Below are 72089 nucleotides of genomic sequence, written 5' to 3'. Positions count from 1 at the left end.
AGATTGTGGTGTTGTGTTCAAGGAGTATCTAGTCTGAAAATTTATGAAACGTGGTCCCTAGAGGAAGAGAGAAGTTCGTAGCCTTCTGTAGGTCGGTGCCTATGTACAGGTAAACATATAGGCCAACACAAGAGCTAGGGGGTTTGAGCTCCCTTCCAGTAGTAGCTAGAAAACAAGTGAAGGTTGGAGCCTTCTGTAGGTTGGCGCCTACATACTAGTAAATGGGTCGGATAATACAAGAGCCAGGGGGTTGGAACTCCCTTCTAGTAGCAGCTGGAAAATGAGTGAAGGTTGGAGCCTTCTGTAGGCTGGTGCCTACGTACTAGTAAATGAATCAACTAGTACAAGAGCGAGGGGGTTGTAGCTCCCTTCCAGTAGAAGCTGGAGAATGAGAGAAGGTTGTAGCCTTCGGTAGGTGGGTGCCTGCGTACTGGTATGAGTTTGCACTAGTACAAGATTGTAAATAGGTTTTTCTTATATTAAAATAAGTTAGCAGCGGGTGGTTTTTGTCTTGCATTGGGTTTCCACCTTAAATCTTGGTGTTCATGTGTGTTTCTTATGTGTGATGGTTTATTCTGTTATTACTGCACATGGTTACTGTTTATATGGTTAATGAAGTACCGATTCACTGATTAAAGATCAACATATGATGATTTAACTGACTCATAAGTTTGTTGGATATAAGCTGGTTGCTTTAAAGACAGTTGTGTGTACACGCGAGTTACCTTCATTGAAGTTATAACGTATATAAATAAGTGTATGAAAAGAAAAAGTTATTGATTTAACTAATACTGATTCACCCTCCCCCTCTCAGTATTATTTCCAACAATTGGTATCAGAGGAGGTCCTTTGGTAGAAGTTTGATCGCTTGAAGGAGATCCATAGAAACAATGGGCAAGAAGCTGAAGAAGAAAGCACCTCAGAAGAAGAAGACTCTCAAAGGAATAGGGACAGCAGGAGAGACAATTGGCCGTTAGGTGGAAGCAAGTATTCAGATTCAGAATCACCTCGGATTGAAGATGAACAAGAAAAAGAAGTATCAGGTACAAATTTTTGGTCTTCTGGTGATACTTTTCTCCGTTCATGCAACGTTGAAGATATTGAAAGTGATAGTGAAATAAATATATAGGTAGAAGTTAAAAGACTCACATATAAAATTAGAGATCAACAAGATCTATTTAACAAAAGGTAGTGTGCCTTCAAAGAAGAAGTTACCAGATTAAAAGCTCAGTTGGAGGAAGGAAACAAGGTAAGGAAACAATACAAGGAAAAGGGAGATCAATGTCAAAAGTTGCAGGATGAAGTGACATCATTAAGAAATGAAGTAAATGAAAAAATCACAACAATCAAGAGACTTAAAGATAGATCCAGTTACTATGAAAGTCTTGAAGCTAAGATCCTCTCTCTAAAACAAGATCTTGGAAAATCAAATAAGCAGAATGAAGAACTACCTCAAGCAGATGAAGAACAAGAAAATGAGATTCTCAAATTAAGGAAACAAGTGGAAGAAGGAAGAAAGGCTAAAGAAATCATGAAGAAGCAATATCTTGAAAAGGAAGGACAATATCAGGTTGAGGTAAATATCTTAAAAGGTAAATTAGAAGAAAAGGATAATATGTTACGATTTCAAGATAGTACTAAGATTTTGGATAATATTCTTAGTAGTCAAAGGTCTCCTACCATCAAAACGGGTCTTGTTTTCATGAATATGTTGAAGGTGAATCTAGCTCTCAAGATGAGGCAAGGAACTCCAATGCAAAATCTGAAATGCTCAACAAGATGAGAAGTCAACCCCATCAACAACCAAGGAAAGAAAGCCTTCAAAGAAAATCTTTTACTCCTAACTATGGAAGTGATAGTTATATATTTCCTCTGATGAATAATGTTGAATGTTTTATATGTCATAATTTTGGACATGTTGCAGCGAGATGTAGAAGTAGAATAGTTCAAGACCGTCACACAGAAAGATCATTAGCTTCCAGGTACTTTAAGGCATATTGTTTTATTGCAATATGTTTGGTCACAAAGCCATTGACTGCCATAGAAGGAATACAAAACATGTAAGATGTTATGCATGTAACAAATTTGGACATATAGCAAAGAAATGCAGGAGCAATTTTCGGTCACCATACCAAAAGGAGAAAACATCATCACACTCGAATATATGGAAGAAGAAGGAAGTACAGTCAGAAAGATGTGGCATAGCATAGAGTACAGACATAACAGCCTCAGGGGGAGTTGAAAGTGTGAAACTTCAGTCTTCTAAATCTCATACGCAATTTTCATGAAGATAAGTCACATATATACACGAGTTTGAAGCTCCATAGTTGCGTATATGTTGGTTTGAGGAAAAAGAAGTGGGAAGGACTCAGAAAAATGGGTCTGATATGGTTCAGTCAATTATCAAATATCTGCTCTGTTCTGATTGATGATGATTACAGGCTGTTGATAATATTTAGAAGTGCTCTTGGCCCTCATAAGTTTTTGATGAATTGATGTATATCTGATTGATGATGATGCCTTGATGATTCTTACTAACAAATGCAATGATCAGATCTGACATTGAACAGTTGACACAGATTCAGGGGGAGCATATGCTTCTCATAATGCATTGTTGGCATTATGTTAGAAGATCTTGGTACATGAAGATACTTATATTTCTTGATCCACATAGTTGTTTTGATTCAGGTGACTCTTTTGATGATGGACATATACAGGCTACTGATCTTGATGCTGCTAGAAGATGTTGATGGTGAAATTCATATATGGTGTATGATAGTTTCTGATAACTAGCATGGTCTTGTTTAGATTGTTGTTCCTTGTTATAAATGTCATGTATATCATTTGATGTAATGGTCATGAAAATACCTAATTTGTAACCCCACTATGCATGGGAAGGATGATGTAGTAATTTCTATTTCAGTCATGTATAAACAATTGGTGTATCCCCACTTGGGTTGAAGATTGATGTATGTATGAGTCATTGGTGATAGGAAAGTAATATTCACATAGTTGATTTATAGAGTCATGACTTTCTTTTGGAAAATATTTTTGCAAACTCTGCATGTGCTCAAGGGGAGCATGGATGATTTAGTACATCTCAGCATGTACAAAGGGGGGGCTTAATCAGATAATTTAGCATGTACTTAGGGGGAGCATGGACAACATAATGTATATCAAAGGGGGAGAATATCTTGGTCCACCCTTGCCCTTGATGTTAAAGGGGGAGAGTGTATTGGTGTTGTTGTTGCCATCAAGTCCAAAGGGGGAGATTGTCAGCATTATGATACAGGTGTTGTCCTTGATGGAAACTCACACAGATAGCAATTCACAGTGCAACAGGTTAACAACAAAGGATTACAGATCAGACTCCAGATATTGAAGAAAGAGACGTATACATTGGTTCATTTTGTCCAAGTAGCGTATACACGCGGGTTAACAGAACAAAAGGAGCATATATGTATGCACGCACTTTCATAGAAGGAAAAGTGCGTATGGTATGGAAAACCAAGATTTTGGTCCAAGGTATTTGGTCTGACCTTTTGGTCCAAGGTATTGGTCTGAAGTATTTGGTCCGAGGTATTTGGTCCAAGGTCTTGGTCCTAAGTGGTTTTGGTCTAGATCTGAATATTGATGCATGTTTTATTCTGCAAAGGTTATGATCTAGGTATGACTAAAGTCTGGAATAGTTGTGACTTTTTAAGTTAGTATTTGCAGATCTGAAAATTTGATGAAACGAGGCCTTCAGATTGTGGTGTTGTGTTCTAGGAGTATCCAGTTTGAAAATTTATGAAACGTGGTCCCTGGAGGAAGAGAGAAGATTGTAGCCTTCTGTAGGCCGACGCCTACGTACAAGTAAACTTATCTATCAGTACAAGAGCCAGGGGGTTGGAGCTCCCTTCCAGTAGCAGCTGGAAAACGAGTGAAGGTTGGAGCCTTCTGTAGGCTGGTGCCTACATACTAGTAAATGGATCGACTAGTACAAGAGCCAGGGGGTTGGAGCTCCTTTCCAATAGCAACTAGAAAATGAGTGAAGGTTGGAGCCTTCTGTAGGCCGGCAGCTACGTACTAGTAAACGGATCAGCTAGTACAAGAGCTTGGGGATTGTAGCTCCCTTCTAGTAGAAGTTGGAGAACGAGAGAAGGTTGTAGTCTTCTGCAGGTGGGTGCCTACGTATTGGTATGAGTTTGCACTAGTACAAGATTGTAAACATGTTTTTCTTATATTAAAAGAAGTCAGCAACAGGTGGTTTTGTACCACATTGGGTTTCCACCTTAAATCTTGGTGTTCATGTGTGTTTCTTATGTGTGATGGTTTATTTTGTTATTACTCCACATGGTTACTGTTTATATGGGAAATAAAGTATTGATGCACTGATTAAAGATCAACGTATGATGAATTAACTGACTCATAAGTTTGTTGGATATACGTTGGCTTCTTTAAAGACAGTTGCGTGTACACGCAAGTTACCTTCATTGATGTAGCATATATAACTAAGAGTTTGAAAGGACAAAGTTATTGATTTGACTAATATTGATTCACCCCCCCCCCCTCTTAGTATTATTTCCAACAATGTCTCCACTGGTCCAAACTTGTTTAAGAAAAAGACCTGAATTTCTGCCTATTTGTGTTAGCCCGAGTTCTATATTCTTATGATGCAAAGACCCTAGCCCTGTATATATAGTTTTGGTCTAAAGTAAATAAGTTGACATGAACATATGAACAGTTGTGTCTCCAGTAGGTGAAGCAGACATGTGTTATTTATTTTATCTTGAGGCAGACTTGAAGAAGAATAATGTGTGCGTGCCTTGTAGGGCTACTAGACTATCCTATATACTGATATACATTTGTAACATGCCCAAGAAGGGTTCTTCATACATGACATCGACTCTCTTTGACTTTTATGACTAGATGACAAATCCTAAAGGGTCACAATGGGAGCCATTTAAAATAAAATTCCTTGCTCATGAAACCCATGAGGCAATCATTACAATAATAATTTTATTTTTCTTCTTTACATCATTTACATAAAATCACAATTACACATGTCATTATGAAGATCGAACCTACTTACTTTCAAACACATCCTTATTTACCCGTCCCAATGGATATGGGATTGGATGACATGAGATTCCAATCCAATTTTTTTTTATAATCTCTATTGCAATGAGATTCACCTACAATCCTGATTCAAATAGAGCGTCAATATTTGTCTTCCTAACATGTATCTTTATATGCAATAGCTTTGTATTTTCATTATCTTCTTGTTGTTGAAAGCTACTCAAATTTACCTCCTTCTCCAATGATGTACAGGTGATCTTCTCATCCACATTAATCTACTTTAACCTAGTTTCTCAAATTATTGACCATGAGATTCTTCTTATTATCTTTCTTTTTATTACTTGGGTTAAACTTTGGATGCAACTTCAACACTTCTCCTCTTTAATATGGTCAGCATAACATTGGTTGTATTGGTTGTTGGGATCTTTGGACTGGTGTGTTATGGTTGTCATCCTTTTGTATTTTCCTCCTTTCCACTTCTTCTTCCCCTCCTTATAAGTGCCTTGGTGCTCCTTCTGCTTTGATCTACTTGATTTCTCTTTCTTCTAGCCTATGTTTTCTAGGTATTATTCTCATACACAACCCTCGTCCACCAATATGGAATTTAATTGCATCACTTTCTTCTACAAATGGATGCGTAGAGCCCCTAGATACTTGAGGAGTACATTTGGATTCTTTGAGGAGATATCCAACATTATTTCCATCTTTTCAAATTTTTTGGTGTACTCATGTACACTCTGCCCTTGCTTCTATCTTAAGTAGTGCTATTAGATCCATTATCGTCTACATACTCAATGGGGTAAAATTGTGACTTTATTAGGGTTTTAAAGTCCTCCCACTTGGTCACTAGAGGATCTCCCTCCAAACTCAAGGTCTCAATGTGATTTTCCCAACAGGTCAAGGCATGACCCTCTAATTTCATCCATGCAAATGAAATTATAATTCCCACAACTAGTGATTTAACTCCTGGGTGTCGATCTCACCTTGGTACTACTTGATATCTACCTTCGGTTCCATTTTGAACAAGGATTGTGAAAGGTTCACAACACTCAAACAGGGGTGATATCTTTCGGGTTCATTCTTTGACTCCTTTATTTCTTCCCAATCTCTTGATCTCCCCTCTGATTACGCCTTTGCATTAGAAACCACATATTCTCTAAATAATCTGAGCTTGTTGGTCAAGGCTACCATGAGGAGATTCATGTTATGCTTTATATCTAAAACTTGTGCTTGTAACTAAGAAGTCCTCTCCTCTGTAGGATTAAGAGGGATATTCAAAAATTCGTCAACTACGACTTGGGTTTCACGACTTTTGGCTTAGACAATCTAGATCCCTTAAAAATGTCCATAATATGCTAAAAGAAACCTGCTCTCATACCAATATTATTTGTAAACTTCCATTGATATTCCACTGTATAGTTCATCACAATAGATCTTATAAGTTACACTTCAAAATCCTAAATATACACTATGAGGTTTGTTTCTATTTAGAATTATGGATCCATAAATTATTGTTTATTACATGTGCATGCAAATTATAATTATGCGTAAAATTAGAGGATAAAAAAATAAAATATAAAAAATCATTATTGACACAATATATCCAGGGAAATGCTTTCGAGAGAAAATCTAGCTAGAAGGTATGGTCGCTCTAATCTCTTTCGCTGAGTAGAAAAAGGTTGCAAGTATAAAGAAGGTCTATGGCCTGTGGGCTACTCCAGTGCCCAAATCCTCTCTATGTACTCTCTCCCTGTCCCTCTTGGCAACTCTGCGTGTCTATGGAACAAAATGCCTTGAAAAATAATGGAACTGGTTTTCCTCCTAGTGGCTCGGTTATAACACAACCCAATAGCTTACTAGTGGTTAGGTTTGACTCCAAATCCTAACTAAATTTACAATATGGACTCTTCTAGAATATTTTTCATCATGATTACGTAGCTATCCCCTTTCCCATGAATAATGGGCATCCTATTGAAATATTGTGGCCAAAATAGGAAGGTCAACTTCTGGGTGGCATAACTTTCGCATACTGACTCTAATTGAGGTCATATGTGCACTGTTAGAAAGGTCTCTACATGTAGAATAGGTAGAAAATATGGTATGCTAATGAAGAAAAATTTTACCCCCAAAAATTTCATTTGATGCCTCAAAGTGCTCCTAGAAGGTTTCAGACCTCAATTTACCAAATTGGGCCCCGCTAGTAAAAATGGTCCTACGAACTAATTCCTCCACCTTTCCAATTATAAAATCCTCAAAAATGGATGAAAAGTAATATAATGATCCAATACAAATCAATAAACATGGATAAGGTTTACCATATGCATTATGTGAGGCCCTGTTGTTGTGAGATACATTAGGTTGTGTATTAGTTGCTTGTACAAAGTGGAATTCACTGCTAGACTATTTTCATCTTTCCTTAGCTTGGTTCGTGGGACAATTGGTGTGTTTGTTGGATTGCATTCACTCCTCTTGTACCTTGTCAAAAGATCTCTTGCATACTTTCTTTAACAAATGAAAATTCCTTTTCCATATTGTCCAACTTCTGTTCCAATATAATATTTCACGTATTGGTCATCTCAAATACCTTTGCCATAGCATTTTAAAAATATTCAAGCTGCAAATTTCCTGTGTAAATCACATCATCAACACAAATGCAAACAATCAAAATATTACCTTCTAGACATGTTATTATATAGAGTGTGTGTTCCTTAATTTTGTGTTTGAATCCTTTGTTGAGCAGAAAAGAATCAATTATTTGTACCATGCTCTGGGGGCTTGTTTTAAACCACACAAAGCCCTTTTTAACTTGTAAACTTTCAACTCTTGACTCTTGACTTCATATCTTGGAGTTTCATCTACATTAACTTCTTCCTTCAAGATTCCATTTAAAAATGTTGATTTGATATCCATTTTGTAAATTGGCCAATGATTTTTTGTTGATATTACTAATACTATTCTGATAGTATGCAACCTTACTACTGGGATTAACTAGGTTTATTCACAATCCACTATAGGATTCTATGCAAAGCCTTTTGCTACCAATATAGCTTTATCATTTTCAATTTTCCTTTTTTTCATTAAACTTGGTCTTATAGACCAATAAAACTCCAATTCTTGTTTGTCCAGTTGATAGATATACAAGACTCCGTGTCTCATCCTTCTCTATTGTTGTGATTTTTTCATTCATAGCTTCAATCCATTCTATCTTTTCTATTGCTTCTTCAAAATGTGTTGGTTGATAGGATAACAAGACAAAATGTGTTTGTTCATTATCTAGTTGTTCATAAATTTCTCTCAAACTTCTTGTTTTCTCTGAAATGGTGGGATTAGATTCACTACTTGAGGATGGACTATGGCCTCCTTGATTTTCCCCTCCTAAAGGAACTTGTAGTCATGGGAGTCCTTGTCTTGGTTGTTCTACTTCTGTTATTTCACTTGGTTCAAATGCATGTGGAGAAACTTGATTTCTATTTGTTTTATTATCTTCATCATTCCATGCTTGATCTTCAAATAACTTAACATCTCTTGAAATAATTTCTTTTTTGGTGAAAAGATTGTACAATTTATAAGTCTCTGATTCTTCACTATAACCAACAAATATGCATTTTTTTATTGTGTCATTCAATTTCCTTCTCATTTATCCTAGAATATGTGCATAGGCTACATAACCAAATATTCTCAAGTGTGATGCACTTGTCTTCATACCACTCCAAGATTCTAAGGGAACTCTACCTTTGATGCTTTTGGTTGGAAATCTATTCAAAATATAAACTGAACATGTTACAACTTCCATGCAATAATCATTTTCCAAATTATTTGCGTTCAATATGCTTCCTTCCATATTCATGACTGTTTGATTTTTCCTTTCAACTAATCCATTTTGTTTTGGAGTGTACCTTGTTCTAAATTTCTTTTTGGTACATTGATCCCTGGAATATGCCGCAAATTCTTTAGAATCATATTCTCCTCCTCCATATGATCTTAATACTTTAACTTTCTTACCAATTTGCTTCTTTGAAATTGATTTGAATTACTTGTATTTTACAAATGTATTGGACTTTTTGTTATGAAGAAGGCCCATGTTATTCTATTGAAATCATCAATAAATATTATAACATAAAAACTCCCTCCTTTTGATTGCGTTTAAATTGGACCCCAAAGATCTATGTGAACTAGCTCAAGTAGACTCTAGGCTCTAGTGCTTGGAAAATTGCTTCTTTCATGTTTGGAAAGAATACAACTTTCACATGGATTATGATGGACATCTATTGCTAGTAAACATAGTACCATAGACTTATTTTTCAAGATATCAAGACTATTAAAAGCTAAATGGCCATATTTAAGATGCCATAGCCAAGATTCATTAGAAATTTCTACAAAATGAGCATATAATAATTATTGCTGGATAGTTCTCATGAAAAGAGGAAATATTGTACTTTTGGTCATTTGGATCCTTGCTATGACTCTTTGATTGGATGGCTTGTCAAGAATTGTGTAGGTACGACCTTTAAACTTGACTTCAAAACCATTTTCATTCATTTGTACTACACTTAATAGATTTTTTTTCAAACATTGTACACAATAGACAATATGAATGTCCTTTTCATTCTACTTGTTTACAACTATAGCAATACCTTTTCTTAAGGAATTAACAAGATGATCACCGCCCAATTTAATGTAAGATTTAAGTGTTTCATCAAAACTTGAAAAAACATATATGTTACATGTCACTGTAGCCATTGTGAAATAACCAAATATCTTCATTGTTTTTTTCTTATGCTGCTAAACAAGTAAGAAACATGGAAGATGTTGTATCTTCATTAGTTCTAGAAACATCTACACTTCCTTTGTTCAAATATGAATATTTCTTCTTGCATTCACTTTCAAAATGGTCATACTTCTTGCAGTAACAACACTGTATATTTGACTTGTCCATCCTTCCTCTTCCTTTTTTTTTATGCTTCTTCTTCTTTGATTCTGAGGTTGATCCTATGGCTACTCATGTTGACTTGCTGTGTTGTTTCAATTGCTAGAATATCCTCTTCATTTTCTACCTTTGCTTCTATTACCTCTATCTCTTCCTCTATTAATTGTGGCTTGAGTTTGAAAGGAATTTTCTAATGAGTCATTTCTACCTTTAATGCTTGGCTCATGATTTTACATTGATCCTAACAATTCTTCAATTGAAATTTGGACCACATATTTACTTTCTTCTATGGTTGTTACAAGCATGTCAAATAAAGGTGGGAGACTTTCGAAAATCTTCTCAACCACCTTTTGATCAGTGAAATCCTCTCCATGAGTTTCAAACTTTCAAGCTTCTTCTTGAGGATATGGAGCTTTGCATTCTTGACCTGTTTGTGCTCTCGTATGCTTTTTCCAAATTTTTGCAAGTTTAATGAGCACTAGTTGCTATTGCAATCTTGGGGAATATGGAGTCTTCAACTCCATTGTGCAAATTCCATAGTGCTACTGAATCCTTTCTTTTGCTCTGTGTTGAAGCATTTCTTTGAGCATTTGTCATTGCTACTAATTCTACAACTTTTTGTGGTTGTTTCTCCCTAACAGTCCAAATTCTTCAAAAATCTCTTCATCTTAATCACCCCTATTGCATAATTTATACCATTCAATATAAGACCTTGTGTGTTGTGATTGTTGGTGGAAGCCGTGACTGAATTCTGTAACAACTACCCCTTACTATGAATTGGGGAGCTTCTCCCCTATTTTCAACTTACTAGAACCCCAATTGGGGTCTTAAAACCTTGAGGTGAGAAAATTTGGCTTACAATGGTGGCTTTAAATAGAGGAATCATATTGTTAAACATGACATTACAACATCTCTACCATATTGGGTTGAGAGCGCCTCTAGGGCAATAATTTAATTATTAATTTGATTTGTTTAGTGTTTTACTTTTTATTTACAATATTATTCTAAAAATAATATATTAATATAAAATTTATAAAAATGATTAAATTAATATATAATTTTTGTTTGTTAGTTTATGTGAGTCTTGAGATGACTACATGACTAACCTATGGCTTGAGTGGGTGTGACCTAGGGACATCTAAGCTGTCAAAATCACCCATTGATCACATCTTACGTGAGTCACACCAACCCTTACCGATGATTGGATTTTTTCCCATAGAGTCTCAAACTGACCAAGCCTTACAAATGATTGGATTTCCCCCATAGAGTCTCAAACTGGTGGCCTTCACATCACAGAGTGTCTTAATAGAACACCCTCTCACAGTCTGCTCTTCACCTAATGGGAAACTTTTACAATTTAATGTATATAAGAAAATAAATAAATAAATTATACTTTCTTTCCAATAAAATTTATATATATATATATATATATATATATATATATATATATATATATATATATATATATATAAAGATATATATATTTCAACTAAACATAAATTATAAAATATTTCACTACTTATATTAAATAAAATAAAACATTTTAATATCAAATTTTATTTATATGAAAGGTAATCCAAAGTTTGTCAATTGAATTTGTTTGAAAGGTTTTGTGTAACTTTCTTATGTTTTGGTTTTTTATCGGAATCTAGTATTATAGTTTTAGATGAAATTGTGATCAATATACGTAAATAGATTCAGTAATCTCAAAAAAAAATTAGATATTTAGAATATGCACACCTTAAAAGTCAAAATTGTGATTTTAATCAATTTTACTAAAATTAAAAAAAAAAACCAAAACAAACCCAAAACAAAAACATTAAAAAATAAAATTAAAAACTTAATACTCTAAAGAATCAAAAACATTAAAAAAATCAAATTAAAAACTCAATACTCTAAAGAAATCACTATTGACATTTGACTTTGTAAAAGGATGTTCATTAATCTTTCATCCCATAATGTTTTATCTTCGATTTTTAATAACATGTTTATGGAGACACATTAGCTTTGCATAAATGTGATATGCATTATGTTGGAATATTAAAAAGCTCATAATTTGATCGAAAATTAGCAAATAATTTTTTTATCAATGACTTAAAATAAATAAATAAATACACTGTAATATATGCTAATTTTTTCAAAATTTTAGGGATTCTTTGCTAAAGGTGCCTTCTTCCTTGTTTTATCTAGAACTTCTATCACTTTTACAAAAATGTCATAACATACACCATTGTAATCAAATAAGGTGGCAAAAAAAGTTATAAGTTATAAAAGTGATATGCATTATGTTGGAATATTGAAACGCTGATAATTTGATCAAAATTTTGGAGATACATTTTTCAGGACCTATTACATGGGCTTGTAAGAAACACGCTGCCATTTCTCTTTCATCAGCAGAAGTAGAGTATCGTGGTGCCGTAGAAGCTAGTAAGGAAGCCTTGTGGCTTCGTCAGATCCTGTCAGAGTTTGGCCTTCAACAGCAGCATCCGACTACACTTTGGTGTGATAATCAAAGAGCCATTCAGCTATGCAAAGATCCAGTCCAACATCAGCGCCGCAAACACATTGAACTGCACATTCACTTCATCAGAAAGCTCATTCACGACCAGGTTCTTAAAGTGCAATATTGTTCCACAGATGATCAAGTTGCAGACATCTTCACAAAGGCTCTCACAGAGGCGAAGTTCACTAAAATTCGATTTATGGTTGGAGTTCAGGAAGTTGTCACTAAGGGGGGATAGGCTCTAGTGCCTCCTTCCTTCTCCTATTGTGTCATATTTGTAAATCCTTCAATCCTATCCCAAGTTGTTCTTAAGGGGGGATGTTAGGATATTCTGACACATAGGAAATAGTTAAGTACAACTTGGTCTAGTGTAGAGTTAGGTATAGAGTTAGGTAAAGTGTGTTTCTTTACCGTTGTACATTTTGTAACTTACAATCCGACGATCACGATATGTAGTGATCCGACGGTTCATTCTCTCCTCGGTATTACCGACACTTGATCCGTGGCTTGACACCCGATTGGTCCATGAATTCTATTTAAAGCGCATGGAGGGTCATTTGTAGGGTAATCCGTGCATGAGAGAAACATATGTAAATTTTCATTCTTTTATTAATAAATTGCCTGAAGTGGCCGTGTTGGGTCAGGCCGTGGACTGTTTCCCTCTTTGAGCGTTTTAACCACGTCAAAATACTGGTGTATTGATCTGTGATCTGGTTGTGAGCGGTGTCCTTTTGGTGTTCTGTCTGAGGAACTTACCCTGTAAATTCCTACATAATATACAGTATATTGAGAGGTAGTCGTAAAGTGACTAATTTCTCATGATTTTTGAATAGTTCACTTAGCACTCATTGCATCGGGTGATGCTCACAGGGGTGAAGAAGTGGGATTGAAACTAGTGAAATGTGGAGAACGAATCACATAGCATCAATCATCACTTCCGGGGCTTGCACCCGGTAACCAGGACTTCCCAGGAGGTCACCCATCCCAGAACTCCTCTGGCTCAAGCGCGCTTAACTGTGGAGTTTTTCCCCACAATCAAGCCCACTTAGCTTGCTACCCCATTTGCAAAACCTTAGCAAGTATTGTGCCTCATGAACCATTCAGGTAGAGATCCCTTGACTCTTTTTGAATTTAAGTATGGGGGATTTTCGCAGTGCATTATATTAGATATCATTTTTGGGATTCAATTGCGTTAAGTAAGTCATTCAAAGTATGACCATTTCCATGAGAGGTAGTCGTAAAGTGACTAATTTCTCATGATTTTTGAATAGTTCACTTAGCACTCATTGCATCGGGTGATGCTCACAGGGGTGAAGAAGTGGGATTGAAACTAGTGAAATGTGGAGAACGAATCACATAGCATCAATCATCACTTCCGGGGCTTGCACCCGGTAACCAGGACTTCCCAGGAGGTCACCCATCCCAGAACTCCTCTGGCTCAAGCGCGCTTAACTGTGGAGTTTTTCCCCACAATCAAGCCCACTTAGCTTGCTACCCCATTTGCAAAACCTTAACAAGTATTGTGCCTCATGAACCATTCAGGTAGAGATCCCTTGACTCTTTTTGAATTTAAGTATGGGGGATTTTCGCAGTGCATTATATTAGATATCATTTTTGGGATTCAACTGCGTTAAGTAAGTCATTCAAAGTATGACCATTTCCATGAGAGGTAGTCGTAAAGTGACTAATTTCTCATGATTTTTGAATAGTTCACTTAGCACTCATTGCATCGGGTGATGCTCACAGGGGTGAAGAAGTGGGATTGAAACTAGTGAAATGTGGAGAACGAATCACATAGCATCAATCATCACTTCCGGGGCTTGCACCCGGTAACCAGGACTTCCCAGGAGGTCACCCATCCCAGAACTCCTCTGGCTCAAGCGCGCTTAACTGTGGAGTTTTTCCCCACAATCAAGCCCACTTAGCTTGCTACCCCATTTGCAAAACCTTAGCAAGTATTGTGCCTCATGAACCATTCAGGTAGAGATCCCTTGACTCTTTTTGAATTTAAGTATGGGGGATTTTCGCAGTGCATTATATTAGATATCATTTTTGGGATTCAACTGCGTTAAGTAAGTCATTCAAAGTATGACCATTTCCATGAGAGGTAGTCGTAAAGTGACTAATTTCTCATGATTTTTGAATAGTTCACTTAGCACTCATTGCATCGGGTTTCTTCACCCCTGTGAGCATCACCCGATGCAATGAGTGCTAAGTGAACTATTCAAAAATCATGAGAAATTAGTCACTTTACGACTACCTCTCATGGAAATGGTCATACTTTGAATGACTTACTTAACGCAGTTGAATCCCAAAAATGATATCTAATATAATGCACTGCGAAAATCCCCCATACTTAAATTCAAAAAGAGTCAAGGGATCTCTACCTGAATGGTTCATGAGGCACAATACTTGCTAAGGTTTTGCAAATGGGGTAGCAAGCTAAGTGGGCTTGATTGTGGGGAAAAACTCCACAGTTAAGCGCGCTTGAGCCAGAGGAGTTCTGGGATGGGTGACCTCCTGGGAAGTCCTGGTTACCGGGTGCAAGCCCCGGAAGTGATGATTGATGCTATGTGATTCGTTCTCCACATTTCACTAGTTTCAATCCCACTTCTTCACCCCTGTGAGCATCACCCGATGCAATGAGTGCTAAGTGAACTATTCAAAAATCATGAGAAATTAGTCACTTTACGACTACCTCTCATGGAAATGGTCATACTTTGAATGACTTACTTAACGCAGTTGAATCCCAAAAATGATATCTAATATAATGCACTGCGAAAATCCCCCATACTTAAATACAGTATATTATTTATGAACAATGGATGAAAGATGGCCAAGTGGTTGACAGAAAACCAGGCCTCTTGTAATCAAGAAATTAAGAGACAAATTATAGAAGCTCTCAATTTAGTGTCTACTCATTCATGGCTATATCATCAATACCTAGTATGCATGGAGGTCTTTAGTCAGTTTTCCAGTTCTTCTATCGCAGTCAATATTTTTGTAAGGTTGAGAATTGTAGCCACAAGCCATTGGAGTGCAGGAAAATTACTTAGCAAATGTGTAACTTACTTCCCTGTTCTATTGGCTGTGTTGAGTGGAATTTGTGGCGGGAATGTGCACAACATCCAAGGAATGATGGTCTCCCTGTACAATTCTATAAGGGTTTCTGAGACACCATTGGGAAACCTTTTAAATGTGTGCTTGGAAGCTCTTCATCTGGAACCAACTTGCAGAGCAAACTAATGCAGGCATCATCAATATAAACCACAACTCGACCAACAGGAACTCAATTAATGATCCCAGGCTAATCATTCTACTTTATGTGGCTTACAAGACTCCTGCAGAAGCATTAACCACAAAAAAATTAAGCTTGAAAACTATCTAGTGGGCTGGAGAAATTCATCAAGAAGATCTGCTCCTCAAGATTGATTTTGATAAAGTCCTACACATATTAGAATGGTATATTACTTCAGATATGATGACATGGATTGGTATCCTAAGGTCAAAAAAGAAATGAGGTACAACATTGAGAACCTAACCAATCAAGTTATTCTGCAATGGTCCATCAGAAAGGGTTTTCTTTGTCCAATAAAACATTTCATCGCAGCTAATGCTCTAGGTTAGCTAGATTCAAGTGCAAATTGAAGGAATGATCATTATCAGGTGCCTACAAGATGTTTTAAAATCCACTTTGTAGATGACTCTGTGCTCTCTCTAGAATTAGACCAATCTTTGGATATGATGATGTGTTGGATTTGGCCCAAGTTCGAGAAAGCAGTGAGCATTATGTTCACCAAAGCATCTATTAAGTTTCAAGCTGGGCATCTAGTATTAAGAAAGAAGTTCCAACTAAATCATAATTAACAATTACATCTGAATCAGGTGATTTTTTATTCAAACATGGATGGAATAACAATGTTGACAATGTGAACATGGAAGAACTTCTACAAGCTGGTGTTGAGACAACAGCCACTCAACCCAATGGCAAACTGATTAGGTTCTGATGGATGTGCAGCAACCACAAGCGGATAGACATTGCCACTACACATATAAATCAACACAAATCCATGGTATAATTTTTCTTATGTATATTAGAGTTTTTCACAACATCCATTCAGCAAGATTGGGTTACCAACATCCTAGGCATTTAACACACATCGCATCTATTTAGTATTTACATTCAGAAAAACAAAGGCTCTTCATGAAAGGACAAAAACGTGAAACCAAAATATTAAACAAAAGGGATGGGATGAAAAAGGCACTGGAAACAAACAACCTCATAATGCAAAACTCGGAGATATAAGTAAAACTAAAAGCCAAGTTGCATAGCACCATCTAAGCAATACAACAAACAACCATGACCACATTGCAAGATGATCCTTGGCCAAGTTTGATTGATAAAACAGATTCCCCTCTGCCTCTGTGAGCTGCTAACTTCCTTAGTTGATTGATATAATACCTTAATATGGTTGCTCCTAGATCAAACTTACATTTGTATAGAAGCATTTGGAGGAATACAAATTCCAACTACTGACAAAAAGTTATGCCCTATCGAGTTGCAAAAAATTGATTATTAAATTTCAAGATGCTCTTGAAAGACGGACAGCAGAGTGGAGGAGGTTCCATCCTCTTTCTTTCTGATGCTCACGCTTTTCAAGTTAAAATGGGCTTTGGCCAAGGGACCAACAATCAGGAAGAGCTTCTGTCCTGTAAAAACTTTATGCTTTTCACTCTTGAAAAGGGATGCACTCAGATTCATGTTTTCAGGGACTCTATGCTCACAATCAATTGTCTCAACAAAACACAAGTATGCACAAACATATTATTCATTCCTATTCTAGAGGAAACCATGCGTCTCATTGACTCTTTTATTTCTTTTACATGTTGTCGTATTTACAGGGAAAGGAACAGGGCAGCAGATCACCTCCCAAAAGAGGGCCTTGATATGGACCAAGGACTTTGGGTATAGCCGAGCAAAATAATGGATAGGCCTATGAATTCTTTCACAGGCCTTACAGGGACATTCCTTTTGGGGCAGCAAGAGCATAAAATCCCACAATTTTCCTATCATTGTTCTCTTTGTTTTTTTCTCTTATCAGCCATACAGAAAGTAATTTTCTTGCTGGGTGAAGCAGCTTACTCACCTCATCTCGTATGTAATTAACAGTACTTATGTTTTTTGTTTTCAAATTTCTTGTAAATGGTTGGATACTCTAGTCAAAAGAGATCCTTTTATGAACTCAAACAACAGTCCTTTTTTACTCAAATGAATACACACAGGGTGTATATGCAAAATGTAATTTTCAATCATTTCTCAAATGAATGAAATTAAAATTCTACAAGGGTTTCTGAGACAGTGCAACAAGTAAAACAAAATGGCCTTTTGACAGGAGAGAACACTATCTGAAAAACAGATAGATTACGATCAGCCATCAATGAAGGTTTGCCTCCAGGGGTCCTCAGTCAAATTTTGAAAACAAATATTTACACTGGTTCTTTCACTCCAGTGTAGCAGCAAAAGATTGATGAAAATTGGCCTTTGCAGGGCGATAACTGAGCTAATTCCAGTGAAGTCTTAGCTGTTGGTTTCTTCAATTTAAATTTTAGTTGGGCTTGTGCGTTGAGATCTGCTTCCACTTGGTATTAGGTTTGTTTATCTCCTTATTTTTCCTAAAAGTTGTAATAAGATGCAGTGTTTTGATGGGGTAGTGCATATAGCAGAGCATGTGGGAAGAGAAGTTAAAAATTATTGGCATACTGTACATCTATACTATGAAAGTGTTAAGTAATATTAGGACTATTAAAAGGACCACTTAATATAATTGTTTTTTTGCAAGAAATGCTAAGGTAACAGAGGCTAAGGAATATTAAAAAGACCATTTAAAGATAATTGTTTTTTTGCAATATATGCTAGTGTGACAGAGGACAATTAGTTGAGAGACGGAAGAGATGCTTTAACCTGGGTTGGTTCCATTCTGAATTCTTTCCAAGAGTTATGGGTTCTTCTGCAAGACTGAAATTGTACTTACCTCTTTGGTCTTCTAGAGGGTTCTCAACCTTCTTCTCGATTCATGAGGTGATGATGGGATAGCTCCCTTGTATTTTGTAACAGTTCTTATGCTACTTGCCCACAGCCTCGTATATCTGTTGTTTATTTTCTTTTTCAAAAAGAAAAAACAGTACCATCGCTATTACTTTAGGAAATAAAATGGTACATATAGGAAAACAAGATAGAAATTGCTTTAAAAAAACTTCGCAGAGAAATCTTAATGGAAACTGCCAAGACCCTATGGAACCAACAGTAGTATTTCGTTCGTAATTTAGGATTACTTCAGCGCTGTTCATCTTCAGCACCCAAACAGTGAGGATGAATGTGTTTCAATTGGCACAAGTCTCTCCAATAGAGAGTAGCGTAATTTTTTATGAATCGGGGCAAAAATGGAACGAATAACTTATTTTGGAGTCAAAATGGCTTGAAGCTTACCAGAACATAGTAGATCCTATTTGGAAGGGCTCAAGCACCTGTCCTTTCTCCAAAAATTTTGTAGTTAGTATAGCATTAGTGCCCAGCTGGGTGTTTTGTACATTTCATTTGGAAAAACGTGCGGTGACTATAGGATTTCTGTATTTATTAAATTCTCTGCCTATCTGATGTTTTCTCTGAGTTGGTGACGGTCATTAATTTCTTTTTGAAGTTGAATCTCAATTATCGTATTTTAGGTTTTCGGTGTTCAATTACATCGGCTGTGATATACACTATATTATTTATGAACAGTGGATGAAAGATGGCCAAGTGGTTGACAGAAAACCAGGCCTCTTCTAATCAAGAAATTAAGAGACAAGTTATAGAAGCTCTCAATTTAGTGTCTACTCATTCATGGCTATATCATCAATACCTGTTATGCATGGAGGTCTTTAGTCAGTTTTTCAGTTCTTCTGTCGCAGGAAATATTTTTGTAAGGTTGAGAGTTGTAGCCACAAGTCAGGGTAATTCATGGAGTTCTTTCAAGTTTCAAGCACCTATGTATGTGACTATTTTTCTGATTAATGTCTATTAAAAAATGCTTTAACCTCGTATGTAATTAACAGTACTTATGTAATTAACATGGATGGCATAACAATGTTGACAATGTGAACATGGAAGAACTTCTATAAGGTGGTGTTGAGACAACGCCCAGTCAACCCAATGGCAAACTGATTAGGTTCTGATGGATGTGCAGCAATCACAAGCGGATAGACATTGCCACTGCACATATAAATCAACACAAATCCATGGTATAATTTTGCTTATGTATATTAGAGTTTTTCACAACATCCATTCAGCAAGATTGGGTTACCATCAAGTTTGACCCCAGAGAAGCTATGTGAAAAACAACAAAGGCAACATTCCTCCTTCCTTGATCAAAAGCCATTGCCAGTTTACCAACAGGAATAAAGTAAGCTAATGTGGGTGTCCTAGCAAATAAAAATGTATAGCTTGTTATAGTTAAGTGTTTCTTGTGATGGGTTTTGTTAATCTCAAGGCAATGGAGTGAATGTTTATATGATGTGCATAGTTGAGTATTTCCAAATAAAGGTATGCAAAGAGTGAACAATGTAGAAATATTTTTAAATGAAAACTATCAACTCACCCTTCATTGCATTGACTGAAGGGTAGCCTATGTTTGTAAGGGGAGCTGAAACCCCATTAAGCGTGAAAGGCCACGTCCCCAAATTTTCCCAACTAGTACTGATAACTCCCAACCTTTTTAGAGAACATAAAGCATCAATTCTTTTTGTTGGGGAAAGAAGCCAGCCAATTTTCTTTTTGTTGGGGACAGAAACTACCCAATTTTTGCCCTTGCATGGGAGTGAGGATGTGTTGCATGAAGGATTCTCAAGTAGAAACCAGACAAGAATGCACTGAAATCAACCCTAGGCTAGTTATGGTAAACTCTCACCAGTTCACAGCTAACCTTAGAAGAGGATCTTATCATGATACTAAATGAAGGATTATGCTTTTAAAAAATCTGAAGTAGCTATGAAAGAGATTAATGAAAACACAGTTCTACTTTATTCTTCTAAAAATCCTTATCAGGCTAAGGGAATATACTTCTGATTTATGCATTTCAATCAACCATCAACCGACATTATTCACATCCAATTGTGTCTTGAGACAAATTCCACAAACATGAAAAAATTAAACAGCCACCAAACCAAAACTAATATTAGACGCATGAACAATGATTCTGAAACAAAAGCTAAGCAGGACTCAGAAACAGAATCATAAAACACATTGAATTTCTCAACAACAATATAAAATAAACATTAGAACCATTCCTTGTCTTGGCCTTAACCCCAGATCTATCCCTCCTTGAAACATGATAATATCCAAGGAATGATGATCTCCCTGTAAAATTCTACAAGGGTTTCTGAGAGAGTCCAACAAGTAAAACAAAATGGCCTTTTCATTCCCAATTGAATTTAACTTATTCAAGTGTTGTGTCGGAATTCTCCTGGCTCCTTTGGGTCGTTTCCTTTGACAACCTGTAGAATAAACAAAATAAATTTGAATAAGTTAAATTAATATAAAATTAAAAATAAATTCATAATGGAAAATAAGTTTTCTTTAGTTTTTATTATTTATAGTAGCTTTAGAATAATGTAGTTGAGTTCAATTTTATCTATAAATTAAATTTAAAAATAATCTTAACAAAATAGAAATAGTAATATATATATATATATATATATATATATATATATATATATATATATATGAAATAATTCTTCCGAAATACAATGAAAGATATCCAGAGATGTACTTTTCCTCAAAAATAAATAAATTAAAATAAATAAATGATATTAACATATAAATTTACATTAATTAATTTGTACCATATCCAACACTCCCTGTGCTTTAGCTGATAAAATAATTTGTACCATATCCAACACTCCCTGTGCTTTAGCTGATAAAATAATTTGTACCATATCCAACACTCCCTGTGCTTTAGTTTTCTTCTTCCATGCCCTCAATGTGTTATGTAACAATGTTGTTGCACTCATAACATACAACATTGTAATCAAATAAGGTGGCAAAATAAATTATAACTTCTATTCGAAAACCCATTATAAGTTATGAAAGTGATATGCATCATGTTGGAATATTAAAACGCTGATAATTTGATCAAAATTGTGGAAATACATTTTTTATCTATCACTTAAAATAAATAAATACACTGTAATATATGTTAATTTTTTAAATGATTTTAATAGAGCGGGCACATCAAGACTAATGTTGAAGAAAATATATTGAAGGCAATGAATTTAGTGGAGAGGGTAGAGATCAAGCTTGATGAAGCAGAAAATATCTTTAGAACATTGATCTACTGTAATTAGCAACATATAGAAGCTCTTTAGAACATTGATCTACTGTAATTAGCAACATATAGAAGCTGATCAGTGACCGTTACTCTATATTACTTACCAATTCAATTTCAGTTTGAATGGGTGAGCTAATCGATCCCTGATCAGTGTTGTGTGGTAGTTCAGCTTGGTCGTTGTCTTCACCAACCTGTCGAATAAACAAAATAAAAAGATTATAATTCTAATCTTTCTCATCAGTTAAATCATTTTATTGGTATTGTTTAAGTTAGGAAATAAATCCACGTAATTGTAATATAAATTTGAATAGGTTAAATTAATATAAAATTTTATAAAATTAAAAATAAACTCATAATCGAAAAGAAGTTTTCTTTAGCATGTAAAACACATAAATGAGGCTCTTCTAGAAAGAGCAAAGAGCATGTTAAGTAAAGCCAATTTGTAACCACATTTGTGGGTAGGAAAATTTTCTATCGCTTTTTATCTTGTAAATAAATCACCATTAGGTGCATTATATTGTAAAATTCCTAAAATAAGTATGACCAAGTTATCCTTGCATTTTTTCAAATTTAAAAAAAAATGGTTGTAAAGCTTATGTGTTGAGCACACACTTATACTTCACTGAGTGTGTTTGCTACTTTTTCTTTCACATGGTTTACTTTTTGCTTCTACCTTCACCAAGCTTTATTGTTCCTTCCATCTTCACTAAGTTTTCTCACTACTTCAACTTTCATAAAGTCCAACTAAAATTTGAATCTCCGAATGAAATTTATGACAAGTCTCCCAAAGCTTCTTTCTTTTAGTATCATCCCAAGAATGAACTTTTACAACATGCCACATACTTGAATTTTAAAAAATGATTCTGAAACTTTTACCTAAGGCACTTATGTATGCCTCCTTAGACCTCCAAAAGTTTTACAATATGAAGAGTCCCAAAAAATAAGTTATAAAAAAAATTCCAAGTCGACATATTTGAAACTGATTTAAGGAGCAATAAAGAACCCAAACTTCCATAGGTAATATCTCATAAAGTGTAATGAAACAATGCCTAAAATTTTGATCACATGTACTTAAAGATATTTCCCCTGTCTCCTCAAAATTTCATGGTTTGAAACATCCAAAAAAAAAATGTTATAGCGAAAATTCCAACCTGCCCTATTTAAAACTAATATTAGGAACATTCATGAACCCTAACATCCAAAGGGAATATCTCATAAAATAATACAAATCAATTCCCAAAACATTTACCACATGTATTGAGATATGTCACCTCTATCTCCTAAAAATTTGATAGTCTGAAACAATGTAGAAAACAAGTTATAGCAAAAATACTGAGATGGCTCATTTGAGGTAGATTTTTAGACCAATCACAAAGGCTGACTTCCACAACATATATTTCCAAAATCATAGCAAACCAAAATCTAAAATTTTAACCATACCTTCCCCTTAACTCTCTTAAATATGCCCAATATTTTACTATTTGAAGCAGTCCAAGAAATATTTATAAAGAAAATGACAAGATGACTTGTTGACTCCACAAACTGCATTTTCATTCACATACATTTTCATTCCAAAGCTTAATCATTTTACATGGTATGATGACCCTTCATTAAAAGACATGTTAATTCAAAAAGTGACATCAATTCAATAATTAAATAATTAATTCCCTTTTTTATTTCATTTTTCCAAATGCCATGAGCTTCATATACCATGGGTTTGAAACCACTATTTCACTTTTTGACGACTCCTTTTTCAAAAGAACACATTTTTTAATATACTTGGATACTTATATATACTATCAATAATATAATTCCTTTTACATCAATGACAAAAGTTGTTTCAATCATCTCCCCCTTCATCATTGATGGTAATCCCACAATGAAACACATAATCCACCGAGGCTTTCCCTGAACTTGTGCTTCTCCTTAATCACTTAGTGATGAGATAAATATTACTCCCATTGTTGTCTCAAATTTTCAAATGTCTCTTTGGGAAGAGGTCTTGTGAAACTATCTTTAATTTGGTCTGTGGTGGAAATATATTTCAACTTGACATTTTTTTCTGCTACTTGTTCTCTTAAGAAGTGATACTTGATTAGAATGTACTCTCTTTTCAAGTGCATAACGTGATTTTTTGAAATATTTATTGTGCTTTTATTGTCAGAAAGTGTTGAAATTGGATGATCATATTCTAGATTAATATCTCTCGGTGTTTTCTTCATCAAAAGAACTTGTGTGCAACATGATTCTAATGATATATACTTGGCCTCTGTTTTGGATAAAGAAACTGAAGATTGTTTCTTGACCAATCGAGACACTAAATTGTCACCCAAAAAGAATTCTCCTCCACTTGTGCGTTTCCTATCATCTAGCACTCCCTTACCCAATCTGCGTCCATATATGCTACTAGAGTAAAATATTCACCTCTTGAGTACCACAAGCCAAATTCAAGGGTTCCCTTTAGATAGGAATCTTCTTTTCACTAGTTGCAGTAGAGTTTATTTTGATGCAGCTTGAGACTATGTAACAAATCCTACTAGTTGCATAATTTATGACCTTGATGTTGCCACATAGTAGGCTTCCAATCATTAACTTGTACAATGTTTTATTTTCTTCTCAAGATTCATCATATTTACTCAATTTACAACCTATGACCATGGGTGTGCTGACCAATGCACAATATTCCTTGATGTACTTGGTTTGTTAAATGAATAGCCCTTTGTTGGATTGAGAAATCTCTAAACCAAGAAAAAATAATTGTTCACCAAGAATAGAGATCTCAAATTCCTTTTGCATTTCCATTACTAACTCTTTTCACGTTTTCTTCATACCCTCTCCAAAAATAATATCATCTACATATACCACGATAATCAATTGATTTTCTCCTTCTTTCTTGATGTAGAGATTATTTTTAGTAATTCCTCTTTTGAATCCTTATTGTTGTAGATATTTGTTAAGTCTTAAACACTAGGCTCTGGCAGCGTTCTTTAGCCCATAAATTGCTTTCTTCAATTTGCATGGATGATCCTTATTTTTTTATAATAAGAACCATTCTCATTGTTCAATGTATACTTATTCCTCTAGATTTCCATTGAGAAAGGATGATTTGACATCTATTTGATAGAATCTGAAGTTCTTGAAACTTGTAAGTGCCAAAAGTAATTTAATAGGTTATAGTCTTTCAATGGGGGCAAGTATTTCTTCAAAATCAATACCTTCAACTTGAGCATAGTCTTTTCAAACTAAACTTGCTTTATTTCTTATTACTTGACCATCTTCATTCAAATTGTTTCTAAAAACAAACCACATGGTGTCAATCACTTTTTTATTTTTTGGTCTTGAAACAATTTCCCATGTCTCACTCTTCTCAATTTAATTTAGCTCTTCTTCCATATAATCAAACCATTGCTTGTCTTCACTAGCTTCTACGAAATTCTTAGTCTCAATTTTAGATAGAAAGGAGAAATGTACATGTTATGATCCATTTGCTAATCTTTGTCTATTCCAAACTCATGTATCGTAATCACCAATAATTAGATTTTCCTTAATGATTCTTATGGATGAATATTGATGTTGTCTTTGTATCTTGATGTTTTGTTTCTTCTTCTTCTTCTTCTTCTTCCTTGCAACTCGTCTTTTCTGAATGTTTATTTGCTTGTGATTTCTCATTTTAAGGAATTTCTTCATCCATTTAAACATTTGTACTTTCTACAATTTTTGAAATGATTTGTTGTAACATCTATAAGCCTTCAATCTTGATGAATAACCAAGAAATATACCTTCACCAACTCTAGAGTTAAAATTTCCTAAATCCTCGTCATCTCTCTTTATGTAGCACTTTCTCCTGAAAGCTTTTAAGTATTTGACTGCTACTAGTCTATCCTTCTATAGTTCATAAGGTTTTTTGTTGTTTTCGAATTTGATTTACCCTCTATTCAAAATGTAGACTATGGTCCTAACCGCTTCTCTCCAAGACATGTTTGATATCTTTGATCCATCTAGCTTTTATGTTTATGTTATTCCTTTATGCCACTCTATTCTATTGTGTAGTTCTTGTAACTAAAAGAATGTCTTTTTATTCCACAAGACTCACAAGACTCTTCAAATTCATTTGAGATAAATTCACCTCCTTGATTTCATCTCAAATACTTGATTTTTAAATCAGTTTTATTTTAAAATAAGAATTTGAAAGCTTTAAACTTCTCAAATGTGTCTAATTTACGTTGAGGAAGGCAACCCATGTCATCCTTGAGTAATCATCAATGAGCAACATGAAGTAATTTTCACCTTGTAGACTTTGTGTTCTTGAAGGCCCACAAAGATTTATATGAACATCTTCCAGTGGATTCATTATTGAGTACTCATTTCTCTTAAAACTTTTCCTTATCTACTTCCCATGCTAACACTACCCACAAATAGTGTTTGAAGGTTTTGTAATATTTAGCATGTCTCTCACTTCTTCTTTGGTGTTGATTTTCACTTGAGTATCAAAGTTCATATGGCCCATTCTTATATTTCATAACTAGCTTTAATATAGTAGTATCATATAACATTTTTCTCCCTTTATCTCATTAAGGATATATACACTATTTTATTTTTTATTTGAATATGCAACTAATTTTCCTATGCATGCCTTCCTTATCTCACAACCTTGATAATAAAATGTGAGAATGTGTCCTTGATCACACATTTTACTTACATGAAAATAATTATGATTCAAACCTTCAACATATATGACATTGTTGTTTTTGTCTTTCCATTACTGAGACTACGAGTACCTTTTCAAGTTATCCTTGCGGTAGAATTATTTACAAATATCACACTACCTTCATGAAATTTTTCCAAAGTGAAAAAATTTCTCTGGTGACCTATCACGCAGCTTGAAAATCCACTATCAATGTACCATTGGATTCCTTTTTTTTGGGTATGAAGTGCAGTTTGTACAAGCATAAATTTCTCCTTTGTTAGCTCTTCTTACCCCGTTCTCTCCAAAATTTTGTGTATTCTTTGGTAAGGGTGTCTTCTTCCTTGTTTTGTCTAGTAGATTCTATAATACCACTTCTACAAAAATGTGTTACGTGACAATGTTGTTGCACTCATAACATACAACATTGTAATCAAATAAGGTGGAAAAAAAATTATAGCTTCTATTTGAAAACCCATTAGTACTTCTATATTTGTTCCATGCGTTAGTATTTCTTGCATGTGCTCTACAATATATTGCTTTATGACCAAATTTATTGCAAGAAAATCAATAACCAATAAAGGAGTTTCAGTATCGAGTTGTGCAAACCACCTTGATGGAAAATATCTTATGAATTCTTCAATGTTCTCATTGTGAGAAAGGTCAAGTTTATGTAGGAATTCGTTTTATTTATTCATGTTTCCTTCATTTTAGATGGATATTTTGAGAACTTAAACATAGCTTTTATATTTTAATTCATTTAGTTTCTTTGGTGGCTTTCTATCCAAATAATTTGAATTTTCTTTAGGATTCTTCTTATTCATACCATAGAAAAAATCAATCTTAGTGAATGGTGACTTTTGACAACTGACGATTTCATCTAATGTGTTAGTATTCTTTTCTTAAGGAAACAATTTTATCTTCTAGCTTCTTGCAATTCTTTTCTTTTTCCTTCAACTAGACTCTCATAAAATTCTTCTATATTTTTTCCTCTTGTAGTTGAACCTTTACGCTAATAATACCCTATTATCTTTCTTCAAGGATTTATGGCGTCTTTGATCTTGCATCATGACACTCTATATTTTTATAGATACTCCTTTTGTTTCAAATTTGTTTTCTTAATATTCTTTATTTCAAATAGGGCACAATGAGTTCTTCTTCAAGATCCACTTGTTCATCTGTTTCAATGCTTTCCAAGACAAAAACATGCCACATCATCACCAATCTTCCTTGGTGCCACATCATAATGACATGTCACCTCACAACATCCCCGACCACATAGCTAACACATGGAAACCCCTTAGGTGTACTTTGACTCACCACATCAACATCTACCACACTAGGCTCTTATTAGGCTTTGAAATTGTCGGGAGGAAAGCCTGATATCAGAGTTTTGAACTACCAATGCTCAACCTCCTCACACTTGATACTAAATGGAACAACATCCTAATATCTAAAAAAAATTCACCCATGTCACCTCTAGCCATTTCCTTTCACCTCGCCTCCTGTTGTGTAATCTGATCCATGCCATACCATGTATTCTCACTAAGTCAGTTGCCACATGGCCGAGACATGGAAATATTATCCCATGTCAGTTTACCACATTACTTGCCACATGGCATGCCTCATGGAAATTCCATATCACCATATTTTTCACATAGAATTTGTATTAGGATTATTATATATAGAGAGCAAACCCTAACTACCAGAGTTTTTCTCTCTTGATACATGACCACCATATGCCCGATGCTTGATTGTTGATATCTATTAATTTTCATCCCCCAAACATTTGGTCTATTTTAATTGACATATATGTCATATTCTGTTAGTGTCAGTGGTTTCATGTCAATTTTTTCTTGGGGTTTAATTAACACCAAATACCCAATGTCTTGATCCATCACTTGACCAGTCTCAAAATCTTCCAATCTTTGTTAATTGTTCAACAATGTGGGTTCTATTAGTATCAGGGATTCTAGGTAGTGAAACACCTAACCAATAGGGCACAATAACCAAATGTCTTGATAATAATAACTTGATAACTTGAAACTCCCTCCAACTAGCTCCAAGTCATGGCCCCCGTGTCATCCATTTAACCAAGGGATGAAGCCAATGACTTTGTTCCCCAAATTTACAAACTTGTTCCATACAGATCTAGAAACGCAATTGGTCAATCCTTGAATTTCCAAACATCTGCTACATAACTATATAAATTTAACGAGTTAATCCTTAAATTTTCAAGGCAATCCCCAAATTTATATGCTTTTAATAAATCTTCCAAGCATATTCCAAGGTTTGAAACCTTCAATGATTAGTCCCGGAATTTTTTCCAAGGAAAGTAGGTTAGAAAGGTAGGGTCAAAGTCTTAGCTTATGTCTATAGACTAGAAGGGAATTTGACAAGAATATAAGCTACCCAAGATACTATTAAAAATTAACTCAAGATAAAACCAAATTTACTAAGAAAAACATTAACATAGCAACAAAACTCAAACATGTAAACATAACACCATGTTTACCCTGGGAAAACCTGAGCACTGGGAAAATCCCAGCTAAGGGAATTCCATTAGATTCATTGGCGAAACCATTGGCCAAGTCAGCCAAGTGATCCTTCACCACTCACATCCCTTGGTCCATTACAATAGAGTCTTCACCTAGGCTTCTAAAGGCTTCACTCATGAATCCATGGGCACAAAACCATGGGAAACCAGAAAACCATGGGCTCAAAACTACTACTGTTGACCTAATCAACATTGACTCTTTCCTTGAGTCAATTTTACCTAACAATTCCCCCTTAAACCTTAACTTTGGATTTCCCTTGACCAAATCCAAACAAATCATCCAAGTGAGTTAGCCTCGTTCACTCTACCCTTGTCCCCCTCAAAGTCTATACCCAAGTTATCGTGCTCCTTATCACCTAGTTCTAACACTAGATTTTACTAGAAATTTCCCAGGGTTACGCATGCCTTGCGAGGTCTTATAATAGTATGCCTATTTACATGCAATTTGAAAATTTGACTCCATTATGACATTTCTTTTATTGATCCAACATTTATGTTACAATCCTCTCACCTTAACATGCTTCGAGCCTCATAGTCTTCTATTTAGAGATAATTTTCATGGCTACATCTCACCAATAAAACCATCATCTCATTGAAACATTTTTCCAAACCCTTTGCGAGCATCCTTGACATATATTTCCATGGCTCTCGACCATGATTTCCTAAGGCATAAAACATGCAAGCCCTCGATCTCTATCACATGTTGTATTTTGTAATCGATACAACATTGTTCCATAATCTCTTCATTCCTCTACTCACGATGTCCTATGCTAGGAATTCTCAAGCTTCTATAAGATCGTTGTGATCTTCGCCAATTGTTGTTGGGCATTGGAGCACATGCTCCCAATAAGTGTGAAAAATTGTAACTGCAACATATAATTCCTGACAATATCATTCTCTCCTTGGAGTATAAACTCCACTCCTTAAGGTATAAAATCCTGATGGTGTGATTGGTAGGATCCTTTGCAACAATCGTTCCAATGAGACTCCCATAGTAGTTTACCATAGAATATCTAAGAAGATTCCACGCTTCCTTTTCACTATGACTCTCCTCATGTGACCCTATCCCTAGTTGTACCTTCACCTGATCCCCTACAGCACTATCGACTAATGCATTTCTCACATTAATTTCTCCTACAACCATATTGATAGGCCAATTTATCTCATTGCTAATAATTTCATTCACTCATGGCCACCATAGTTGACTCGAATACTGTAAGTCAAATGGCCCATTCTAGTTGTGTTTATAAATGTCTCAACCACATCGAGCTTTGTCCTCTACAAGAACCTATCTTGTCTACAAGAACCTATCTTGCCTTCATTAGATTTCACTTCTTTCCAATGAGAATTTTGATAATTCCCACATCAAGTACATGTGAAGTTCTTCTAGCCAGCGATATATGTTTTGGAAAGTCTTGTACCTGCCGTAGGGATATGAAAATTTTACATCTTTGAATTATTCCTAACTAGTCATGCACTTTACAGAGCCCCCACATGGATCCTCTCCTCTATGTTCCATAGTGAGGTAGGTTCCTTCGAATTTCTTCAACTATAACTTTCCACTCTATACTCTACACAAATCTCTTCAAAAAATGGTTTTCCAAGTATCCTTTATGCATCGGTCACACAGGCATAATTCTTCACATTTTTCACTAGGAAAAAAAACCCTTGGCAATAGAGGCGTCCCCCTAAAGCCGCACTTAGATTTGATACCATCTTAAAAATTAACCAGAGAGAAAACCAAATTTACTAAGATAAACATTAACGCAATCAGAAAACTCAAATGCGCAATCATAACACCATGTTTACCCTAGGAAAACCCCAACTCTAGGGAGAAACCCAGCTAGCATAATTCCATTTTATACCTTGGATAGAACCCTAACCAAACTAGCCAAGTGAGCCTTCACTATTGGCATCCCCTATCCCATTACAATAGAGTCTTCACCTAGCCTTTTAAAGGCTTCATCACATAAATCCATGGGAACAAAACAATGGGAAACCAAAAACCCATGGACCCAAAACCACTATTGTTGACCTAGTCAACATTGACTCTTTCCCTAAGTCAAGTTTACCTAATAGATACTTCTTGAAACCATAGAAACCCTCACTAGCCATGGGGGTACCCATATACTTCATATCTCAAGCATAAACCGATCAATTCTCAAATGAATTCAAAGAAGTCATTGTATATAATTTTCCTCCTCTAAAGCCTCCATGCCTTCTCTCTTAATCTAGAGTATCCTTACAACTAATCAACAATCCAATTAGGTGTACATCATGGATTTTTAAACCTCTAATTGGCCTCGTAAATGGACAAACACTTTCACTTACTGGAAACTTCAAACCCTTTAAGAGGCTTCCACCATTCAAGAGTTCCTTCATGAATTCAAGAGTTCCTTAGTGAACTCTATAGCACTTTATTTTAGCCATTTTGATAGAAATACTTATTTTGAGTCTCCTCTTTGAAATGAAGGCTTCTACTCTTACACCTAATTCCACACCAACAATGACCTTCTAATTACCACAAACATTTAACTCAAAGATTTTTTGATCTAACTAGTTCTAACCAAACTCACTTGTTAAGACTCACAAAGGGCCTTTCATGCCAAAACAAACCATCCTAGTTTTCCACGGGGTTGAGGAGTCATCCTCCCCTATCTTCTTAGTCTTAGCTTCATATAAGATAAGGCCTATAGAAATGATGAAATATTAACTAATACCAAGACTAAAATCTAAAAATCCTATTCTCTTAAAAATAGATGATAGGAGAAGATAAGCATCCAAAAGCAAGAAAGTGAAGGCTATATAGCCATTAAAACCAAATTTATCATTTCATTTCTTAGACAACCTCGCATAGCCCATTATACTCATTCAGAAGACAAAAACATAACTAGTGCAAAACATTAACATCATTTCTTTTTCATTAATAGGATTTAGATTGCAGAGATGCATCCCACAAGGCTACTTATCTAATCTTAATTATTCATTTAAGACCTCCAGTCCCTACAAGCGTGCATAGATTATCTCACAAACCATTTTTGATTTGAACCCTTCCACATTTTATTATGGAAATATTTGTATAATATCATAGTAGCTTTGGTGAAATTGGCAAAACAGTACCCTAGGTTGCACCAATTTTTGAAATCAATTGTTAAGTACACAAAATCGAAGGAAGACTCAACTTCATCTGAGCGAACAATAGTGAAGACACTTTTCATTGTCATTGTGGTGGCAATATGTTTCAACTTGACATTTTGTTCTATTACTTGTTCTTTTAAGAAGTGATACTTGATTACAATGTACTCACTTTTCAAGTGCATAACATGATTTTTTGAAATATTTAATGTGCTTTTGTTGTCACAAAGTGTTCAAATTGGATGATCATACTCTACCTTAATATCTCTCAGTGTTTGCTTCATCAAAAGAACTTATGTGCAACATGATGCTAATGATATATACTTGGCCTCTCTTTTGGATCAAGAAACTGGAGATTATTTCTTGACCAATTGAGACACTAGATTGTCACCCAGAAAGAATGCTCCTCCACTTGTATGCTTCCTATCATCTAGCACTCCCTACCCAATCTGCATCCATATATTCTACTAGAGTAAAATATTCACCTCTTTAGTACCACAAGCCAAATTTAAGGGTTCTCAATATTAGTACCTTTTATAACCATCTACTTTCTTAATTAATTTATATACATTAGTATTTATTTATTTGTTTTTTAAGTTACCTCGTTCCAATATTTTTATTAATTCTAACTAACTTTTATCTTAACAACCTATTATTATAATTTTTATAAATAATAATAATTAATAAATAAATTACCTTTTTAACTAACCATTAACACCAATTAAAATTATTTTATTTATTTATATATTTTTATTGGTCACCTAATTTAACTAATTTCCATTAAAAAAAAAGTAAATAAATAAATAAATAAAAATTTGACCCTGGTCCTAAAGTCAAAATTAGTCGTTGGTCAAATTAGCCGTTGGAGACTCTGCTCAGACTATTTAACATGCTAAGCTGGATCTGTTTCTTCAACTTGTCCTGACGATGAACCACACTAGTTGGTTAGAAACGAGTCGACAAATGATATTTTATGTGATTTACGCTGAAGAATCTCTCATAAATTTGATATGGATCACAGAAGCCTCAATTCAACAAAGGAATCTTCTTTTCACTACTTGCAATAGAGCTTATTTTGATGCAGCTTGAGACTATGCAACCAATCCTACTAGTTGCATAGTGTATGGCCTTGATGTTGTCACATAGTAGGCTTCCAATCATTAACTTGTACAATGTTTTATTTTCTTCTCAAGATTCATCATATTTACTCAATTTACAACCTATGACCATGGGTGTGCTGACCAATGCACAATATTCCTCTATGTACTTGGTTTGTTAAATGAATACGCCTTTGCTAGATTGATAAATCTCTAAACTAAGAAAAAATAATTGTTCACTAAGCATAGAGATCTCAAATTCCTTTTGCATTTTGCATTACTAACTCTTTGCACGTTTTTTTCATACCCTCTCCAAAAATAATATCATCTACATATACCATGATAATCAATTGATTTTCTCCTTATTTCTTGATGTACAAATTATTTTTAGTAATTCCTCTTTTGAATCCTTCTTGTTGTAGATATTTGTTAAGTCTTAAGCACTAGGCTCTCGAAGCTTGCTTTGGCCTATAAAGTGCTTTCTTCAATTTGCATACATGATCCTTATTTTTTTGATAATAAGAACCCTTCTCATTGTTCAGTGTATACTTCTTCCTCTAGATTTCCATTGAGAAAGGCCAACTTGACATCTATTTGATAGAATCTGAAGTTCTTGAAACTTGTAAGTGGCAAATTTTTTTTAATAGGTTATAGTATTTCAATGGGGGAAAATATTTCTTCAAAATCAATACCTTCAACCTGAGCATAGTTTTTTCAGACAAAACTTGTTTTATTTCTTATTACTTGACCATCTTCATTCAACTTGTTTCTAAAAACAAACCATGTGACATCAATCAAATTTTTATTTTTTGGTCTTGAAACAATTTACCATGTCTCACTCTTCTCAATTTAATTTAGCTCTTCTTTCATATCATCAAACCATTTCTTGTCTTCACTAACTTCTACGAAATTCTTAGTCTCAATTTTAGATAGAAAGGAGAAATGTGCATGTTATGATCCACTTTCTAATCTTTGTCTAGGCCACACTCATGTATCTTAATCACCAATAATTAGATTATCCTTATTGATTCTTATGGATGAATCTTAATGTTGTCTTTGTATCTTGATGTTTTGTTTCTTCTTCTTCTTTTTCTTCTTCCTTGCAACTCATCTTTTCTGAATGTTTATTTGTTTGTGATTTATCATTTTAAGGAATTGCTTCATCCGTTTTAACATTTGTACTTTCTACAATTTTTGCAATGCTTTGTCGTAACATTTATAAGCCTTACCTCTTGATGAATAACCAAGAAAGATACGTTCATCAACTCTAGAGTTAAAATTTCCTAAATCCTCGCCATATCTCTTTATGTAGCACTTTCTCCCGAAAGCTTTGAAGTATTTGACTACTAATAATATATCCTTCCATAGTTCATAAGGTGTTTTGTTGTTGTTGAATTTGATTTACCCTCTATTCAAAATGTAGACTATGGTCCTAACCGCTTCTCTCCAAAACATGTTTGATAGCTTTGATCCATCCAACATTGTTCTATCCATCTCTTGTATGTTTATGTTCTTTCTTTCAGCCACTCTATTCTATTGTGTAGTTCTTGTAATTAAAAGAATGTATTTTTATTCCACAAGTCTCACAAAACTCTTCAAATTCATTTGAAATAAATTCACCTCCTTGATTTCATCTCAAGTACTTGATTTTTAATCAGTTTCATTTTCAAATAAGAATTTGAAAGCTTTAAACTTCTCAAATGCATCTAGTTTTTGTTGAGGAAGGCAACCCATGTCATCCTTGAGTAATCATCAATGAGAAACATGAAGTAATTTTCACCTTGAATATTTTGTGTCCTTGAAGGCCCACAAATATTTGTATGAACAACTTCCAGTGGCTTCATTATTGAGTACTCATTTCTCTTAAATCTTGTTCTTATCTACTTCCCATGCTAACACTACTTGTAAATAGTGTTTGAAGGTTTTGTAATCTTTAGCATGTCTCTCACTTCTTCTTTGGTGTTGATTTTCACTCGAGTATCAAAATTCATATGGCCCATTCTTATATGTCATAACTAGCTTTAATATAGTAGTACCATACAACATTTTTCTCCCCTTGTCTCATTAAGAATATATACACTATTTTATTTTTTATTTGTATATACAGCTAATTTTCCTATCCATGACTTCCTTATCTCACAACCTTGACAATAAAATGTGAGAATGTGTCCTTGATCACACATTTTACTTACATGAAAAAAATTATGATTCAAACCTTCAACATATATGATATTGTTGTTTTAGTCTTTCCATTATTGAGACTAAAAGTACCTTTTCAAGTTATCCTTGCGGTAGCATTATTTCCAAATATCACACTACCTTCATGAACTTTTTCCATTATTGAGACTAAGAGTACCTTTTCAAGTTATCCTTGCAGTAACATTATTTCCAAATATCACACTACCTTCATGAACTTTTTCCATTATTGAGACTAAGAGTACCTTTTCAAGTTATCCTTGCGGTAGCCTTATTTCCAAATATCGCACTACCTTCATGAACTTTTTCCAAAGTGAAATACTTTCTCTTGTCACTTGGCTTGAAAATTCACTATCAATGTACCATTGGATTCCTTTGTTTTGGGTATGAAGTGAAGTTTGTACAAGCATAAATTTTTCCTTCTTTAGCTCTTCTTACCCTTTTTTTTTCAAAATTTTAGGGATTCTTTGCTAAAAGTGTCTTCTTCCTTGTTTTATCTAGAAATTCTATCACTTTTACAAAAATGTCATAACATACACCATTGTAATCAAATAAGGTGGCAAAAAAATTATAACTTCTATTTGAAAACCCATTATAAGTTATAAAAGTGATATGCATTATGTTGGAATATTGAAACGCTGATAATTTGATAAAAAATTTGGAGATACGTTTTTTATCTCACTTAAAATAAATAAATACACTGTAATATATGCTAATTTTTAAAATAATTTTATTAGAGAGGGCAGACATCAAGACTAATGCTGAAGAAAATATATTGAAGGCAATGAATTTAGTGTAGAGGGTAGACATCAAGCTTGATCAAGCAGAAAATATATTTAGAACATTGATCTACTGTGATTAGCAACATTTACGCACTTGGCTGTATTAATTGACGTAACAGATAGAAACTGATCCTACTTACCTGTTCATTTACAGTTGGAATAGTTGAGCTAGTCGATGCCTGATCAGTGTTGTGTCGAGGTTCTACTGGGTCCTCTGGGTCGTTTCCTTCGCGAACCTGTAGAATAAACAAAATAAATCCACGTAATTAATATAAAATTAAAAATAAATTCGTAATGGAAAATAAGTTTTTTTTATTTTTTATTATTTATAATATGTATAAAGTAATTGAGTTCAATTATATCTATAAATTAAATTTAAAAATAATCTTAACAAAATAGAAATAGTAATATATATATATGAAATAATTCTTCTAAAATACAATGAAAGATATCCAGAGATGTACTTTTGTATAGATTTACATTAATTAATTTGTACCTTATCCAGTACTCCCTGTGCTTTGCCTGATACAAAGGCCACATGCAATATTTCTTCTTCCTCGCCCTCTTCAGCCAATTTACTGCACTTTTGAAGAACTGCTTTGTTGACGTATTCTGTCATGTAAACAGAACAAACTTCTGCCAATACGCGTTGTAACAGCTGGATTGTATTATTTTGGCGAGCTGATAAATGAGGATCGATGACTCTCAATGTTTCGAGCGGATGACCTTCCAATTTTTCGAACTGTGCACGTTTATGCCAACTATGCACGTTTTGAGCACCATCCATGTTTTGAGCAAGCAACTAATCGCAACTTCCGTCCAGTCCCTGAAATTCTGCAGATTACGTCGTTCCTCGTTGGAACGACTTTCCAATTGGTGTCTTTCGAACTGTGCACGTTTATGCCAACTGTGCTGGAGACTGTCGAACTCTTTATCGGCTTGCCGACCGAGTGATTGGACTTCCTCATTTAAACCGTCAACTAAGTTCATGAATTCCCATAATTGAATGCGACATTGCATAGCATTTTCAGTACGTACAGAATCATCACTGCCGTAAGAAAAGTAAATCATAAGATGGATCAATGAGACTACTGTTCTCTTCCACGAGTTTTTGTTAGCTTTCAAAACCTTCGCCCTTAATTCTTCAAAAGATATCCCAGCTTCACCTTCCGCGGTCACTGTTACGAGCTTTAGTAAGAAAATCAATTCACAGCAACTGCGCTTACCGTCTTCTTGGCCTTGGTCCATACACCTTTCTACTTTCCTGAAGCCCCATTGATTGCTTATCCACAGCCTCCAGGCACTCTCTCCTGGAATTAGTAACATCTTCAAAGTCCCTTTGTACTTGGAATATTGATCTCTGTCAACCACTGCTCTTGATTTAACATATGCGATAACACGTGTTTTGATACGCGAAAACATCTCTGGATTCTGCATTGAAAAAATTTGAAAGAGTTTCTGCCATTGAAAAAATAATGAAAATAATGAATTAATATAACGACATTTCTCATTCAGAGCACGAATTCTCTTCTCCTGAATTCTTCGGTCCCGAACAAAAAAGCTCATTAAGTATGTGATGAGATCATGCTGCGCATCTTCAATACTCCTCTTAAAATAATCTCCTCTAAAAATATCACCCTGCGTGTGAGAAGTCACCCATCTGAGAAGAAGGACGATCCATACTATGAGGATGATTACACAATGCAGAATCCAGAGATGTTTTCGCGTATCAAAACACGTGTTATCGCATATGTTAAATCAAGAGCAGTGGTTGACAGAGATCAATATTCCAAGTACAAAGGGACTTTGAAGATGTTACTAATTCCAGGAGAGAGTGCCTGGAGGCTGTGGATAAGCAATCAATGGGGCTTCAGGAAAGTAGAAAGGTGTATGGACCAAGGCCAAGAAGACGGTAAGCGCAGTTGCTGTGAATTTATTTTCTTACTAAAGCTCGTAACAGTGACCGCAGAAGGTGAAGCTGGGATATCTTTTGAAGAATTAAGGGCGAAGGTTTTGAAAGCTAACAAAAACTCGTGGAAGAGAACAGTAGTCTCATTGATCCATCTTATGATTTACTTTTCTTACGGCAGTGATGATTCTGTACGTACTGAAAATGCTATGCAATGTCGCATTCAATTATGGGAATTCATGAGCTTAGTTGACGGTTTAAATGAGGAAGTCCAATCACTCGGTCGGCAAGCCGATAAAGAGTTCGACAGTCTCCAGCACAGTTGGCCTTGGTCCATACACCTTTCTACTTTCCTGAAGCCCCATTGATTGCTTATCCACAGCCTCCAGGCACTCTCTCCTGGAATTAGTAACATCTTCAAAGTCCCTTTGTACTTGGAATATTGATCTCTGTCAACCACTGCTCTTGATTTAACATATGCGATAACACGTGTTTTGATACGCGAAAACATGTCTGGATTCTGCATTGAAAAAATTTGAAAGAGTTTCTGCCATTGAAAAAATAATGAAAATAATGAATTAATATAACGACATTTCTCATTCAGAGCACGAATTCTCTTCTCCTGAATTCTTCGGTCCCGAACAAAAAAGCTCATTAAGTGTGTGATGAGATCATGCTGCGCATCTTCAATACTCCTCTTAAAATAATCTCCTCTAAAAATATCACCCCGCGTGTGAGAAGTCACCCATCTGAGAAGAAGGACGATCCATACTATTAGGATGATTACACACTGACCAACAATCACAAACTGAACCAGCGTTCTTCTAGTCACACTATCTGTATGTGTGCTTAATGACCTGTGGTTAATGACGTGGACCCCAATGCAAACTGTCACAACTGTGAAGGCCGTTGAATATAAACCTGTTCTGACCAAGACATAATCAAGTTGGTAGAGACGCGCCACAAGCCAACATTTGAGGACGTCATCCTTAGTCTCATTATAACTCGGCCTATCACATGGAGTACAACAACACGAGAGTGCTGAATGAATCTCTGGCGACGTGATCCTACAAATGGTTCTACCGCTCATGACCGCCTTCATTAACAGCCAAAACAAATACATAACCGTTAAGATTAGGATAGTGCTGCACAAATCGAATGATGCAGCAAGAGCACTCAACCATTCATTTCGCTTCTCCACATTCCAAACGGACTGAACCTCAGAGACAACATGGAATGTTACCCTCCATACCACTGCTGTAAGGCTGCCCCACACCATAACAGAGCCGGGACGGGCCATTCCTGAAATCAAATAAGCAATGAGCACACACATCATAACTCTTCCGCTAACAATCACCAGCTGATCTTTAACCAAAGTGGCCACCACCGTTTCTGTTATGCTACCTGAATATACGCTGACATGCGCATAGTCGACGAAATAGAGCAATTGAATAATAAGGACGCTGGGTGCTTGAACTGGAATCCAGGGAGCCCTCCTCTTCCACGCCTTCCACACATCCCATAACGGCAAAACTATAACTGTAACCAACCAACCAAGCCAGAATACCAGATCTTCCGTCCTGGGAAGAATTGTAACCACTTCGTTTTCCATATCAATTACACCGAAGACGCTGCCTTGAGGAGGGTGTATCCCAAATAACGACTAGTCTGGCTGAAACATGTCTGCATTTTCAATTTGACGATAGATTCAAAGAAGCATAAATAAACTCAAACAATCATACAAATGGCATTCGTAGGTCGGATAAAAATGGAAGAAAGAAAAACAAAGTGGAAATCAAAATGCCAGAAAATCTGATTCAAAATGACCATAACTGAAACGAACAGAAAATATTAATTAATAAAACATTTTAAAATGTTAAACAATATTAATTAATAAACCATTCAAAATGAATAAAACATTGAATATTAAACCTTAATAAACCATTGAAGATTAATAAAACATTATTAAAACATTGAATATTAAACATTATTAAAATATTAAACCTTCTGTCACTAATTCACCCCAAGAGACATTAAAAGAGCTGTTAGGATCTTGAGCACCAGCAAAGAAGTAGATGAGTAAGGTCTGCAAGTTGAATTTGCATTGGCTTTCCCTCTTCATGGTCTCAAAATATCATCCACCCCATCTTCCAATTGAAGGATATTTCTGATAGAAATAATTACAGGAATATTATGATTGGGCGTGCCTTTGTCGACCTCTATGTTATGGGCGTGAACGTGTGGCTTTCTCAACATATAGAGAGGAACAAATTCAAAGCTATGGGGCAACCAAGTCTTAGAAGAGATTATGAAACTAGTGACCACATTTTTAGCCTGTGTGCTATTATCAAGGAAGCTGACATCCCTCATCTAAAGTCCTGTTGCTTTGTGGATTTTCAGAAGGCTTTTGGACTCTGTTCCAAGGGAATTATCGTTCTGGAGACTACGTGAAATTGGCATCTTTGAGTGTCTCATAGTTGCTTTCATGAAATTCCATGGGATATACATTAATGGGTTAGAGCATAACCGAGCGAGTACTTCCACAAGGGAGATGTTTACGTTTTACACCATGTTTTGTTTACCTTATTCTTATTTGCAGAGGATCTGATCCTTTTAGGCTCCTCCCCTAGGGACATTCAGAGATAGCTTGATGCCCCTGCCAACGTGATGGTCATAGAATGATGGTGGTGAACCTTAGTGAAACTGAGGTTGTGATTTAAATATCCAAGAGCACCCTAACAAACTTCCACTTCTTCTTCAAAGGAAGTGAGGTGGAGATTACCATTTCTTATACATCTATGGGATCTGATCCATAGCCCTTAGGTTTAGCTTAAGGCATGTCTTTCAACCCAAACTTAGAAAGGGTTATAGGTCTCTCTCCATGCTTGACCGGCAATACTTCCATATGCATCAGCTGTAAATGCTGATGGCTTCTTAGCACGGGATATAACATTCAAAAATGCAGCAGGGCCAGGTAGTCAACAAGCGGTAGCCCTAAGAGTAGATAGTGATCACTCTGCCTTCTACAACTGTGCCTTTCTTGGCCACCAGGATACATTGTACACTCATATTCTTCGTCGGTTCTATAGAAACTGCAGAATAGAAGGCACTGTTGAATTCATATTTGGAGACTCGGCAGCCATCTTTGAAAACTGTCTCATTCTGGTGCGTCCTCGTCAAATAAACTCAGACAAAGGATCATCAGATCCTGTCACTGCACAGGGTCGAACAGATCCAGCCGAGCCCACAGGATTTGTTTTCCATAACTGCACTATCAATGGAACTGAAGAATATATGAGGACTTACTATGCCAACCCAAAAATTTACAAAGGCTATTTGGGTCGGCCATGGAAGATGTACTCCAGAGCAATCTGCATAAATTCATATTTGGGAGAGGCCATTAGCCCTGAGGGATGGATGTCGTGGATAGAGGACTTTGCTCTTAACACGCTTTACTATGGGGAATACCAGAATTATGGGCCGGGGGCTAAGGTTTCTGGAAGAACGCCATGGTCTAATCAGATACCTGAGAGAAATGTAGGAATGTATACTGTTGGAAACTTTATACAAGGAGACGAATGGCTGCCAAATACAATCAATTAAGCCAAAAACAAAGGTTGGTTACTATGCAATCTTCTAATGCGTGATTTTCTTCTACATTGTTGTTGTTCCCTGATGATGGTGAAGAATTCAACGGGAAGCAATGGGACTAAAAATTCTCAGACAGTTGCAACCCAAAAATCCATGAGCCACATTGTTTCCTTCTATCACTGTTTCATCTGTCTTTGGAGTATTGCAATTTCAATCTGCTATGAAGGAGCCACTTGCTTTTCATTGGAGGAAAATGTTATTTGTACTTGTCTGCAATTTTTACTGCACTATTTTGATCGACATTGATGACCAAAATGGCAGAATATACCTGGTGCAGAGGAAAGCTGTTTTGTTACTGGGAAAGTTTCAACGCAGCACTGTTTTGTGATTGGGCGAATCCTCCCGCAGTTATGTTTGAAGCATGGGATAAAACTTTTGGAAAAATGTTATGAACTCTAAAGGTTTGGGTGTCTATATTTGTTGTTGTTTTTTTTTTAAATCACGAAAATTGGTTGAATGAAAATTACAGGGATTTATTGAACCACCAAACATAATATTGACTCTCAAGTTTTAAGTACATATCATTCAAGTTCTCAATATGTTCTTAATATAAAAAAAAAAACATGCAACTTCTTATACAGGCTAAGTGTAAGTGCAGAGCGATTTGGTGAACATAAGCAAAAACCAGTCTATCGGTCAGCTTTCTGGTAATAGAGGACTCTACGACAACATTACAGCATACTTTTTAAACTAACCAAAAGACTTTTAAAAGGCTTGAAATAAAAACCGGACCTAGAAAATTATAAAAGTCTGACCTTCCTGGTATAAGATACAAACTATTATTAACACCAGAAATAAAAAGACAACCACAATGAAGAATAATTTACGGACCACATCCCTCTGTGATTTTTCGGGTCAACCTTAGTCCATATTCTCTCCTCTCTCACCTTTTGTCACTAATTCACCCCAAGAGACATTAAAAGAGCTGTTAGGATCTTGAGCACCAGCAAAGAAGTAGATGAGTAAGGTCTGCAAGTTGAATTTGCATTGGCTTTCCCTCTTCATGGTCTCAAAATTTAAGATGGCAGAACTGTAAGTCACTACATTGTTTGATTATATTTAATTTATTATATATAATCAAACAATGGGTTTTTTTGCTGCTTCAAATCTCACTGAGCAGCCGCTGTGTAACATAACCTATTCTTACAGTGATGAGCTTGACCAGCAATGCCCTTAGCATGGTAGATGCTCTGGATACATACGGACAGAATATGGTCCTATGGAGGCCTCCAAAAACAGAGAGATCATCCAATTCCTCTAGTACTGCAGATTATTACCATCATTATAATCAAATTTGGGATGTATTAGAGGTTGATAAATTGGTTCCCGATGTGACTGTGTCCAAGGATGAATCCTCTATGAGTATTCAACAGGCGGTGAACAGTGCACCGGATAAATCTGAGCGGAGATTCGTGATACATATAAAGGCTAGGGTGTATAAGGAGATTGTTAGGGTTCCTCCCAGTAAAACTAATCTTATGTTTGTGGGTGATGGCATGGGGAAGACTGTGATCACGGGGTCTATGCGTGTGCCATCCCTGCCTGGTGTTCCAAGTACATATGGCTCTGCAACTGTTGGTAATGCTCATCATTGTTCCTCATCCTCTTCATATTAAGTTGGAATTTATTTCTTTGCCTGAGTTTGGTTTTGTTATTGTGTTTGATCATGGTGTGGTTCCTGGCAGATTTGAGATGCCTTGAATTGAAATTGGAAAATCTGCTCTTCCAACATGTTTTGATCATTACACATGGTTCTTGCGGACCACATCCCTCTGTGATTTTTTGGGTCAACCTTAGTCCATATTCTCTCCTCTCTCACCTTTTGTCACTAATTCACCCCAAGAGACATTAAAAGAGCTGTTAGGATCTTGAGCACCAGCAAAGAAGTAGATGAGTAAGGTCTGCAAGTTGAATTTGCATTGGCTTTCCCTCTTCATGGTCTCAAACTATCATCCACCCCATTTTCCAATTGAAGGATATTTCTGATAGAAATAATTACAGGAATATTATGATTGGGCGTGCCTTTGTCGAACTCTATGTTATGGGCATGAACGTGTGGCTTTCTCAACATATAGAGAGGAACAAATTCAAAGCTATGGGGCAACCAAGTCTTAGAAGAGATTATGAAACTAGTGACCACTTTTTAGCCTGTGTGCTATTATCAAGGAAGCTGACGTCCCTCATCTAAAGTCCTGTTGCTTTGTGGATTTTCAGAAGGCTTTTGGACTCTGTTCCAAGGGAATTATCGTTCTGGAGACTACGTGAAATTGGCATCTTTGAGTGTCTCATAGTTGCTTTCATGAAATTCCATGGGATATACATTAATGGGTTAGAGCATAACCGAGCGAGTACTTCCACAAGGGAGATGTTTACGTTTTACACCATGTTTTGTTTACCTTATTCTTATTTGCAGAGGATCTGATCCTTTTAGCCTCCTCCCCTAGGGACATTCAGAGATAGCTTGATGCCCCTGCCAATGTGATGGTCATAGAATGATGGTGGTGAACCTTAGTGAAACTGAGGTTGTGATTTAAATATCCAAGAGCACCCTAACAAACTTCCACTTCTTCTTCAAAGGAAGCGAGGTGGAGATTACCATTGCTTATACATCTATGGGATCTGATCCATATCCCTTAGGTTTAGCTTAAGGCATGTCTTTCAACCCAAACTTAGAAAGGGTTATAGGTCTCTCTCCATGCTTGACCGGCAATACTTCCATATGCATTTTCAGGACATCTCTTCTGAGATGCATTTTTTGACACAATTAACAGACCTATAGTACTATATGGTGTTGAAATCTTGGGGCCTACCTCGTTACCACCTGACTGCGCGCAGGCTGAGACAATCCAATTCCTCATGCTACAGTGTATGATTTAGCATAAACAAACAGTTCCATAACCCATTGTACAAACAGTTTGGCATTCATCCCTTTTTCCTTGAGAGCATTTTTGGACTTGTCTTCTTTCTTCACGGGAAACTCCTATCTGGCCCTTTGCCTTTTTTAGATTGCCTCCACAGGCCCCTTTGTCTAGCGAATGTGCTGTTTTTTTAAAGGCGTCTTCAGTTCTTCAAAGAGTGCCTCCCTCCTTTTAGCTATTCTCTAGATGCCCTAGTGACATCCTAGCCCCTGAATGGAGATAAACATGGATATCAAAGAGGTCGTCTATCTACAGTAAAGTCAGGTCACTTGGATTGAATCCCACAACGGTTTCACAATCAAATGGCCTTCTACTATGATCACTTATTGTACAAGTATGATCTAGGAAGCAATTCTCTTTGATACATTTGCAGATTTTTATGGGTCTTCTTGCAGAACCCAAAGGGCTTTAAACGCTTGTTCAATTCTGTGGCCAAGGAATCCACTACCATTGCTTCCAATTCCTTCTGCATGGACATAAAGTGTGCCCTTTCTGCCATGTTGCTAAGAACTACTGGATAAAAATGCCAAACCACAACACTGAGGGCCTGCATGCTGGTTAAACTTAAAAGCCTGAGGAAAGGTATAGATTTGGCTGACAAGACTTCTTTGGAGACAATCAATTGTGAAAATGACCATCCAATTAATGAGAGAGAAATTTTCTACTTGAGTTCAACCCAGATTAATTCCCTTGCAAAGGAATGCTGATCTAGAAAGCATCAACAAAATACAAATGAGAGGAGAAGGAAATAATCAAAATCCAGCAGTGCTTGGAATGCAATCCGTCATTTGCAAGGGAAGCAATAATGCTTTTCTTCAGATTGTAGGTTGCTGAAAAGAAGAGAGCAATAACATTTATTTTTGCAGATTCTGCACTTCTTTCATCCTATTAAAGCAGCAAAAAAATTAATTATCGTTTTACATTTTAAGAATAAGATATTTGGAACCCTTTCATATGATAGGTGTAATGTCTTTCAACATGCATTGGGGTTTGTAAGTTTGAGAAATTTCAATGGGCATATGCTAAAATCGGATCCTCTGTTTATTCTGATAACTAGATAAATATGTGTATGCTATTTCTAAACAAAGACGGAATTTAATACTTACAATTACCATCGTTCTTTGGTTTTGAACTCTTATCAAAGCAAAATTCAATCAATCCATATTCCTCGATCCCACTAAATCTTGTTTTAGATGTTGAGGATTGCTAATTTATTTGTTTTCACAATTGCAGCTGTAAATGCTAATGGCTTCTTAGCACGGGATATAACATTCGAAAATGCAGCAGGGCCAGGTAATCAACAAGCGGTAGCCCTAAGAGTAGATAGTGATCACTCTGCCTTCTACAACTGTGCCTTTCTTGGCCACCAGGATACATTGTACACTCATATTCTTCGTCAATTCTATAGAAACTGCAGAATAGAAGGCACTGTTGACTTCATATTTGGAGACTCGGGAGCCATCTTTGAAAACTGTCTCATTCTGGTGCGTCCTCGTCAAATAAACTCAGACAAAGGATCATCAGATCCTATCACTGCACAGGGTCGAACAGATCCAGCCGAGCCCACAGGATTTGTTTTCCGTAACTGCACTATCAATGGAACTGAAGAATATATGAGGACTTACTATGCCAACCCAAAAATTTACAAAGGCTATTTGGGTCGGCCATGGAAGATGTACTCCAGAGCAATCTGCATAAATTCATATTTGGGAGAGGCCATTAGCCCTGAGGGATGGATGCCATGGATAGAGGACTTTGCTCTTAACATGCTTTACTATGGGGAATACCAGAATTATGGGCCGGGGGCTAAGGTTTCTGGAAGAACGCCATGGTCTAATCAGATACCTGAGAGAAATGTAGGAATGTATACTGTTGGAAACTTTATACGGGGAGACGAATGGCTTCCAGATACAATCAATTAAGCCAAAAACAAAGGTTGGTTACTATGCAATCTTCTAATGCGTGATTTTCTTCTACATTGTTGTTGTTTCCTGATGATGGTGAAGAATTCAACGGGAAGCAATGGGACTAAAAATTCTCAGACAGTTGCAACCCAAAAATCCATGAGCCACATTGTTTCCTTCTATCACTGTTTCATCTGTCTTTGGAGTATTGCAATTTCAATCTGCTATGAAGGAGCCACTTGCTTTTCATTGGAGGAAAATGTTATTTGTACTTGTCTGCAATTTTTACTGCACTATTTTGATCGACATTGATGACCAAAATGGCAGAATAATTTTGTACCTGGTGCAGAGGAAAGCTGTTTTGTTACTGGGAAAGTTTCAACGCAGCACTGTTTTGTGATTGGGCGAATCCTCCCGCAGTTATGTTTGAAGCATGGGATAAAACTTTTGGAAAAATGTTATGAACTCTAAAGGTTTGGGTGTCTGTATTTGTTGTTGTTTTTTTTTTAAATCACGAAAATTGGTTGAATGAAAATTACAGGGATTTATTGAACCACCAAACATAATATTGACTCTCAAGTTTTAAGTAGATATCATTCAAGTTCTCAATATGTTCTTAATATAAAAAAAAACATGCAACTTCTTATACAGGTTGAGTGTAAGTGCAGAGCGATTTGGTGAATAGAAGCAAAAACCAGTCTATTGGTCAGCTTTCTGGTAATAGAGGACTCTACGACAACATTACAGCATACTTTTTAAACTAACCAAAAGACTTTTAAAAGGCTTGAAATAAAAACCGGACCTAGAAAGTTATAAAAGTCTGACCTTCCTGGTATAAGATACAAACTATTATTAACACCAGAAATAAAAAGACAACCACAATGAAGAATAATTTAAACATCGTTGGAACTAATAGATTCTAGAACAATATAAGTTTGGATAATACTTTGATCATTTGAAGAATAAGGTACTTAATTTTTAACAGCATGTTATTCTCGACAACATCATGGCTTATTCTGTGTGACAATTTGCATACACTCTCTTTGATTTTTCCAAGGAGTGATGTTATTCAAAATATATCTCCCTGTGGGTGTCCTTATGCTGCACACAAGCAATGATGCATTCACTTTTTTCAACTTTATGTATGTTTATCATTCCCATCCATATGATTGTCTTCCCATGATTTCTAAGATGTAATTGAGTTTATATCCATCCAATTGTATTATAGGCTCCTAAACCAATGGTAAGATCAGTTATTTTAGATTTGCTGACAGGACTAGATAGACACGTGGGATAAATCTTATATTTATAGTATACTCCTCTTTAACGTTATGAGTTTGTACACATGTTTTAACACTTTCTCAGCTCTCAATAAAAATCAGAACATTGTGGAATTCTTTTAGGATCAGAAGCAACGCTAGGGTTGGAAAAAGCATGTAGCACTTATAATGTATCAAACTTAAAATAAGCCAGAAGTCTCCATTTTATCTGGGATTCCTCTTTGTTCATCCCTTGTCTGACACTAAGGTATATAATGTTCTGAAAAGTCTCATTGTGATATCCACTCATACATGCTAGACAGTAAGGCACACCTCTGTGTTGAGATTCAATTCTAGATCCATAATTGTTTTTGACTTTTATTGATTTTTCTTTGTCAAAAATGTAGATTAGCATTGCCTCGAATTGGCCATTTGTTGATGATAAAAAATAAACACCGGTAAAGAAACAAAATTGCATAAAATTTTGACTTCTTTCTTCTATGCTGTTGTTTCTTATGTCATTTGCATAAAATTTTGACTTCTCTCTTCTATGCTATTGTTTTTCATATCATTGCCTTACGGCGTTTCTTTTTCAACATGTGGTGCAAATGCTAGTTATTCGTTTAAGACCTCTCGTCCCTAAAAGCGTGCATAGATTATCTCACAAACCATGTTCGATATGAACCCTTCGAGAATTTTTTATAGAAATATTTGTAGAATATCAAAGTAGCTTCGAAATTGGTGAAATTGAGAAAACAATACCCTAGGTTGCACCTATTTTTGAAACTAACAGAAAACAATAAAAATGTACCTCTGGCGGCAGCGATCCAAAGTTCAAACACACATCCGTTTAGATCCTCCAGTCCAAAGCGAGGGAGTTTAGGGTTTTTGCTGCTGATCTTGCCTTTGATCTGCACTATCCACATGCCTATGACCGAGACCAAAGCTCATAGTCGTTTATGCGATTCATTCCACTGATGCAACAAAACACTCGAATCTCAATCCATATGCTCCGATCCACCCATCATAGCTAATGCCATTCCTTGCGCCAGTCTTCACAAAAAAGGGTATATATCCTGGCCTCCCTATCCAGTCCAGATCCACTTTCTATCTTCCACGATAAAAAAGCATGCCCTCCTATCAACCAACCAATCTGGGCGGGTAAGGTCCTCTATTTTTCCCCTCAAAGCCTGAGCTCCTTGAGGGGAAGAAAGAAAAGTACCCTTACCTTATAAAGAAGGGTTTACCAGGATGGAAGCAGGCTCGACCATAAGGTCCGTCTTTACGGCAAGGGCTTACCTTATAAAGAGGGGTTTAGCGTTTACCAGGTTGCAGATGCAGGTTTAGGGTTTAGGGTTTACCAGGTCCGTCTTTACGGTGAACCTTCGCTCACTCATATGATGAGTGAGGGTATATATCCTAGCTAGGAGTATATATCCTGGCCTTCCTATCCAGTCCAGATCCACTTTCTATCTTCCACGCCGTAGGCGAGTGGTTGCAACTGTGAGCGCCTGCTGGTTTGCAGAGGCAGAGTTACTTCAAAAGTAAGTAAACATCTGGTTTCTATGTCTCAGGGTAATTATTACACTAGCATTTGCACCAGATGCTGCAAAGAAAACGCCGTAAGGCATAAAGTGCGGAAATCCATTCTGTATAGTCTCTAGAGAAATCACAACGTTTCACTCTTCAATGATTGGTAAAAAAGATAAACATCAAACCACACAAAAAGAGTCATAGTCCAGGAACGATGTGGATACACTCCAAATAAACATATTTCAGAATTTATGTGTTAGATGCGACACTAAAAGAGAGTCATAGTCGAGGAAAGATGCAGATATACTCCCAATAAACATTATTTCAGAATGATATACTCCCAATAAACACTATTTCAGAATTTCTTGCGTTTGATGTAAGAGTACATTCGATTTCTTTGAAGGTTTTCTATGTTATGTGACCTACTGGTAACTGAACATAACAATGGAAAGGAATGGTCAGTGGGAGCTTTCTTTCCACCCTCCAACCTCCTCCGTTGCTGCTTCCTCACCGCAATCTTCTTCTTCCTGCAATTTCCAATCACCATAATATGAAAAAACATATTTAAGTTCATAGAATTGAAGTAATTTGATGGGAATTTATATGAAAAAACACAATTACATGTTAGGGTTATGGAATCGAAATTAATTTGATAATAAATTCTTGGAATATTTTAGAATTTGAGAATATGATAGAATCTGCCTGGTCAATTTGTTTGACCTGTTTCACCTTAATCTTATTTGTAATCTCTCTAAGATTCTCATATTCTACAATATTCATGGATCTTGAATATACTCAAAACCTACCATATTCATGGATCCATGAAATTCTAGAAAAGTATTTAACTTTAAAGTTTAAACTTTGTATTGCTCCCTAAGATTCTCAAATTCTATAATATTCATATATCTTGAATATTCTCAAAATCTACAATACATCCTTTATATCCATAGATCCTTTATATCCTTAAATCCATTAAATTCTAAAAAGATATTTAAAAGATCTAGAAGGAATAAGTTTAAACTTTTTATTGAAATTATCTTCTTACATCTGTAAAACAAAATTTGAAAATGAAATTTACAGTGATTGGTCAATATCCAGAGCTAATATGAATCCATCCTATTACCATTCAAAAAAACGTTTCTGATATAAAGAGCCTCTGCATATATAGAATCGACCTTAATAGTGAATGTGAGGCCAACTTTTATCTCCCCACAGTAGGTCTGGTCTGGAAGGACAACATTGTAGGAAGTCGGGGGTAGGCTTCCTTCCATGAATACTCCCTCCAGGGGAATGCTGTGCACCACAATCAGAAATATAAAGATATATGATCAGAAAACAGAAATATTGAAAAACGATGAAAGACCGCAGGATCTGAAAAAATGACAGATCATAATGCTGGAGACTCATCTGCACCTTGCTTCCCCAACGAAGTCATCCGCGTTTCCACTATCGCTGTCCATTATTTTTAAGGTGAGTTCAGTAACCCCGTCGGCTACCGTGAAAACAAATTGCTCATTCCACTTGGGATTGCTACCTTTACTTGCAATTCCAGAGATCCGATCTATTAATTTTTAACTCTATATAGCCTTCCAATAGTGTTTGGAGCTTGAATTTCCAACTGACATAATTCGTGACATCCAGGTTATTAGCTTCATTTGCAGCTTGAATTTCCAATTAAGATAATTCGTGACATCTAGATTATTAGATTAGACTCTATTGAGAATCACAACAATCTCTTAGAAAATAGGATCTAAATTTAATCTTATAACATAATCGAAACAACAAAACAAACAACTTTTCTCCATTATTTCTAAATTTTCATTAAAATTAACCTCTAATCTGATCAAAATTCAAAATTCCAAATTCCAAAATGGTGAAGCAAAAAAAACCCATAGTATATATGCTTGAAAGTGGGGTCAAGTAGATTAATGTTTAAATTACAGTGATGCTATAATGTGTTTTTACCTTGGAAGCAAATAATTTAAGTTATATTCAGGTATCATGTCAATATTCAAAAGGCAAGCAAACAATTCCATTTCTATGTTTTGTTATTTATCCGTCGTCATATCACTCAAATAACTTCAGGAGGATATGCTATATGCTCAAATAGCAATCAGATTAGCGTAATGGTATATTTTGTTATATATGGCAACCAAACATTACCTTTTATTAATAATCATACCAATATCCAAACATTACAGAGATAATTTCATATTTTATTAATATCAACCTTCAAATAACTTACAAAATATGCCATATGCTTCAGTGTGTGAAAGTCGAGTAAAATAAAAGTCAAATTTCCATGATAATATATGCTGTAAAGCATGAACCCATTGGACACTCTCTAAATTATTGTGAAGTTATAAGCTGTGAAAAAATGAATACAGAGAACATTATCTTGTGTCTTTTTCTTATATATAATTCCAATAGGCTATGCTGGGCTAATTTAAATTGGTTAACAATGTGTTCACATTATTGATAAAAATGAACCAAATTGACTTTACTGGGACTTAATAAGTATACACAACCATATGTAATAAGTTGTACAACTTAACTCAGAAACAGGAGTCTATTATTACTCTCCTTTGATTTCATGGAGAATCAGTACAAAAGCCACAGTGAAAGCATGATCGATTCCCTCATACACAGTGATAAGAAATGTATCAGAAACATGAATCCATTACTACTCTCCTATGATTTCATGGAGAATTAGTACAAGAGCCACAGTAAAAGCATGATCGATTCCAGGGTACACAGTGATTAGAAATGTGTCCCTTCCCAACAAAAATTGTGAAACTGTATATTTACGCCTCATCTGTATTTAACAAATTCGTATAATAAGATGTTAAGTGGCAAATCTGTATAAAAAAATTTAAAATGTGTGCAATTAAATATAATTTAATTATAAATTTCAGAATATTTTGAAAATCTGATGAACTCCTATTAAATTTCTAAAATATTTTATAATCTATAATCGATATAAAAATAACCATGTATATTTCAAGACCTATAATCCAAATAAGAATGACCACTAAGAAAATGTTAGATATAAAAGTGTATATACTTGGTATTCTACCTGTGCAATGATGGTTGCACCCTGATAAATTGTACAGGATCGTCGAAAAAAACTGCCTTTCACTTTGAAATCGGTCTGGGCAGCAGAGCCTGACAAAGACACATTTAGAGTCGAAAAAAACTGCCTTTCACTTTGAAATCGGTCTGGGCAGCAGAGCCTGACAAAGATACATTTAGAGACGTTCTCAACTGAAACACTTTAGGTGTGCGTGCTGTGAAAAGCAGATTCTCTTGCTTGCTTTCCTCGCCTCTGTATGCTTCCCATTTCTGGTGAAGGCTTAGCAACTGTTATGGGAATTAAATGTTCAAAGGGGAGGGAATAATAACTTTTTTTTCCAATTAAATTTTCAATTAAATAATTATTAAACATTATTGAATGCTATATAAACATTCTGAGGGTCAAGTGAAATAGTCACGATATGAATGCTATGAGGCACAAATGAAATCTGCCCATGTGGAGAGTGTATCTGACACCAAAATATGCCAGGCAATTTTGGTGTCAGATACACTCTCCACATGGGCAGATTTCATTTGTGCCTCATAGCATTCATATCGTGCCTATTTCACTTGACCCTCAGAATGTTTATATAACATTCAATAATGTTTAATAATTATTTAATTGAAGATTTAATTGAAAAAAGGTTATGTGAATCCCTTTTAAAGGGATTCACATTTTTTTATTCCCTCCCCTTTGAACATTTAATTCCCATAACAGTTGCTAAGCCTTCACCAGAAATTGCTTGGCATATTTCTGTCTAGGTGTCAGATACACTCTCCACATGGGAAGATTTGCAAGCAAAACAGAATAGTGAATTGCTAAAGAATTTAGGCAACTTTGTTCATCATTCTTTGAGTTTTCTTGCAAAGGCTTCAGGTGAAGGTTATGGATCTATTGTCCCAGATGCCCCAGGGGTAAACACTCCATCAATTAAAACTCAGTAAAAAAAAAATTACGTTTTGTAAACATAGTATAACGCATAGGAAAATTTCTATACAGTGATTACGGTTCACGTCATAAGTCTCAAACTTAATGAATGTCGTACTTTACCATGTGATACACCCAAACTCGGCGTGAATGATGCACAGGTGGCAACCCAGTTTTCATTCCCGCTATCCAACTAATCTAATCGATGATTTTTTTTAATGGGCATTGTTTTCCATGCCCTGCTCTGCCACGGTACGTGGCACGAGCAGGGTCTGTCTCAGCATAGTTTTCCTCGGGCTTGGCGATGCATCAACGGAGGATGTTGGCTGAGAAAATCTGACGGACAGCCTTGGTTTCATTTGGTACCAATCCTCCTGTCGACTGCCTGGAGTTCCTTTTTGTTTCTCTCCCGCTCCCGGAGCTCCGCTCTGCCCCTTCTCATGCCCTACATGCTGCTGGATCAACCTGCGGCGCTGGCTGGAACCACGATGCAGGTTCACTGCTACTACGCTATGGTTCATTCTTACACAACAACTCTCAGGAAGGCCAGGTATCTCGGATTAATTTAAATTACCAAGGGCACAGTTTTCCTTTTCTGCTATTATTTTTTTGTTTGTTTTATTCTCAATGCTTAACGATTACGATGTTTACCTACAGGTGTTTCAACGGAGGATTCTGTTACTTCTTCGAACAGAGAGTTGTGCTACCAGCCAGACCCCTCCGCTCTTAACTGCTCGGGTAAGCAACGACCTCCGTTTTTTTTTTCTTTTCTGGGTTGATGGGTTTCTGGCCGTAACTCCTTTGAGTATACTACCTTCTGGCTTCCAGGATTCCACTGTTGATGAGTGAGAAGTGGGAAGGGCCGATTGGCACCGTGACACTGCTGATACTCAGCCCTGTAGCAGAAGTTAAAGTATAGATTAAATATATTGAGTCCATAGTCCTCTTAGTGTCCCACGACTGATTTATTGAGTTTTCTTAGTCTTGTATGCCTTTGGAAAACCCTGGTCAGCTCCGCATATTTTGTATTTCAGTGTTACATTCTGAGAAGAGGGTTTTGTAAGTTTTTTTTTTTTTCTTCCTGAACTATGTAAAGCACGGTTTCCTAAATTAGGCGTGCAACTAAGGGTTTGAATATGTATAATTTCCACTTGCATAATACTGCTGCATCTACTTGTATTCAGCTATATGTAATTGTTTTTCCTATTTATTAATATGGCTGTATTGAGAATTGTTAATCGATGTTATGAACACCCGAATGGTTCCCGAGTTCAGGTCTGAATGACTTAATCAGTTTAATTCTTTAGTGTAAGAAAGTTATATTTTATTGGCTATCGTTTCACTAAATACAAAGTTTTGTTGAGACTATTAGTGATTTTTCCTTCCCGTACAACCGAGGGTTTCTTTGTCGCAAGAGGTGTTTTATCATTTCAGGTATACGACGAGTCATCCTTGGCCGACTCAGGCCCAGGTTACCATCGACCCTAAAGTCCTCCAGTCCTTTGGTAACGTTCAACTTCATTCTCAGCTAACACTTATCGGCCAGAGCTGGGCACAAAACTACTGTTACTACTTTTGTTTAGTAGGGACAGAGAGGTAAAAACTGTATAATTTCCTAATAACTGTTGTTGTTTTGCGTCCGTTGCTACAGGGTGTCTCGTCCTTGAGCTCTACAGCTCTCTAAGAAACCTTGCTGCAGAATAGCTTCTGATTCTACTTACCATTACACAGTATGGACCATATCCCTGTTTGCTGGTGTCTTCTTTTTTTTCTTTTCTTTCCTACCCTTCCATTCGATAAGGGTTAACAGAGACTATTGTTTTCTTTAAGTTTACTATATAGTCTATCTGCTTATTTTTTTTTTATAGGAACTACATAGATTTACTCACGGAGTACAAGATTTTAATCCTAAATCTCATAGAGGAATTCTTTACATACTAAATGAAATACCAAGGTTTATTCTCTTAACAGAATCTACACCGAAATACACAGGTTTTTAATCCAACTTTTAAGAAAGAAATTAACAGTTTCCTAAGTCAGCTAGTCCTGTAAAATTTTCTTCTTTTATTGGCATACTGACTTTAGGATCGATGGTAACCTAAGCCTGAGTCGGCCAAGGATGACTCGTCGTATACCAGAGATGATAAAACACCCTTTGTGACAGAGAAACCCTCGGTTGTACGGGAAGGAAAAATCACTAATAGTCTCAACAAAAACTTTGTATTTAGTGAAATGACAGCCAATAAAATAGAACTTTCTTACACAGTAAAGAATTAAACTGATTAAGTCTTTCAGCCATGAACTCGGAGAACCATTCGGGTGTTCATAACATCGATTATCAATTCTCAATACAACCATATTAATAAACAGGAAAAACAATTACATATAGCTGAATACAAGCAGATGCAACAGTATTATGCAAGTGGAGGTTATACATGTTCAAACCCTTAGTTGCACGCCTAAATTAGGAATCCGTGCTTTACATAGTTCAGGAAGCAAAAAGGAAACTTACAAAAACCTCCTCTCAGAATGTAATACTGAAAATACAAAATATGCGGAGCTGACCAGGGTTTTCCAAAGGCATACAAGACCAAGAAAACTCAAAAAATTAGTCGTGGGACACTAAGAGGACTATGGACTCAATACATTTAATCTATACTTTAACTATTGCTACAGGGCTGAGTATCAGCAGTGTCACAGTGCCAATCGGCCCTTCCCACTTCTCACTCATCAACAGTGGAATCCTGGAAGCCAGAAGGTAGTATACTCAAAGGAGTTACGGCCAGAAACCCATCAACCCAGAAAAGAAAAAAAACGGAGGTCGTTGCTTACCCGAGAAGTTAAGAGCGGAGGGATCTGGTTGGTAGCATAGCTCTCTGTTCGAAGAAGTAACAGAATCCTCCGTTGAAACACCTGTAGGTAAACATCGTAATCGCTAAGCATTGAGAATAAAACAAACAAAAATAATAGCAGAAAAGGAAAACTGTGCCCTTGGTAATTTAAATTAATCCGAGATACCTGGCCTCACTGAGAGTTGTCGTGTAAGAATGAACCATAGCGTAGTAGCAGTGAACCTGCATCGTGGTTCCAGCCAGCGCTGCTCGCTGATCCAGCAGCATGTAGGGCATGAGAAGGGGCGGAGCGGAGCTCCAGGAGCGGGAGAGAAACAAAAAGGAACTCCAGGCAGTGGACAGGAGGATTGGTACCAAATGAAACCAAGGTTGTCCGTCAGATTTTCTCAGCCAACATCCTCCGTTGATGCATCACCAGGCCCGAGGAAATCTATGCTGAGACAGACCCTGCTCGTGCCACGTACCGTGGCAGAGCAGGGCATGGAAAACAATGCCCATTAAAAAAAATCATCGATTAGATTAGTTGGAAAGCGGGAATGAAAACTGGGTTGCCACCTGTGCATTATATACTTACTTCTACTTACTTCTTGAGATCTGGGGGCTGCCTTGACCTGCTCATGATGTCTCTTAAGAGGGGAAAAACACAAACAAAAAGTGAACAGCAATGTGTCAACCGAAACTCGGTTACCGCACTCAAGATAACAACGCTGGTGCTTCCACGGCCATTTGTTTCAAAATTTTAGAAAGCTTTTGTATTATATAGTTGTGAGTGTAAATAGTTTGTTTAATAACCACAATAGGCTTAACCCGCACACATTTTCATGGGAGCAAGTTAGCCTACATTTTATATTTTTTAGGGGTTTGAATTTGGTGGTAAAAAAAAATATGAAATGGTGTATTTTTGTTATTTAAAAAGGAATTTTTTAATGCATAAATGTCTTTAGGGTTTTCAAAAACTCTGGGATATTTGAAATGCTTAAATTACAAAGTTTAAATTTGGAAATTCTTACTAAATTTTGAATAAAATTGATGGTAAAATTTTTTTATCATCAATAAATCAAGAGACAGCTTTGCAGAAATCACTCCCATCTCTATTATACCCCGACTCACGGTTCGATCTCGGTGTCTCTATTCTATCAAACCCCTTTCTAGAACCCTCACGGTCCCTCCTGGGCGGAACCCTGCCGTAACTGTCCCTGGATCTCTCAAGCCCCCCATCGGTCTCGTGTTCAATTCTCTTCCTCGACATCCGGCTTTCATCCATTGATTTTTCATAGCCAAAGCTCCGGCTGCCGCCGTTGTAGCTTTTCTTATAACTGCTGGGTCTACTGCTCTCCCCCTCCAAACCCTTGAGCGATCGCATCTTCACTCCCTCGGGCTCCCTTCGTCCCCTATCTTTACTATTACCATCACCCTCCATCAAATCCTCGCCATACGACCTCGGCCGCTTCATTTTTGAACGATCAATAAACAGCCTGAACGGTTTATTGAACCATAAATGAAAGAAAAACAAAAATATCATTTCTATAGCAGAACATAAATGAAAGAAAAACAAAAATGTCATTTCCATAGCAGAACAAAATAGTAGAACATAAATGAAAGAAAAACAAAAATATCATTTCCATAGCAGAACGTAAATGAAAGAAAAACAATTAATACAGAATCACTGATATACATTTAGGCAGCACTTCAAATTACAAAAAATTGTAATGAAGGCAGCGCTTAAAATTACGAAAATGGTAAAAGAGCAGAGCATAAATGTAAGAAAAACCATTAAAATAAAATCACTGCAATGCAATACATGGAGGCATCCCATAAGATTGACGAAAATGAAAATACATGAAGAAAAATCAATGGAAACTTTCTATGAGTAATAAAACCAGCTCTGGAATGACAGAATCATCAACTGAAACCCAAGTTTTATATAAAAAAATGGAACGACCGTGGAAAGGGTGATTGCTTTTCTATTTTTAGAAATTGATGTGGCTGCCAGGTAAACATGATATCTGGTGTCTATTAAAGGAGAAATATTTAAACGTCAAGACAAAGACAGGCATACTGACATATCCGTAACCACGAGATAAAAAACAAAATAAATAAAACTGGAAATTTCAGTATTGAAGACTAAAAAATTAATTAAAAACCAGAGAAGTTAAAACCCAAAACACAGTTGGCAATTTCAAGATAATGACCGAATATTTTAGAAGAACAATTGTTAAGCACAAAAAATGAAACAATAAGAATTATAAAATGTATGTCTGTCGAGTTCTTTACCAAAACAAATACAAATATATGCAAAGCTAGATCTAAAAAACATAAAAGAGAACAACAGAGATATCAGTAACCTACATGAATGAAGAGCCACCGCCCGATGCGTCTCGACCTCCTGACGCCCAAGATGCGTGCCTCTCATCCTCTGCGATTCCATATTCCGCCAACAACTGGGAGAGTGGAAGTATCTCACTTGGCTAATATCGCCATTGATGATTTTAACTCTCATGATGTCGTACTGACTGGCAGATTGTAGGCTTCGGAGGATTGAAACACTTCGAGTCAAACCCTGAGAGACAGGGGACAAAGGGTTTATCAGAACGGAGACAAAGGGTTATCAGAACAGGATTCTTTAGAGGAAACCAACAAGAGGAGAATCAAAGCCCTGTCGGACCTCCTCCATTGAGGGATTTCGATAGGGAAAAAGCCGCAACGGCTTTGGCTACCTTCGAATTCAACTGTCTACCTGCTATGCTGTTCAATTTCGGAACAATTGAAGCAGCCACCTCGTACTGACTGGCAAATTGCAGGCTTCAGAGGATTGAAACCCTTCAAGTGAAACCTAGAGAGACAAGCAACAAAGGGTTTATCAGAATGGGGTTCTTTAGAGGAAACGAACACAAGGAGAATCGAAGCCCTGTTGGTCCTCCTCCATTGAGGGATTTCAATAGGGGAAAAGCTGCAGTAGCTTTGGATGCCTTCGAACTCAGCGGTTTTCCTGCCATGCATTTCAATTTCAACACAATTGAAGCAACCACATCGTAGTGACTAGCAGATTGCAAGCTTCAGAGGATTGAAACCCCTAGAGACGGGCGACAAAATGTTTATCGAAACGAGATTCTTTAGAGGAAACGAACATGAGGAGAATCCAACGAGGAGTCCAAATCCACCCAGCCACTCTACCAGTTACTTGTCTGGCAATTTCTCCCCGCGGAGCAATTTATCCGGAATGCTTCCAGTGAATCAAAGAAATTAAATTAGGTCGAAGCAAGTCATTAATATGAACAAAAAAAACAAAAAAATGTGCATCAAAACAAAAAAATGTGCATCAAACTGATTACCGACCTTCGAAGAGGGGTGGCGTCTGGAAGAGCATGCTCACATGGCACAGGACGGCGAGCGCGTTGAGGCTGGTGATGTCGTCGTTCTCGATGAAGACGGAGTCGAAGGGCGGTTCCCAGAGCCTGTTCAGTGCCCTCAGGAATGTCGACTTTCCGCTCCCCCTCTGCCCTAAATCGAAAGGCTAACAAACTAACTGAATAAATAATAATTTGGTAATTGAATAAATAATAGTTCGGCGGAAATGGTGATATCGAACGGCCAATAACATTTTAATCGTCTAACATGTCATCTGACGGTCGAAACGGGATCCACGAATCACCTTAGGAGAGTTATTTCCAAAGGGGAATGCCTTACGGCATAATTAATAAAATATATTTATTTCTTAATGCAAATGGCGATGGCCACACTGGGTGGGGCCGACATGTCGTGCCACTGGTGGCCGCCACCCGTATTTCCAAAGACTTTCTGAATTCAAAGTTGAAAAGCACATGGGGGGCAGGGTCTAGATTCTTTTATTTTTTAATGCAAATGGCGATGGCCACACTAGGTGGGGCCGACATGTCGTGCCACTCGGCGGCCGCCACCCGTATTTCCAAAGACTTTCTGAGTTCAAAGTTGAAAAGCACATGGGGGGTAGGGTCTAGATTCTTTTGCTTTTGATAAGAAATGGTCAAGGGAGCGGGCCACCATACCGGCGGACCCTCCCATTTAAAGAAACTATAACTGTTATGCATTAAAAAAGGGAGGTGCGGGATTTGATCCCCTGACCTCCCTCAATGAGTTTCCTTGTTTGCCAATATGCCCAATGACTTTCCTTGGTTGATTTACCCACCAAACATTATATCAAGACTTTTGCACAATGCGCTTGGGGGAAGAGAGCGCACACATATTTCGAGACATATGATTTGTAGGAGGCAAAACTGTGAGCAGGGCTTTGACAAGGGGCGGAACTTTCCTTGAGCACATTTTCCAGGGGGGTCAGTTTTGGTCCAGTGTCAGAATTGGGAAAGTTTTATATCAATTTTTCACATCTTGGCGACATGAACTCAATGGTGATGCCAATTTCTACAATAGAGCTTTCCATTTTTTTGCCATTTTCTTGATTGGAGGTATAAGACTCCTTTTTGTAAATGTTGATTGTACTCTTCTTTCTCATGCCACTTAATGAATGAAGGCCTCCCCATTGATTGAGCAGGGCCTGGAGACGTAGTCCAAATTGGACGAACTTTGTTATCAAGTCTCTTGTCTTCTTTCATGCTTTTATGTGTTTCTCCTCTTCTCTCATGTGCACATTAAATTTCTATGGTTACACTGTAATTTATCCGTGTAATTCTTTAATACATCTATAAGCAAAAGATCTTGGATCATTAAATCCCTTCAAAACGAGTCAAATGGCCTTTGAACTTGTAGATTTGAATAAAACCTGTTCAAATACAAGAGAGAGATTTTTGGAGCGAGTATATTGGAATTTATCAAGGAGATTTCATAGTAAAAAAATACAGATTTAATAATGATTCGTGTTACTATGCCAATGTGACTTGTTGTCATACTTTCAGAAACCTTAAAAGCATATTATTAATGTTTAATAAAGAGCTCAAAAACTTGACGAAGGAATGTCAAAAGTTGATTCAATGTAGTTTTTAATTTGCCCACCAATATATTTGGAGACCTTTGAAGGAACATTGCATTGCACGAGGCAATTGTCGAAACCTTAATAAGATATGGTTTTTTTGAAAACAAAGTGCTCTGAAGTTGGGAATCTTGTAGTTGAAAAGAATTTGGAGGTTCTAACATTGGTAGTTGGTCGTTTTGTTTGTAAAAATATTGAGTTTTGGTTTGAAGGGTTCTTTTGTTCAAGTCTCATAGTCCTTAAGAGTGTTGTTTTAGTTTTGTAGGCTTCCTGCTACTATCATTTATTTTCCTGTCCGTTCCTATCAGAAATACAATGAAATTGGCTTGGATCCAAAACTCTTTCATATTTGATGTTCTATCTGGTCCAGCTTTTATTTGTCTTGTGACTCACTGCATCTCTAAGTGCCTTGAGGAACACACCCTGACGTGGGTTGCATTTCATAGAGCGGAGGTCCTCTGGCTTAGATGCCAGGTCTGAGGAGTCGCTATTCCCCAAAATCGCCCTGGACTTACACTCCGCCTTATCCCTTGAAACTCATGCCATTCTGGTGGGGCAGATAAGAGCGAGAGTGAAACAAGGTGGATACTCTGTTGATCTCACTAGTGAACCAAATCTTTGTTTGCCTTGTTGCATACAATAAATCAGCTCAATTTGCCTCGGGCTCAAAAAGTTCCCTAGTTAAAAACTTGATGGCTTTTTATGTAATGGTATCATTTGGTGTTCTGTGACCTTCATGTCGTTTCTGGTAGCAAAAACCTTAAAACTAGTCTGACTCGCGCCTATAGTGTAAGTTTAGATCAGAATCAAACTCAATTTGTTCATGAGATCTCAACTATGTTGTGCACAAGTGCTTAGCATAGAAAGTGTGTCACAATAAAAATGAATGCCCGAGCTATTTGAAATAGAGAATGGAGCCTCTTTGTGCATTGGTACTTGAACTGACTGGTGATTAGACCCAGATGTTAACGAATTTTTATAGCCAGTCGGTATGAACAAGACTTGGTGTTTCAGTGTATGTTGTAATTTTGTGTCACTGTCAGTGGTAGTTTGGAATTTTCTCGTTCTATTCACAGAATACTGGATTTAAATATTTCTAAACCTTGCAACACTCACAGATTATTAGAATAACACTGAACTCAAACATATGTAACAGTTGAGATTCTTGGATATCATTAATACCGAATTCAAATTGCTATATCAGTATTTGTGGTTCTTGAATTGCATTAATAGTATTGATCTTTTATGAAGAGCAATATCATGAGCACCGAAGCAGGAGACAGTCCACGTTTCTTCTCAGAGTCCACTAATATGATACAAATGGCCCAATTTAAGAAGGAAACTAAAATCAATAAATAAGAAACCTTTTAGGCCAATATAGCGAGCATAGATTTTTCGTTCAAATTCTCTGTTAAAAAAGTGAGATTGAGATATGGCTCCTTTCTGTCTTTTTCATGAGTTTTTAAAGTTCAAGGCTCACTGAGGCACTGCCTACTCTTACATAAGGAACAAAAATAATTCTATACTCTTAACACAAAAAATAATTTTATACTCTTACACAAGGAACATAAATAATTCTAAACACAACCCACTAGAAGTTTCTTTGCTTCTGCATATTATTATATAGTTCATATTAAATTAGGACTCTTTCACATTAGATTATGAGATGGTTTCTACTGCACATTATTATATAAATTAAATGTTTAAATTAAGATTATTTTGCATTGATCTGAGACGCTTTAAGACCTACAAAAGTCCATCTGAAAGTCAGCCTGCTTTAAGAGTAGCAAAATCAATCTGAAAAAGCTAGCTCGAAAAATTCAATCTGAAGACTATGCTGGGACTGATTTGGCCAGCTTGCACTAAATGCAAATCCAACGGTCACAGCCAATGGTAACCACTGCTTTGAACAAGGCAAAGACTATGCCCATGCAGGGTTAAAGTGGCTTTTATCTTAACTAATTCAATTCCCTAGCCTTTTGCAGAATATTGTAGAGGCTTTTTTAAAGGTGCTGCATAAGTGCATAATTTAATCAGAACTCGACTGGAAATTAGGTTTCAGAGTGCATAATTTAATCAGACATCGACTGAAAGCTAGACTTGGCAGAAACCTTAATTGGATAACTAGTCTGCAAAATCCAATCTAAAGGCTACCCTAAGACCATGTCCATGCAGAGCCAAAGTAGTTTATATCTTAACTAATGAAATTCCCTAGCCTTTTGGCAGAATATTGCAGATGGAGGCTTTTTCAAATGTGCTATAAATGTGCGTAATTAAATCAGAGATCGACTGAAAATTAAGTTTAAGGTGCTGTATAAGTGCATAATTTAATCAGAAATCGACTGAAAACTAGGCTTGGCATAAACCTTAATTGGATAACTAGTCTGCCGAATCGAATCTGATGGCTACCCTAAGACCATGCCCATGCAGAGCCAAAGTGGTTTATGCAGAATATTGCAGATGGAGGTTTTTCCAATTGTGCTATAAATGTGCGTAATTAAATCAGAAATCAACTGAAAATTAATTTAAGAGTGCATAATTTAATCCTACATCGACTGAAAACTAGGTTTGGCAGAAACCCTAACTGGATAACAGTTCCTAGCTAGTCTGGGAAGAAAACCTCATTGGATGACCGTGCACTACTAACCATTTAAGCTGGTTTCATTCGGAGTAGTCTAGCGAGGCGGAGGAATTGTAGGCAGGTGCTAAACCACGACTCATGCACCGTTCATGGGTTCATCACGAGTCTCTTTTTGTTTCAGAATACAGGGACTTGGTTTATTTGCTTAATTATTTATGATTAAAATGACACAGGGTTTGAATGAATAAATAAATGCTCGGTGATACCAAATGCTACCTCGAAACCACGACTCATGCACCGTTCATGGGTTCGACGTGTTGAACGTGCCTGGTTTTCGCCTGGCTGGTGCAGGTGGTGAGCTGCAGAGCGTCGGAGTGAGTTTTTCCGTTGTGCTGGTGAGCTGCAGGCGCGAGTCAGTCCGTTCTGTGAGTTTTCGGAGTGTTCTGGTGACCTGGTGAACTGCAGGGGAGGGAGCTACTGAGTACCAGGTCGAATTGGTTAGGAGCAGCGCGCGAAAAACCAGAGTTCGAATTGAAATTTCGGAATTAACTCACATCTTCCTGTCAGACGCAGTTAATGCGGGCGGTGGCGGAGCTGGCGGTGGTGGAGGTGGGCGGAAGTCGCGTAGGGTGGTGGAGGGCGGAGGAATTGTCCGGTTGCCGGAGCCGGAGGTTTTTCCGGGCGGCACCGGAAACCGGACAATTCCTCCGCCTCGCTAGACTACTCCGTATGTGAATCTTTTAAAAAATAAAAGACTAAACTTATAATAAGTGGATGCTTTATTACTAGAAGAATCACCAATTCCAAAAATTGGGTTTTCAAGAAAAAGCAACAAATACAACAACAACAAAAATCTTATTTTCTTGGACAGTTTTGACACCTACCTCTCATATGAGTTGTTGAACACTCAATGAAAAGCCAAAATAATAAAATCTTATTAAGGTTTCGACAATTGCCTTGTGCAATGCAATGTTGCTTCAAAGGTCTCCAAATATATTGGTGGGAAAATTAAAAACTACATTGAATCAACTTTTGACATTCCTTCGTCAAGTTTTTGAGCTCTTTATTAAACATTAATAATATGCTTTTAAGGTTTATGAAAGTATGACAACAAGTCACATTGGCATAATAACACGAATCATTATTAAATCTGTACTTTTTTTACTATGAAATCTCCTTGATAAATTCCAATATACTCGCTCCAAAAATCTCTCTCTTGTATTTGAACAGGTTTTATTCAAATCTACAAGTTCAAAGGCCATTTGACTCGTTTTGAAGGGATTTAATGATCCAAGATCTTTTGCTTATAGATGTATTAAAGAATTACACGGATAAATTACAGTGTAACCATAGAAATTTAATGTGCACATGAGAGAAGAGGAGAAACACATAAAAGCATGAAAGAAGACAAGAGACTTGATAACAAAGTTCGTCCAATTTGGACTACGTCTCCAGGCCCTGCTCAATCAATGGGGAGGCCTTCATTCATTAAGTGGCATGAGAAAGAAGAGTACAATCAACATTTACAAAAAGGAGTCTTATACCTCCAATCTAGAAAATGGCCAAAAAATGGAAAGCTCTGTTGTAGAAATTGGCATCACCATTGAGTTCATGTCGCCAAGATGTGAAAAATTGATATAAAACTTTCCCAATTCTGACACTGGACCAAAACTGACCCCCCTGGAAAATGTGCTCAAGCAAAGTTCCGCCCCCTGTCAAAGCCCTGCTCACAGTTTTGCCTCCTGCAAATCATATGTCTCGAAATACGTGTGCGCTCTCTTCCCCCAGGCGCACTGTGCAAAAGTCTTGATATAATGTTTGGTGGGAAAATCAACCAAGGAAGGTCATTGGGCGCATTGGCAAACAAGGAAACTCATTGAGGGGGGTCAGGGGATCAAATCCCGCCCCTCCCTTTTTTAATGCATAACAGTTATAGTTTATTTAAATGGGAGGAGGGTCCGCTGGTATGGTGGCCCGCTCCCCTAAACCTTCGTCGTTGCCTCCGTATAAGTTGAGTGTAGTGTGTAATCAAAGGTGGGTCCGCTGATCCTAGTGTCCCGCTCCCCCAAATCTCCGGCGGTTTGAATGTGAGGTGGAGGGGCAGCGAGGTTGACAGCCTGCACCCCCACCATATGCGTATTTTTTTGTTGGTGGACTCCGGGGGGTGGCGGGGTCATGGCTGCCCACCCCATTTAATATCATTTTTGTTATGGAGGTTCCAGGGGCGGCGGGGTCATGGTCGTCCGCCCCATATTTGTTTATATTTTTTATTTAAAAAAAAAATAACCACCACCCACTTAGGAATTTTCCAAAACCTTAGGCGATATTAGACAAATTAACAGACCCACAATTTCACCCAGAAAATTGGCCGGATTCAGATGCTAGATTCTTGCCAAATTGTGCCCTCCTTAAGCCTGTCACATGGGTAAGTCAACCCCAAACTTTGACTACCTCTATCTTCTTCATACGGAATCAGATTGGAGTGTCGTTCGTGCCATTGGAATCAGGGCGACGATGTCAAGGTAATCGAATTTCTGCCACTTTATTTTGAGCCTTTTTCATGCCACTAGTGTCTGGATATCTACTTGGATCAATCTAATAATTATTATTTCAATTTTTCTTGCCAACCTAAATGCCTTGTCCAATGAATCAGGTTCGCAAAGGCGAACCTTATGTTGGATGTTATCCTTTAAAGTCCCTATGAACACTTCAATCAGATTCTCCTCTGGAGTATCTTTTACCCTTATATTCAATTTTTGGAAGTCCTCAATGTGCTCCATCATTGAACCCTTTTGTTTGAGATTTATCAATTGGCTAAAAAAAGTGTTTCTTTTTGTATCCTCATAATGCGCTATCATTTCATCCATAAAAATAGCCCAAGTGACAATTTGTTTACGAGAGCAAAGCCATCGATACCATACAAACTGATTTGGTTCCAAATATAAGGTTGTAATGTGTACCTTTTGTGTGTTTTGGACATTATGGAGATCGAAAAGTTGCTCCATCTGTAGTATGCATGTTGCGGGATCCTTGCCATCAAACTTCCTCATATCGATCTTTGGAACATGGTGTTTCTTCAATCCAACGTTAGAGTCTATGAAATCATGATTAACATTTATTTTATTCTCATCATGAGTTTCCTTTACTACCTTTGTGCCATTAGTAAGCATTTCTTGTAGAAATTTTGTCAAATCTTCCATCTTAGCTTTCACACCTTTCTTTAAGTCATCCATCTTAGCTTCCACGCCATCCATCTTAGCTTCTATGCCTTTCTTTAAACCATCCATATTAGCTTCCACGCCATACAACTTAGCTTCTACGTCTTTCTTTAAACCATCCATCTTAGCTTTTGTCACTTTTTGTGCGAGTGAAATTTGTTGCACTTGTTCTCGTAATTTTGATATATCATGTTGCATTTCTTCCTCTTCTTCATGAGTCATGCTAGAGATTTCAAGAAGTTGCTTACTAGGTGTTTCCATTTTTTTCTTTGGGGCATCAATTACTGATAATAATTATTCACTATGCCCTTTGAATTCCTTCAAACTAATTTTTCAAACCAAACTTATGCAAAAATTTAAAAAAACTACACACCTTTTTTTACTTTGTAGGAGCTCAATATTGAACGACTATAACTCTGTAATTTTGGATCTCAAAGGTTTGAAATTGCGACCTGCAGTATCACTCTATGCCCTCTTTCTAATGTCACCAGTTTGATCGAAATTGGATTCTCCAAGAAAGAGTTATTCCCCACCTCCCAAGATGACCTGCTTATATACCTATTCAGTAGAGCAAACATGTACGAAGTTCCACGTGTTACTGTTTCGACCTTTGAACCTAAAAACAATATACAAAAACGTACAGTCCGTCCTCTTTCTGAAGCTTCTTACGAAATTTCAATCTGATGCTTAGAGAGAAAGTTATGACGATTTTCCCAAGGTCACCTGTTTAGAATATAATTCGGGAGTCTGCAAAATCCCCAACTTCCTCAAATTATATTTCCAAAAATATAGTGAGACAAGGTCTGAAATTTGGACCAGAGCTTCACCAAGATTTCAACTCAAATGGGTTTTAATTTCAGAGTCTGAACCTTCGTAGAAAAAAATTTATCTCGATCTTCTTTTGTTGCATTAGTACAACTCCCATGGCATATCCGCTGGCATCTATCTCGATCTCGAATGGCTGTTGGAGATCTGGTAAGGCCAAGACTGGTGTGGTGCTGATCTTTTCTTTCAATGTTTCGAAGGACTTCTACTTCTCTCCTCCCTATTGAAAGACTTTCTTTACAATTGTCAGTGTGTGTAAAGGTGCTGCAATAATAGAGAAAGTGGCAATAAATCTCCTCCAATACTGTATAGCACCCAAAAAGCTGCGAACCTCGGTTACACTAGTAGGCTTAGGCCAATTTACAATTGCTTCAACTTTGGAAGGATCAATTTTTAACTGACCATGACCAACAATGTGACCTAGGTAAACCAAAGAGTTTTTCCCAAACTCACACTTTGACAATTTTACATAGAGTTTTTTTTTGAATACATCAAGCACTTTCTTTACATGGCATACATGTTCATTCTAGTTTTTACTAAAGACAAGAATATATCTAGATATACAAGAACAAATTCATCAGTGAAAGGCCTAAAGATATCATTCATGACCCTCATGAAAGTGATTGGAGCATTGTAAAGTTTGAATGGCACCACCATCCATTCGAACAACCCCTATTTGGTCTTGAAGGCAGTTTTCCACACATCCTGCGTCGCAATTCGGACCTGGTGATAACCACTACACAAATCCAATTTGGTGAAATAGATAACATTCCTTAATTGATCTCGTAAATCATCAATGCGCGAGAGAGGGTAACGATTTTTCACCGTGCTTTTGTTTAGTGCTCAGTAATCCACGCACATCCTCCATGTGCCATCTTTTTTTGGCACTAAGACAATCAGTGATTTGCACGGAGAAGTGCTCAGTCTGATGACCCCTTGGTTAAATAGTTCCTGCACTTGTTTTTTGATCTCCTCCATATGAATAGTCGACATCCTGTACATGCCAATATTTGGTAAAGGAGCATCATGCTACAAATGGATCTCATGTTGGATTTCCCTCTTCGGAGGTAATCCCCTTGGTTCCTAAAACATCTCATCATAGTTAGAAATTAATTCACATAATTCCTTTTTATGCACATGATCACAACCATGGAAAGCATCAGATAATTATTCATCCTTCTCCCTTACAACCATAAGCATGCAACCCTCACTGGAATTCACCAACCTCTTCATTTATCCTGCACTTACAAGGCTAGCATTGATTTTAGTTTGATGAGCCCTTACAATATATTCTACCCCATCTTTTTTGATTTGGTATTTATATCATATAGATATGGACTCCCTAACACCATGCCACAGATATCCAATGGTATCACATCAAGTTCTACCTCATCCACTAACTTAGAAGCAATCACAAATTTAACCTTGCACTCCTTAGTTACATTCAATTTTGCTTTATCATGTATCCATCCAAGCGGGTAAGGTTTTGGATGTGGTTTGGTTTCTAAGCCTAGCTTCTTTACCAAGGACTCTGAAATTAAATTTGCTTGGGATCTAGTATAAAATAAAGTTTCCACTTTTGTATGATTTATGACAACTCTAATATTAAATAACTCAATTCTCTTTCATTCATTAGGAAGAGACTCATCTATTGAACTAGTGCCTTCATGTGATTCAGAATTAACATGAGGTGTAAGAGTACCTTTTGTTCCTGTTGTCGTGATTAATGCTTCATCTCTAGAATCGGATCCAAGGTCTTGCTACACAGTTGGCACTGTCATTTTCTTTCCTTTTCCTCCATACTTTTTTGGTCTCTTTTTCGGGTACAATTTCCAACAATGATCATCGTCATGACCTTGCTTTTTGTAGTGAGTGCAATAAGGCCTTTCTCCTTCATCTTTCTTGGTTGATGCCATCCTCTTCTCCTTTCCCTTTCCTTTCACTTTGGGTTTTCCATTTGGAGGTTTGAAAGGTGGTTTCTTGGAATGATCATCTCTTTCATTTTTCCCCTATTCTCAAGATGAATGGCCTTTACACTGGCCGAGTCAATAGTAGTTGGTTCAAACAATAATAATGAATGTCTAATATAACTATGTAATGATCCAATATACTTAATTACTACTTCAGGTGAGTCAAGTGCAATGCCCAAATTAAGTGCTTGTTTTCTAAACTCCTCGGTAAAGCTTTGAACATCCTAGCATTTGCCTTGCCTTAAGTATTGCCAATCCATTAAGGCTTTTTGCTTATAACCTAAGGGATAAAATTGTTCCTTTAATGCATAAATAAAACCAAGCCATGAGGAAAGAAGATTACCCACACTATAAATATAGACCATCAAAAATATGATTTTTAAATTTAAAAACATACCATAATGAAAATTACATTAAAAAAATAAAAATAAAATACTTAGGTTGATAGGCCTTCCTTTGAGTGAGCTTTTCCGTCTACCTTTTGCTTCTATGATTGACAGCTGGTGTGCACCTTCAACTGGCATATGGTTGAAATCTGTCATGCAACTCCATTCCTGTTTCTCCTCTTCAGCTTTCTGCTCTTCCTGTTCTCTTCCATGACCATTTCTGTTCCTCCTCTTTCCGCTTTCTGCTCTTCCTCTTCTCTTCCACGCCTTACTGCAATAATGTTTCCGGGCTCTTCCACTACCTGCTGCAATAATGTGTCCCGTTTCTGCTATGCACTCTGTTGTGCATGACCTCTCCCTCAGTTATTCAGTATACCCTGTTTACAGCTCCGTTTTCTTGTTCATAAATTGCTCGCTCAGATGCTCAAAGTTCTTCTGTTCAAATTTCATGTTAGTGCTCTCAAAAATGGGTTTTCTGATCCCATTCTCTCTCATTTTGCTTCCACCATTTTAATCTCAGCCCAGTGTTTTGTTATGTGTTTTTTTTATGGCAGGTACAAGTTAAATCAGTTTTCTGCGTCGAACAAATTAGCTTTCTTCCTTGAATCTGTAAGCCTTGCAGGTACCCGTGTAGCCCATTTTCCTGGTTCCTGGTTGTATTAAGTATTTGCTTGGCATCTGCACTCTAAATATTAATGGTATTGAAATTTTCATTAAAACCTCTAAACCTTCTACTTTCGATGGCGAAAATGAAGAGCGTGCTTTCCTAGAGGTCATTGAAAGGGTTTTTGAAAGATTTTCTGAACCATTTCATCCCTTTCAACGCTATTTATGTACATGTTTAGATGGTTTACATATTTAGTGGCAGGAGAATGAGGGCTCAGTGGCTGCTGAATCAATTAATTGAAAGTATCCTCTGAATCATTGAACTTACAATGTTAATAAGTCAATAGACCAATTACACAACTTACATTGTTCCTCCCACTTTGGTTGAAACATGGGTTTTGCCTTCTGGAAAGAATCTTGCCAATCCAAAATCTGTTATTTTAGCATGAAATTTGTCATCTAAAAGTATATTGGGACATTTGATATCTCTGTGTATAATGCGGACATCGGAATCCTCGTGTAGATATGCAAGTCCTTGTGTTGTGCCCACTATAATCTTCAAACGATTTTCCCAACTCAAATATAGGTTGACTATGTACTGTTGTGCCCTGGTTATTTGCAGTCTCTAAATACAACTGCAGGGACTGCTGCTGTGCTTATAATCCAAATGCAAATAGATGGTATTCAATTCCTCTATGTTTTCTTCCCCCGTCCATTTGTTTTCCTGTGGCAGTAATTGGTCAGCAACTCCTTATCAAAGGGAGGTCGACTGCATCACACCATCTTGCAGTCTGTAATCCAATAGCAAAGAAATGGAGGCTGCTGCCTGCATTGCACCGTCCTCGTTTGAATCCGTGCATCTGTGGAATTAAGAGAAAATTTGGCCCTTCTTCAACTTGTCCTGACGATGAACCACGCTCATTCAACTTGTCCTGACGATGAACCACACTGGATGGTTCGAAACGCGTCGACAAAAGTTTTTCTATGTGATTTTCGCCAAAGATTCTTCAAAAAACAAAAATTTTAAGAAACTTATAATATAAAATAAAATTTGTGAGTTTTTGTTTATAAATAATAATTTTAAAATATTTATAATATAAAATAAATTTTGTGAATTTTTGTTTATGAATAATAATTTTAAGTAATTAGAAGTAAAAATTGAACTTTCTTTCTCTTGAAACCAGTGTTTTCTTAACTCATATCCAACTTT

The 72089-nt window shown here is 36.5% G+C and overlaps 5 protein-coding genes and 1 long non-coding RNA gene across 7 annotated transcripts; 2 read left to right on the top strand and 4 right to left on the bottom strand.

Annotated features, from left to right (window-relative positions):
* Window positions 1-20685: 20685 nt before the first annotated feature.
* On the bottom strand, window positions 20686-37091 carry LOC149227261 (uncharacterized). Its single transcript, XM_089377731.1, has 4 exons — window positions 36801-37091; window positions 36445-36540; window positions 21958-22044; window positions 20686-21020 (listed from the first exon to the last, which is right to left on the bottom strand). Exons 1-4 carry the CDS (start codon window positions 37089-37091, stop codon window positions 20967-20969), a joined length of 528 nt encoding a protein of 175 aa, XP_089233857.1. The 3' UTR covers window positions 20686-20966.
* A 499-nt stretch (window positions 37092-37590) lies between these two features.
* On the bottom strand, window positions 37591-59861 carry LOC149227256 (uncharacterized). The gene is made up of 3 exons (XM_089377730.1): window positions 59667-59861; window positions 38703-39896; window positions 37591-37726 (listed from the first exon to the last, which is right to left on the bottom strand). Exons 2-3 carry the CDS (start codon window positions 39823-39825, stop codon window positions 37686-37688), a joined length of 1164 nt encoding a protein of 387 aa, XP_089233856.1. The 5' UTR covers window positions 39826-39896; window positions 59667-59861; the 3' UTR covers window positions 37591-37685.
* LOC149227260 (putative pectinesterase/pectinesterase inhibitor 51) lies at window positions 40724-41816 on the top strand. The gene is made up of 2 exons (XM_089380444.1): window positions 40724-40727; window positions 41128-41816. Exons 1-2 carry the CDS (start codon window positions 40724-40726, stop codon window positions 41814-41816), a joined length of 693 nt encoding a protein of 230 aa, XP_089236570.1.
* Window positions 42514-46704, top strand: LOC149227259 (putative pectinesterase/pectinesterase inhibitor 51). Its single transcript, XM_089375469.1, has 2 exons — window positions 42514-43442; window positions 46016-46704. The coding sequence occupies exons 1-2, from the start codon at window positions 43016-43018 to the stop codon at window positions 46702-46704; spliced, it is 1116 nt and encodes a 371-aa protein (XP_089231595.1). The 5' UTR covers window positions 42514-43015.
* On the bottom strand, window positions 49529-59384 carry LOC149227257 (elicitor-responsive protein 3-like). Of its 2 annotated transcripts, XM_089377733.1 has the most exons (5): window positions 59068-59384; window positions 58680-58890; window positions 50892-50970; window positions 50654-50771; window positions 49529-50005 (listed from the first exon to the last, which is right to left on the bottom strand). In XM_089377733.1, exons 2-5 carry the CDS (start codon window positions 58828-58830, stop codon window positions 49937-49939), a joined length of 417 nt encoding a protein of 138 aa, XP_089233859.1. In that variant the 5' UTR covers window positions 58831-58890; window positions 59068-59384; the 3' UTR covers window positions 49529-49936. The 2 variants fall into 2 exon arrangements, with proteins under 2 accessions (XP_089233859.1, XP_089233858.1); XM_089377732.1 differs by having other exon boundaries at window positions 49531-50005; window positions 58680-59302.
* Window positions 54499-57331, bottom strand: LOC149227258 (uncharacterized). The gene is made up of 2 exons (XR_016247119.1): window positions 56497-57331; window positions 54499-56391 (listed from the first exon to the last, which is right to left on the bottom strand). It is a non-coding gene; the product is annotated as an uncharacterized LOC149227258 (long non-coding RNA).
* Window positions 59862-72089: the final 12228 nt, after the last annotated feature.

The sequence above is a fragment of the Pinus tabuliformis genome, chromosome J (genome assembly GCF_031772625.1).
Source record: "Pinus tabuliformis cultivar Carrire ecotype Pingquan chromosome J, CPIR1, whole genome shotgun sequence".
NCBI lineage: Eukaryota > Viridiplantae > Streptophyta > Pinopsida > Pinales > Pinaceae > Pinus > Pinus tabuliformis.
This window is presented reverse-complemented; position numbering and strand designations above follow the sequence as displayed.

Bases quoted from the DNA above. Each gene is read 5' to 3' on its own strand.
- LOC149227259 (XM_089375469.1), top strand. From the start codon at position 43,016: ATGAGCTTGACCAGCAATGCCCTTAGCATGGTAGATGCTCTGGATACA. The intron at 43,443-46,015 runs GTAATGCTCATC...TCACAATTGCAG, and splicing joins ATATGGCTCTGCAACTGTTG to CTGTAAATGCTAATGGCTTC.
- LOC149227261 (XM_089377731.1), bottom strand. From the start codon at position 37,091: ATGGATGGTGCTCAAAACGTGCATAGTTGGCATAAACGTGCACAGTTC. The intron at 36,541-36,800 runs GTACAAATTAAT...TTTATTCTACAG, and splicing joins CACAGGGAGTACTGGATAAG to GTTCGCGAAGGAAACGACCC. The intron at 22,045-36,444 runs GTAAGTAGGATC...TTTATTCGACAG, and splicing joins TTCCAACTGTAAATGAACAG to GTTGGTGAAGACAACGACCA.
- LOC149227257 (XM_089377733.1), bottom strand. From the start codon at position 58,830: ATGAGAGTTAAAATCATCAATGGCGATATTAGCCAAGTGAGATACTTC. The intron at 50,971-58,679 runs GTAGGTTACTGA...TTTTCACGGTAG, and splicing joins GGCGGTGGCTCTTCATTCAT to CCGACGGGGTTACTGAACTC. The intron at 50,772-50,891 runs GTGCAGATGAGT...TGTGGTGCACAG, and splicing joins GACTTCGTTGGGGAAGCAAG to CATTCCCCTGGAGGGAGTAT.
- LOC149227256 (XM_089377730.1), bottom strand. From the start codon at position 39,825: ATGGAAAACGAAGTGGTTACAATTCTTCCCAGGACGGAAGATCTGGTA. The intron at 37,727-38,702 runs GTGTTATCGCAT...CAGAATCCAGAG, and splicing joins GTTTTCGCGTATCAAAACAC to ATGTTTTCGCGTATCAAAAC.